Below are 72,089 nucleotides of genomic sequence, written 5' to 3' on the forward strand. Positions count from 1 at the left end.
AACAATAAGAGGATCAAAATTGGAGGAGCTGTTGCAATTGTTTGAGAGAAAAAGTGATTGTGTGATGAGGTCCAAGCTCAGGCAAGGCATCTTGGTCCGTGGGGTCACAGTACCCCTAGTTGAATTCTCTTTTTCATTTAGGGATTTACTACCCGCCTTTTGTAGTTGGGGGACCCTACTTACCCAAGGGTAGGGGCATGCTTTGTGCGACTCACCACCACCAAGGTGAACAGTCCAAGACTATCATGCATCACCTGAGAAGATTTCAATCAAGCAACCAATTACGAGAATGCCCTATTTAGTTACAAACTCACGTCACTAGGCTTGGCAATATTGGGTGTTATGCAATGCCCTGCTTAGTACCTTTTGGTTTTGATGGACCAGGCAAAAGCGTAAGCAAGTATAATAGATGAAGTAGAGTTTCTTATAGGGTTTACGATATATGCCAATTTGGTTTTTATAATGAAAGAGATTCTCAAGCATGTGAGTTTATTTTAGGAGTAAAATACATATACAGGTTTTTTTTTTTTTTTTTTTTTTGGGGCTGTTTTACTTATCATCTGATGTATTTGTTGTCCCTCACTGAAACCAGCTCGGTTACTACAAGCACTTGGAACATTCACAAAAGTCCCTGATTTGGTTTCACTCCATTATCCACCAGCATTTTTGAAAAAATCATCAATCCTTTTTCATTTTGCCCATCTTGTACATACCCTGTGATCAACGTAGTCCATGAGATGACATTCCTTTGCAGCATTTGAATAAAAAAACTCCTTCGCCCGCTTTAAATCCCCATTCTGAATGAAACCAGTAATCATTGTATTCCATGATGGCATGTCCCTTCCCGGCATGATTCAGACCTTACAAATGGAGTACGAGTTTGGTTTCATCTGAGAACCATAATGCATCTTCCATATTCGCTGTTGCAAAACCTTCAAATAGGAAACTCGGAGCTGTAGAAGGTAATTGGTTTTGGTCAATGAGAGCCGCAATGCACCATAAATGGCTTTTCTTTTCTATGTGCCGATACCTTAGTGAATCTAATTTACCCCCATATTCACTTCTTAGCTCTCCTCTATTTACTTTAATATTGCAAGAATCTTGCAGTAAATCATCCCAGTTCATATTGAACTTCTCTTCAATCAACTGAGCCTCAGTTCTGGCTTCTGACGCCTTTAAATTCCTATAAAGATTCTTATGAAGTTTTACAAACTCACTCCTGTACAACCACTTGTCAGTGCACATACCATGTTCCTTAATAAAGTCAAGGACCTCCATCACTCTCTCAAAGTAGCCACCGTGAAGACAGTTCAGTAGCAATTACTCATGTAGATCTCTGCTTACCACCAAATTTTCACTCTCCATATTCCTCTTAATGTTCCCCCACAAGATCGCATATAACAGATAGGTAAGTGTTTGCTTAGTGGGTTGAATTTTCATCTCTTGCATTCTTCTGTACGTCTTCAATGCATCATCCATCATTTTGGCCTTGCGGAAAAAGTTGATGGAAGAATTGAACTGGTAAACAACAGAAGGGATTTCCTTCTTCTCATCCACTGAAAAATTCATAAAGTCTGAATGAGAGATTCAACTGAAATACATTAATCTGTAACCATTATGATCACTTTCAATATTCACTTGTTCATAGAAGGCAATCTCTTTGAGACATAGAGGGTATGCTTTATGTTCCAATTATGCAGTAATTAATCAAAATCAGCTAGTTTATCAATCAATATGTTCTCAGAAGTTAAATGTTTCTGGGAACAGGCAAAATTATCGTACGACTTAACAAAATTGAGTAAATTTCACATCCCTAATACCGCAAGAAAGAAGCATGGGCAACCAAAAGTTTCGCAAAGCTATACGATTCTCAGTGAACAAAAGTTAGAAGTAATCCTTGAGAAGCCAAAAGAAAAACCATTAGACCTCTAATTATGGCCTAAAATTTTGAGAGAAGAATTATTCATGGAAAGGGTAAATAATTGGCAATAATTCCTTAAAAAAATGTCAAGATAAGAGCGCAGCACAGGAAACAATTACAACATTTCCATAGGTCACGCTAAGAACACAATACGTACCTTGTCACAATGGAACAATCAAGTTATCACTTGCAGTTGAAAAGGGACTATCCACCGCCAGGCTAGGAAAATATCGATAAACAGCAACCAACTCTAGGAAGCTGAAAAAGGAGGATGTTTTGTCAGAGTGAAGGGCCAAAATCATCATAAACAGACACATCCGGAGAAAAATATATGAAGAAAAATATCAAAACAAATAGCTGATGATCCTTTGTAGCATGCAAGATCACCCAAGTAGATCAAACATCGGTGGCATCATCTTCATTCCAGTATCCTTGTCCATAACAATTCTATTTTCAGAATCCTCAGAGAAATACCCCAGAGGCCAGAGGGAACCCATACTTTGCTCTCATCTTCACTATCAAATCATGATAAAATCCAGCTGCCTCTGAAAGGAATGTTTGAAACTGCAATCTTATTTTTGTAATCCGATCAGGCTGAGCAGGGCCCTTCACATCCTGAGATAAGTTTGAACCTGCATTGATAAAAATATGAAACAATCAAGGAGAGGATGAAGAACATAAAAAATAAAAAATAAAAAATAAAAATAAAAACGAAGAAACAAAGTTGTCCCACATCGATAAAAATCGCTCTAAGTAAACTCCTTATAAGTGTGCGTCTACCACGCTAGTTTGTCCCATCGGAAAAGGAAAAAGATAGTTTTCCCTGTCCCTTCCGAACATGAAAAAGTATCACTTCGAAAAGAAAAAAAAAAAGGATGTCGTGAATCCATCTCGATAATTGGGAGGGGAAATTTGACAGAAATGAACAAATTGTATGAGGGGGTTCCCTTAAGGTCGTCAAATTGACTCCAGATTTCATGCCTCACGGATATCAAACTGAATCAAATGTAGGAAAGGAAAAGAGATGGATAAAAAAGGGATCAACGAGATGGATAAAAACCCCACCGGATCAAATGTGAAAGGAAAAGAGATAAAATAGATATAAAAAGTCATCTTCTAATAAAATACAAATCCACAAAATTATAAATGAGAAAAATACACTATAATATAAACATAACCTATTCATGATATCTAAGAGTTTACTGACTTTACATCTGCAACTAAAACAAAAATCATGATGGATATCCATTCAGAAAATTGAACACCCTTACATTCGATTTTTATGCAGAAAATAGTGATAAACCATAGGCTAATGAATGATAAATACTCTGTTCAATCATAAAAATAGTAAGCTGTTATATTTTGAGTACCTTAATTTTGTGATAAATTTGTGCATAGAAACTTGCTACTACAAATAAACAAACCATCATGATGATTATCATGTTACAATTCTACATATGAGGCTTTGACCAAGCTGATTTAGTAAACTTGACTAGCCAATTATCACAATCTGAACTCAACTCTAAGTTGTAAGTTTGCAACTAGCAACCAGTACCTTGGATGGGGAACTCATCATCACATTAGGGGTGATAATCAAATCAAATCATATCTTATGAATTGTAGACTAAGATTAAGATCTCCTATTTTCTAAACCTGTACCAAACTTAGGAGGTCAAGGCACAGAAGGAAGACGACGAGAACCACTTTGACTTTGAGTGTAAACTGTAAAGTGCAGAAACATTCACTTGGTTGATATTCTTACACTATCAACCTGAATTTAAAAATAAAATAAGTCCTTTCATCTTATCCATGACCTCCACTCATCTGCAAATATACATGGCTCAGAATCAAGGGGAAAAAGTGCAGATATTGATTTAAGTTGCAAGAACAAAATTTAAAAAATCTACAGTATGCTCGATAATAGAGAACACTGCAACAATAACATTTTTATCTTAATTTGTCAGAGAAACAGAAGACAAAAAAGAACCAATTATGAATGCCCCACCTCATTCAAAAAACAAATACCACTATAGATCCTGAGCACCTTGCATTCTGATTTCATGAAAGATGAAAACAAACAATCAAAAGCACGCCACCAAATCTTTATTACACTAAACTGACTTAATGCTGACATCAATATATTTGGAGCAGGAACATCTCAAAGACAGATAATTCACAGAAGAGAACCAATTCCTCCCAAGAATAAAAGGCATGCCCAGCACAAGAATAGACTTAAAGGGACTGTCCTAAATAGTCTAGCATGTCTTGCAATTGATTTTTGAAAAAGTATTTAACTTCAATAATAGTAATGAGTTTGCCGCAATCATTGCAGTCATACTTTGAAGTTCTGAAGAAAAAGGCAAATTGCCAAAAAGGTATATGGGGTTCAAATGAGGTTGCTAATGTGCACGTAATTGATGGCTACCTAAATGTGACTTATCATTACCATGGGTGAACAAAAAAACTGCTTTTGTTTATTGTGACACACTAAATAGAAGAAATCCTGGCCAGTGACAATCTCACATTGAACTGTAGCCAGGTACTTTGGATTTCTTCTGTACAAAACTTTGCCTGCTTTCTGAAGAGATCATGTTTGCAGGAAATGTCAACAGAATTTCACAATTCTACACATCTCCAATAGTAAAACGATATTGTCAGTGAATTTTAATGAACTTTCTCAAACTGATACAAGTCCCTTAGTAACCTATTAAAGACAACAGGAAACTCATAAAAAATAAATAAAAATAAAAATTAATAAGGACATATTTCCATAATTGAGCTTGATTTTGAAGCTGGGCCTCACTACTGCCCCTTGTAGGCTACTTTTTTGTAGTTCAGTCTTACCTTTAGCTTAAGTTTTATTATGAATCATAATCAACAAAGAACAACTAATCTCATAAGATACTAGCAATCAAGAATATCCTAGCTGTCTTCAATAAGTTTCTCACATTCGCCTCTTGCTTCTATGGAAAACCAGCAGTCCACACAAACTTATGCCTCAAGATCTTTAACTCAATGAGCATTCAGAAACAAAAAAGAAACCACTGGGACTTACCTCCCTTCACTAGATGTAACCAGTGCGCCCCAAATCATACAATTCAAAAGCATCTGCCATTCAAATGTATCCATTTTAGAGTGTGCATTTGAGTTGAAAAGCAACACAGCAGAAGATTCTGTGCAAGACATGCTACTACTGCCAATTGAAAATCTAAAAATTCCAAACACATAGGAGATGGCCAAAGTAGGATTTACTATCATAGTATCATGACTATATTACTTGCAAGTAATTTTGATTGCATCAGGGATTTTTGGGTGGAAAACACTCAATGTCTGCACAAACTCCACAAACTCGATATATCCATTGGTGTTGTCATTGAAAAGATCAAAGAACAAAGAAAAAATTGAGGAATGAAATTCCTAATTAATGAAATTAAAGGAATTTTCAGTCTATGACTTGCTCTATGCAGAGCTAGATCCAATATGTGGTTTTGCACATAGAAATAAAAAAGATTAGGATGATAGCCACCAACCATGTAAACCACACACAATTATGCAGTTGTCATAAGGAATTCTTTGAATTTCTTGCTTGGCTTGTTTGAGGGGTTGTGTTTATAAGCAAGAAGCTGCTAGGAAATGAAAAATCTATGAGCTGCAATATGCAATGAAGCAACCAACAAATTCACGTGAGACTCCTCATAGAGTCAAGGCTGTCTCTATGTTAGCCCAACCCAGTTTTTGTAACATCCTACCTCCGCCTTTGGTATCAAATAACACCAGCCAAGATAAGGAAAAAGAGAAAGAACTTGACATATAATAGTTTCAGAGATTTTCTTGAATTGGTATGTAACTAGTGGGAGTTAAACAATCACATTCTTTTGCAGATAAGCCATCCAGTGCTTTTCATTTTCTATGTTTACTATTCAAGTTCTGGCATTACTTTCACACAAGCAAGTCAGATAAAGTGATCTAGGTATAATTTACTTGAAAGGAAAATTATGACTAATGATCCTCTCTCTAGAGCATCAAGAGAATTACTACACAGATAAATTCATACGCTTTTTCAAGGTTAAAGTATTATACTAATCTATGACTCAACAAATAAAATGCCAAAGGGCATGGACTATACCATGAAAGGAAGATTCATTCGCAGTCCCAAACATAAGAATATGGACTTATAACAATTTAGCATAAAAATAAAGAAAGGAAACAAATAAATAGCAACTGGGGTTTCGTGAAAAACCTAATTTGATGGGTCTGAGAGGTGAGAGGAGATGCCAACGAAAGAGAGCGATGTGAGCAAACTCGTCATGGATAATTAATCACTTTTCTAATAGTGCCTTTTGAACTATCTGCTAATTGAGAATCTATGTTCATGAAAAATCATCATCTACTGTCAGATCATCATAAGGTATATAACCAATCTTCTTCATTCTTTCATGTAGATTGCAAAGTAAAGAATATATAAGTTCAGACTGATAATGAGACTTATCACCAACCACAAACACATGCACCTTATTTCCAACTTCTATCCAGCTGCAACCAGGCTGCTTCTTCAACCCTTTCTCTTTCATTTTCATCCTTATCTTTGCAGCTTCTCTCCATTTCCCAGAGGAAGCATATATGTTACACAACAACAAGTAAGTGCCTGCTTTCTCTGGCTCCTCCTCTAAAAGCTTCTCTGCAGCCAGCTTCCCAATGTCCATGTTGCCATGAACATTACATCCAGCAAGAAGAGCCCCCCAAACAGATGCCGATATCTTAGTCCCCAGCTTCTCAAGGACATTAAAAGCTTCTTTGAGCCTCCCAGCCCGACCACAGAGATCAACCAAGCATGTGTAATGATCTTCTCTCACTTGTATTGACCCATCTCTAAGAAGTTCATTAAAATACTTTAGCCCCTCCCCCACCAAACCAGCATGGCTGCATGCAGAAAGCAGCCCCACATAAGTAACATCGTCAGGTTTGCACCCTAATTTCCGCATTTCATTAAACAAGTTAATTGCCTCAACACCACATCCATGATGTGCATAGGCTGCGATCATACCATTCCAGGAGACCATATCCCTATGGGTTGTCAATCCATCTTCAAACATCTTCCTAGCAGCGACTAATTCACCACATTTTGAATACATGTTTATGAGTGCTGATACCAAGAATGCACATTCCTGATGGACTGTTTTACTTATCATCTGATGTATTTGTTGTCCCTCACTGAAACCAGCTAAGTTACTACAAGCACTTAGAACACTCACAAAAGTTCCCTGATTCGGTTTCACCCCATTATCCACCAGCATTTTTGAAAAAAACATCAATGTTTTTTCATTTTGCCCATCTTGTACATACCCTGTGATCATCGTAGTCCAAGAGATGACATTCTTTTGCGGCATCCGAATAAACAATTCCTCCGCCCGCTTTAAATCCCCATTCTGAATGAAACCAGTAATCATTGTATTCCATGATGGCATGTCCCTCCCCGGCATCCTCTCAAATAATTCAAGAGCCTCATCCAATCTCATATTCTGGGTGTAGCCTGTAATCATTGCATTCCACGAAACCACATTCCTTTTAGGCATCCTATCAAAAAATTCTCGAGCTTCATCAATCATGCCATTTCTTGAAAATCCCGCAACCATTGCTGTCCACGAAATAACATCCCTTTCCGGCATCAAATTAAAACGCCTCCTTGCCTCTTCAATTCTGCCACAGTGTGCCAAAGCTGTTAAAACTGTATTCCAAGATACCACATTCTTCTCTGGCATCCTCTCAAACAACTCCAAAGCCATATCAACCTGACAATTCCGTGCATACCCATCAATCATGGTGTTCCAAGAAACCACATTCTTCACCGGCATCTGATAAAACAACCTCTCTGCCTCCTTAATTTGTTTTAGCCTTATATACCCACTGACCAACGCAGTCCAAGTGATCACATCCTTCTTAGCATCCACTCTGTCAAACAGCCTCCTAGCCTCCTCCATCATCCCACATCTGATATAACCCGTGATCACTGTTGTCCATGTGACAACGTCTTTGTCAGGCATTTCATCGAACACTTGGCGTGCTTTTCTAACTTTCCCATCTTTGCTAAGCCTAGTAATCAACCAGTTGGATTGTGCCACATTAAAACTGGCACTAAAATCTCTATCAGGCGATGTGATTCTAGGCGTCACCGTGTAGTTCATGGAGTGGTATAGGAACTTGAGACTGCACAGCATGGGAAGAAGAGCCTGAGAGAACCCATGAGAGGTAATCCAGCTCTGTTGCTAAGATGCATCATGGTAATTGGTAAACGTAACAGAGCTAACATTTGGAGCTATGTTTGGCTCGCTAGAATCAAATGGAAAACTTGCCTCAATTCTCATGCATACTGGTAACCATCAACTCAAAGTTTCAGACAGTTGTATCTAACACCTTTTAGTGGGCAAGGCAACATTTGTTTTTTTGATTGACTAGATTTTAAATAATTTGATATAATAGTCCGGAATAAGTTGTGATGAATTTCATGTCCACTTCAAGACCGGCGACGTTAACGCCTTCAGCCGTCGCCTGCTTCTCCTCCTCTGACAAGTCTCCCACTCGTCTTCTGCTCTGCCAAGTTATTAGAATGAGTGATAGGGGAGAAGGGTACAGAGAGAGAATCGGCAGAGAGAGAGAGAGAGGATGGGTGTTTGGAGTTGCGTTGGGTAAGGGAAGAGTTCTTTTCAAAACCTTTGTTTTTTGGGCGGATGTTCATTTCTTAACTCTATGTTTCTGTTTTTTAAATTTTATTATTATTATTCATTACTATTAATTAGCCCCTCCGCATACGCTTCTACGTTTGCGAAATATTTTTTTTCTAAATTTAAATTTATTTTAGAATTAAAAAAGATAATGGTAGTTGTATTCTATTAAAATACAATCCATTATTTGATTTTAATTTTTAAAAAATATGAAAAAGTGTTAATTTACTGTATTATCATCATTTAATTAATAATTTTAATTCTTAATGTTTGCATTAATCAATGACATGTTCTAAAGTTCTAATATTTTGAATGTTTCACAATTCTCTGCCTTTTGCTTTATATATATATTCATATCATTATGGCGATACAATAACGGAGCGGTAGCAACAAAATTAAGACAATCTGGTGTGCCTCCATCGATCACGCACGATAGCATTTTTTAGGGCTTGAAAAAACCAAGCCATAACAATACAAATGAGAGATAAAAAGCTTGAAATCAAAAAGGAGAGGTAAAACTCACAGGATATTTATTATTGTGGTAAATGACAATTCAAGATAAAGTCAAGGGAGATTTTATTGGAACCTCATTATTTGCTCTTTGCACCTCATACTAATTTTAGGGAACGTCTATAGTGCACTAGGTGCACTGATGTGCCCAGATTTTTTAAAAAATTAGTTACTAGTTATACAAATTGTCCAATTTTTACTTTTTGTTAATATTTAATGCAAATTACGGGCCTCCTTATTTGGCAATTGGCATATGACTTGACATGTTATTTTTTAATTGAATTTATTCTATTTGACTCATGATGACATGCTTATGAATTTCACAATGGCATTTGTTTACTTTTATAAATCTAAAGTTACCGTTTTAGACTCTCTTTTTTTCTTCTGATTTTGATATGTCACCTCATTGTAGCTTTACTCAATTTCATTATGAGTTGCTGGTTTTATTTATATGAATTACTATGGCTAGTTGTGGTTAAGTTTTAATTTTTGTTTCTTTTGTTTCATAGAATTGGTGAATGCGAATCAACATTTATTTGAGAGCTTCAAAGTCTCTATCCATCAAATTTTTTCACCTCGAGTTTTGTCTATGTGATTGGTTGAAATCAATTTCTAAATAAGAACTATATTAATTGTTGAACTCCATGTTACATGCTTGTATTTTCATAGACATCCAAGAAGTATTATAAATTTATATTCTTTTCCTAACATGCCCATGGATTTTATAGTACATTGTTAAAAGTCAAGAAAAACAAGTATAAAAGTAGAAAGTTTACAAGTTTACAAGTTTTCTCATAGATTACAAGATTTTCAGTTGTGTTTACAAGGATAATGACACAATTTTACTCCAATGTTCATTCTTACCTTGGTACTATGTGTCATTTTCTTTGTAAATTAGAGAATTGCAATGATATGAATTAGGGTGGACCATAATGTTGTTACAATTATTTTAATTATTTTACAACGCTTGAAGATTTTTTTCATGATTCATGAGTTAGGGGTTGCTTTATATAACTTGTAACCAAAAACAATAAAACTTGGGTAGCTTTATATAAATCCAATTAGCCAAATTGAATTTTTTTTTTAATACTTGTAACCAAAAATAATTTTTGAACATCTAAACTATTCTTTTTGTTTTGTTATTTCTTAAATGTGAATAAATTATTATAAAGAGCTAAAATATGACTAAGTAAACTTGTTCACGTGTTATAATATCAATTAATGATAAGATATTCAACTTTTAAGACATAAAATCAATAAATATCAACATAAAATCAATAAATATCAACTTATATTATAATGAATATTATATGACCATACTTTGATGAAGCCACACTATAATTACTTCTCAAGATGAGATATTATTATATAAAAACATATATGTATTTGTGCTTATTTTAAAAATAACTTTAAACAAATGCATTATAACAAAAAATATATATTATTTTTTGAAGATGACTCGTAGCATCTTCCAACAAAAATTTCTCTTATGATCCTTCTTTGGTTTTTGGTTCATATCCTCGTAATATAATTGGTTCACGTTCCGATCAATAAAAAAATGTTAAATAAGAATATCTAATAATATAATACTTAAATAATATATATTGCACTTTATAATCAATATATAATACATAAATATGATATTTACATATAATACATACAATTTCAACTAAAATACTAGAAATTTTATATGAGTATGTAACATAACAAAATACTAAATGAGGTAATGAAGGGGAAGAAAGTGATTAAGTTACCATCTCATTCGCTTCTCATGTACAAAACTTTAGAATTCAAGCTAATTCTAAAATAATTTCAAACAAATGTCTTAAAACTAAAACTATATATTATTTCTTGAATATAACTCATAGCATATTCAAAATATGCTTTTACAAACTTATTTCTATGCCTAAACAAATAATTTAATACATTGTCATCCTCATATTCATGTTCCCACAAAAATTTCCCTTATGATTCTCCTTTGATTTTTGGTTCATATCCTTGTTATACAGGTTACCGCTTCCCATCTATTAAAAAAAAAAAATTTTAAAAACTGTTAAATAAGAATAGAGATTTTTTATTTAAACCCCACACTTCTCTTTGTTCACCCCAATTTAAATCATTAAGCTGTAAGTTTTATTATTGTGTAAAAAGACAAAAAAAGGTCATTCAACTTAATACTTAAACCTAATACATCTATACACACACCCCACACACCCCACCACTTTTATATTAAGTTTTAGAAAAATACAAAATCCTCTAGCGTAGTAAAAACATGGGTACTTAACCCTAAACCTTAAATCCTAAACCCTTTATTGGAAAGAAAGGTATGCTTTGTGTCTAAATTATTGCAACGATTTTATTAAGAGTTATGTCCTGGAGTTAGTTTATTTTTGTTTCTTTGGGGTTATGCATATGAGGGCTGATTTTTGCAGGCAATTTTGTGTTTTTCCTTTTTCTGTTTTTTCCCCATCTATTTGGGCTCTCAAGGTTTTGGTGACCTTCTTGCCTGCATAAGAGACAAGAATATTCCACTTCAAAATATTCATTTTGTGATACGAAACATATGCACTTTAAATTTGTAAACAGTGGAAGATTATTGTACCGTTGTGTAAGTAAATAGCAAATGATTATTGCACTTTTTTATCTACAATGCAAATAAATATCTCCTTATTTAATTTCTAATTTAGAAATCTTTATTTAGTCTAGGACCTTCATCTTCTTCTCAAAAAATAAGGGCCTTCTTCATCTTTTCCCCACTATTTAGTTTAGATATATGCTTTTTTTTTTCTATAGTTTGTAATAGGAAGATAGTGGGGTTTAAATAGAAAGACTCTTTTATTTTTTATTTTTTCAACTTGGTTTAAGGGTAGTTTGGGAAGATAATGAGGTTTTCTTAGAAATTGTGAAAATTTAAATTAGAAGTTGGGGTGAACTTAGAAGATGGGGTGAACAAAGAGAAGTATGGAGTTTAAATAGAAAATCTCATAAGAATATCCACTCATAAAAATAATATTTACATATAATATGTATAATTTCAACTAAAATACTAAATTCGGTAATGAAGGAGAAGAAAGTTACCAATCCCCTAGGTTCCCATGTAAATCCCCATTTTATAAGGACATCAACATTACAAGGAATTGATAAGTGTGGACCTTAAGGATGTAAAATGGGCTCTTTATTCTAGTAAACACAAGAGTTTACAAAATTAAGGATCGGTATTATAATAGTTTGGATATGAGGGTACCATAACATTGTAAGAGGATTCTAAAACTTATAAGTTACAAGATTTGGTTAGTGATTTACAAGTTTTTGAACCATGATTACAACATTAGGGTTCACCAAATCCATAAAATTGTAAATCCTTATTTTGCAAGAATATGGATCTATGTTACAAAGAATTGATAAGGTTGGATCTTTGTGATATAAAAAGTGGCCCTTATTCTAGTAACCACAAAAGTTTACAAGAGTCAGGATCGATGTTACAATGTTTTGAATATAATAATACCGTAACGTAATAAACGGGATCCCAAAAAACTTTTGAGTTATAAGATTGTACTTAAAATGCAGTTGCATATTTGTATGCAATTGGATGCTCCCTGGTTTTCCATTACGTGCTCCCTGGTTCTCAGTTACTCAAATCGCCAAGAATATTAATGATACTAACTAGAAGTAGTTACTTAAAATACAAGTACCTAAATTATTAAACATAAATATACTGCACATTTATGGTTTAGTGTATGGTAATACATGAAAATTTTGAATTGGACAATGAAAATGACAAACAAACAATGTCTAATTGCCATTCCATGTTGCAAATTCATACTACTTGTTTGACAATTGCCAAACGACCTCTCCCATTTGATTATTCTCATTCTCCATGTATCTTCATAATTAAATAAGTAAAGATTTTTTTTTAAAAAAAACAATGGAATTCATTGCATCTAACCATTCTAATCATGCAAAATCAATAGAAAATATCATAAAATATAAATATTCATATATCATGAATATTATCTCTAATCTTGCAAAAACAAAGGCTTACAACATTAAGCACTTAGGTTATAGTGTCTAGGACTTAAGCGTTCCATAATATTATAAAGTTTATCTCTAATCTTGTAAAAACATGGGTTTACAACATCAATGACTCATATTACAGTGTTGGGCACATCAATGTTCCATAACATTGTAAAGTTTATCCCTAATATTGTAGATTACAATATTCGAATTCAAATTTATGAGCTTTGGCATCGTTATTACGATGCTAAGGTTCACTTCGATCGATAATATTGTAATAGCCTAATTTACAATAAAAAGGATCTCAATTACAATATTCATGAATTGTTGGGCCTTGAACAAGTAAAATTTCTCCTTATTCTTGTAAAAACAACGGTCCACAACATTACAGACCCATATTACAGCGTTTGGGACATGAACATTCCCAAACCTTGTAAAATTTATTCATAATCTTGTAAAACCATGAGTCTCACAATTGACAATCAGGCAGTTGGTTTGCACAAATTGGAATGGTAATTACGTGTTGTCTGTTTGTCGATTGCCAACTTGACAGGTTTGAGTGAAAGCAAAATAGGCAATTGATGGGTATCAATTTGGCAATTGATGAGTATCGATTCGGCAATTGATGGTAAAGCATACCTTCTTTATTTATTTTTTTTTTTTTTGTTTGTTTGTATCAAAGGCAATTGCCAAATAGGAGACAAATTTCCCATCATTATTTAAAAGTGAGACCTAATTTAACAATAAAATAATTCTTAACAATAAAAGTTAATATGTGAAAATCTAATGCTTTGTAACTTTATTTATGTCAATCCGTATGATCTAATACTTTCCATTTGTTATAACTTATATTTATTTTATCCTTAATTAATTGAATGTTTCTTTTTGAAAATAAACTTATCCAAATATATAGTTTCTTTTTTATTTCATGATAAACATATAAAGCATGGATTTCTAGGAATAAAATGTATAAAATCGGTTACAATAGCATATGGACCACATTTGCAATAATGTACATAAAATGCAATTACAATGACACAAGTTACGAATTGCAAAGGAAAAATGCAATTGCATTCTATTAAGCAATGTTTCTATGCATTCTACTAAGTTTTTTACACATGGATTTGTTAGAGCATCCATAGTGGGGGGTGTAAATTCGGGAGTGTAAAGCCACTTTTACATCCCCTTTACACCTCCGGAGGGTGTAAATATGTTTTTTGCTCCAATGAGGAGAGATGTAAATTTAAGATGTATAATTGTTTTGTTTGTCTTAATTCGTTTTTGTGTTAAATTTGTATTTTGTGTTTACTTTATAAAATTATTATTTTTTTGTATTAGGTTAATTTTATTTTTTCAAACAAATAGACCTAACAATATTTAAATTCGGAGAAAAAATGATTTCATCCAAAAATAACCGTTGGATCGGATTCTCTTATCTTCATCTCATCCCTTAGATCAAATTCTCTTTTCTTCATCTCATCCCTTTGATTCTCCCATCAGATATCATTGATTTCCTATAAATATGTTCACTTCATCAAACCTATCTCTTCACTTTATCTAACCTATCTCTACCTTCACTTCAAGAGCATCCATCTTATCTCCTGTTCTTTCTTCTTCCTCTTCTCCCCCCAACAATAAAATGAGAGGCCCAACCAAAATAAATTATCAAAATGACTTATCAAGTTTGACACTGATTCTGACGGCCCTAGGATGCCAAGCGATATGCCATGAGGAGATCATTATTACACACCCAATCACGTTCATAGAATGAGAGATATCACAGAAACATAGGCCCATGTGGGTGAGCAGAGAAGAAATAACCCAAATAGCAACACAAAAGCCCAATATTTAACAAAATAGATCATTTGTGGAAACCACCTTGTCGCCCACAAAAGCTCATCAAGAAGAAGGTATGTACTAAGAGAACGAGAAGTTGGCCATATGCGCCTTATGAAAGATTATTTTTGTGCCACTCCTGTGTATAATGCAGATAAGTTCCGGAGGAGATTTCGCATGACGCCTTCTTTGTTCAACCGAATTTTAGAACAAGTCATGAACTACGACACTTACTTCCAACAACGACGAGATGCTTGTGGAAATCTCGGTTTCTCCACCCATCAAAAGTTAACAGCTGCCTTACAAATCGCGTATGGAACACCTACCGATCAAATCGACGAGAACCTAAGAATTGCAGAAACCACATCTATTGAGACTTTGAAGATATTCTATCTTACAATCCATGCAATATATGGCAGAGAGTACCTTCAATCACCGACACCGGCTAACCTTGCAAAGCTCTTGAGAAAGGGCAAAAACGCGGTTTTTCGGGCATGCTTGGGAGCTTGGACTGCATGCACTGGGAATGGAAGAATTGTCCAACTGCTCACCATAGAGCTTATGTGGGCCACCATGGTCGTCCAACTATTATTCTTGAGGCTGTAGCTTCGTTTGACACATGGATTTGGCATTCTTATTTTGGAATGCCCGGTTCACACAACGACCTTAATGTGCTTTACTCGTCACCCTTATTTGTGCAGGTACTTGAGGGGCGTGCACTAAATGTTTAATTTATTGTCAATGGTACTGAATACAACCAGGGATATTATCTTGCTGATGGGATATACCCCAAATGGTCAAACATTGTTCAAACAATTTCTCAACCCCAAGGTCGGAAGAAAAAACTTTTTTCAAGGAAACAAGAGGCGTATCGCAAGGACGTGGAACGAGCATTTGGTATCCTTCAAGCACGATTTGCCATCCTTAGGGGCCCTGCTCGCTTTTGGCATCAAGAAGATCTTGAGCGAATCATGAATGTGTGCATCATTTTGCATAATATGATTGTGGAGGATAAGCGTGATGAATATGCTTCTGATGATGATGATGATGATGCAACTTCTATGGGTCCTACACCTTCATATTATGACCCTGCAAATGTTCCTGAGATTGAAGTGCGACGAGATGCAGCACCACTTGGAGCATATTTAGGTAGGCGAAGAATTATGAGAGATGAAATTCGCCACCATGCTTTTCGAAATGATCTTATTAATCACTTGTGGGATAAGGAAAGGGGAGAATGAAGAATGTAGTATATAGTATGTTATGTATGCATTTTATGCTTTCAATAACTAACAAGCAATGTCCTTGCAGTGTTAGAATATTATGTATCTTCATTTCAGTCATATGTATGCTTTTAAAATTTGCAATGGAAAAAAAAAATTATTAAATTACTATTACATGTTGTCTAAAAGAATAGATAATAAATAAAAAGAATACAAAATAAACAAAAAGCCTAAAAATTAAAATCCAACTTTTAAATGGTGTTTTGGAAGCACAAACGACCTCAGAAGCCAAAAATCCACCATATGTCACAACAAAGTAGCAAGTATGACTTGTGACGTCGTTCCCTTTTCGGGAAGGTATCATGGACCCCAATTAGAGCTCGAACGCCAAATCTATAAATTCCTATTACATCCTTTTTCAATTTTTCATTCCAACTTTTCTTCAATACATAAAGTTCAATTAACAACTACATTTTATTTCTTAAACATAAAACTACATAAACATAACGTACAACATAAACATAAAACTCATTCTTGGTCAAACCCAGGAGGGGGGTCAGGACGATACACATTATCATCGAACTCTTAAACTCGAGAAGCTTGACATGCATTTATAATTTTTTTTTGCTGGTATTTCCAATACACCTTTCTATCTGGAGTCATATCCTTTATTTCTACCAACATGACTTTATACTCATCCATTGTTTCACGTCTTGCATTGAACGATGAGAGTGCAGAGTTGTATTTGACACTGCTTTCACTATCTGTAGTGCCTTTTTGTTTGGCAATTTTAGCAGCCTTCCTTCCTATTGCCCTCTTTTTTGGCCTTGAGATTTCACTATTGTACTGGGTCTTTGGAACACTCTCACCCTGCTCATCATAATCTAAGTTAATAGAATCTAAGTTAACATCAAGGTTTGGAGACATAGTGGCCGGTGGGGACATATCAACATCTACGGTTGACCACTTGATTGCATTCTTCAAAACTCCAAACGAAAAGGAGGGCCGTTCTCATGGTACAAAGTTTTTGCTAGGTCCACCTATAGAATGATAAAATCAAAATTAGTAAATAAAAAATACAACATTTAGAGATTAATAACAAAATAGATATACCTTATTCAGCTCACTGGATCCACTTTTATTTTTCCTATCCGCTTCAACAAGACACTCCCAATACTTTTGACATCGTGGCTGAATGAAATTCCATCGGCATTTGAGGCTGTTAGAAGTTCGATTAGAGGGGCACAATTCAAAGAATTGTTTATGAATCCTAGCCCAAAATGCATTAGCTTGTTGGGAGTTTCCAATAATTGGATCTTCACTAATTGCTAGGTATGCATGGCATAGAGCAACATCTTCCTCAATGGAAAAGTTTGGCAATTTAGCTCTCTTTGAACCCTCTCCAATTCCACTCATTTTAATGATCACAAAAAATAGGAAAGCACAACAATAATAAATAAACGTATGAAGAATTGTGAGTAAAGAAGAATTGTGATTTTATGAACAAAGAGGTGGGTATATATAGAAAATCTGAAATTTTCTTGGCCTTGGATCAACTAGCCGTTGGACCTGCTGATTTCAGATGCATGAAAATTGAAGATGCTGCCTTGAACTGTTTGGCATGTTTTTGAAAAATCAAAGGCATCTATTAAAGCTGCTGCCGCCTTGAATTGTTTGGCATGCATTTGAAAAATCAAAGGCATCTATTAAAGTTGTTACCTCGAACTATTTGGCATGCGTTTGAAAAATCAAAGACATCTATTAAAGCTGCTGATTCTTCACGAAAAAAACTGCTTGCTTGACATGAAATAAAAAGCTCAAATCGCCGCTCGCCTGATTCTTCATGAAATAAAAGTTGCTGCAGCCCGCCAGATTCTTCATGAAATAAAAAGTCTGAAGCTCCTGGGCTAATTCTTCATAAAACTAGCCGTGGGGGAACAGAACAACCAAAAACTGCTTCGCATGTGATTTCTTTTCCAAAGAAATACAGAGCTATGGGTCCTATGCTTTTATGCCGACTTTTACTCATTTTTTTTCTCTTTCCTCGGGTGGGTCCCGCCTACAAGGGATGTAAAATTAGATGTAAATATACATTTTATTTTACATCCCCATGGTGGTGATGTAAATGTACATCCTTTACACCCCCCATTGCGGGTGATTCCGGTGACTCGGAGTGTATATTTAACATACACCCTCATATGCACCCCCCCATTGTCTTACATCTAGGGAAAAAAATTTATTTAATCTTAATTATGAGTTAAAAAATTTATTTATATATATTTATATATATTTTTTAAAAACAGAGGCAACGTGTAAGCAAGCCTTTGTTCTTCCTTCCATTCTTCCCCCCTTCCCTCTTACCTTCACTTCAAAAATCTGATTTTGGGATGAGTTGTTCATCTATTGGAGGTAAGTCACCTAGTCTAGGCTAAGGATATTAATTGTATAAGCTAAGATAAGATTAGGGATGAGAGAAATGAAATTTGGGTGAGGAAGAGGAGAATTGAAGGAAGGGAAGAAAAAATATCTCTAAGGTGAGTCAATTTCGAAAAAATTGGTTTTAACCTTGTGATTGTGTGATTTTAGTCTCTTAAAGAATAATTTGAGTCATATGAGTGTTAAGAAAAATTGAATTAGAGTAGGTTGAATTTCTAATTTTGGATTGGGTGGATAAAGCAATTTTTCAAGTGTGGGTGTTGTTGATTTTGGTTTCATTTTGGGTTTTTGATGAGTTCTATGATAGGTATGAAGTTTAGAAGAGTTTTTGGCAGCCTTAGGAACAATCTAGGGATGTTAGAATGGTTGGAAACAACTTTGAACCAAATCTGGAAAATGTCATTTTCTGGAAATTTGCAACTCGCGAGCCTCACTTTGGCTCTCTTTTTCTCCAAATACTTTAAGTGTTTGAGGAAGTCAATCGTTGGGTTTTAACCTAGACATGGCAAGGAAAAAAATGGTTTCGTCGAATTTGGTTGAGTTTTGATAGGTCAAACACATGTGCAAAGTTTGGAAAAAAAATATGTTTTCTACAGAAAACTAGCCTCGAGCCCAACTTTGGAGCTAGTTTTCTCCTTCGTTTTAGCTCCATTTTCAACGTGGTTTTTTGGGTTAGAAACTAGATATATCAAGCTTTAAAACCATCACAAGTTTGCCCATTTTCGTTAACTTTTGGTTGGTCAAAATGTCTCACAAAATTTGGGATTCAATCAGGAAAACAAAGGAAGTTGCAGGATTTTTTTTTTTAAGACGATGAACAGAATCGGAAACAAGCCCACTCGCGGCTCCAGAGAGTGGCGGCTCATGGTAGTTGTTCCGGCAGCCTTCGAAGCCATATTTTTAGTCCATCTAACTCGATTTTTTGATCTGAGTCCGATGGTATAGGTTTCAGGTCGTTTTGAGGGGTTTAGCTTGAAGTGTGGGGTGCACTCTCTATGTTAAGAGACAAAAAATGTTTTTATCAAATTTGATTTTTCTAATTTCTTTTATGTTATTTATTTTTTCAAATATAGGAACGGGAGAGAACCCGGCAACCTCCGAAGGGTAATTTCATCATTTTAGCTTCTTAGACACGATGTAGGGTCTCTAACTTTTTCCCAATGATTAGACTATATCACTTTTTCATTGTTATCAACATGATCAACCATTAACTCCTTGTGTCTCTGTGAACTAAGAGCTCTTTCAAAACGTACAATGAATTCCATCAATGTGTTTTTTTGGTTAATATGTTGTTCGAAAAATGAATGACAACTTTAGGCCCGTTGACTACTTGACATCCCAACCTAAAACACATGTTTTACATATAATGGAACTTAATTCTACCACATAACATGAATTGAGCTCAGCCATGATGGTTTTTTCCAGCCCATTGTTTGTGATGATTTCCTCCCATTTCACATCAAATTCTTCTTTCGTGTTCATAGCCCATATATATTTGCACATTTCTGAAAAAACATTCTCCAATGCCAGGTTTTTCTGTAAACTTATTCAAGATATGCCATATGCAAAATCTATGGAATGTTGTCGGGAGAGTTACAACAATTGCCTTTGACATGATTGCATCTTGATCAGTGATGATAATTTTGGGTGGCTCACTTGGCATGACTTTCTTGAATTCCTCGAACAACTATACAAGTGAATCCGTGGTTTCACTAGTTAGGAATGCACAACCAAACAACACTGTCTGCTGATGGTTATTAACGCCTAACAAAGGCACAAAGACCATCCTTTATCAGTTCGTGTTGAACGTCGTATCAAATACCACAACATCTCTAAAAAACTTATAAGCTCGTCTTGACCTTGCATCTAATCATAAAACATTACCCATCATTCCTTCCGAATCTACCTCCATATTGACATAAAAGGATTCATTCTTTTTACATAATTATAAACATCTCTCTTAACGAACCCAACATTTTCCAATCCTCCTACTTGCACCTCAAGAAAGCTTACCTATTTATGTACAGGGATATTAACTTTGCTCATATATGTACTATAGACCTTTGTAGACTCCGTTAAGTTACGGTGATATCTCAATATATTGACTTTATCAACTGTGGTCATGTCATGGTTGTGTACCTCATTGAATCCTACAACAATGTACTTACTCTTGTCTTTTACCTTCAAAATCGCAAGTTTAGCCTTGCAACCAATTCGAGTACAACCTCACCATTTTCTCTTACGACTAACAGTGCTTGTCAACAAATACCCCTGTTTACAACATACATATTCCTTCATTGTTACCTCTCCTATCAATGTGCACGTTCTCATTGTAGAACACCAAATGCCGAATCCAGATTTCGCAACATAAATATTATAGAAATTGAACACATCGTCACAACAATTAAATTCAAGTTCCAATTTTGGTTTCAACTCCAAACTTACTTCCAGTGTCACTTGTCCTTCACACCCCATTTCACAATTCTTGCAATTTAACCATGAATTCACCACCATCATACCAACATTGGCACATGCTTTCAAAGAGCTTTAAAATATATATTAACTAACATATGATATAAAAATGATTCTCGGGTGAAATATTAAAGACCTACATACAAACTAACGTAACTCATGCTTATGCCCAACACTAAAATTGATAAATATAATATATCACTTACCTCATAAGTCATTTCCAACTTCAAAATTTCTGTGATAATGTTGCCCTTTTAGATTTGGACGTCAACCCGAAACACTTTTCATCTTCCTCAATCCTTGTTTCGACCGTGCTCAAGGATTTCAAAACAAAGAAAATAAAACCACAATGGTCGCAGTCACCAGTTTCGACGTTGCTCAAGGATTGACGAATGTTCAACCCAAAAAGACCGAACCACAAAGATGATAATATAAAATAAATGAACACTTTGTTTCTCCTGAATCAGAAACCTAGAAAAATGAGGGTTATACTTCTATGTTCTTCCTCGAATCGAATAAGGAATAACATGGGTGCTCTCTCTTCAGTGTTATTGCTCTTCCTCAATCAAAGCTGATAAAAAAATTTGTCTCCTAATTGAACAAACTGAATAGCTGGATTGGAGGGGACGTCTGTTTTCAATTGGATGTTTTGGAGGGATGAGAAAGAAGAATGTCTCGTTCTAATACAACACTTACACTTACAATTGCTTTTCATGCAGCCATTAGATTAGATCTAACGGTGTTCTCATGTAATGTTCTCATATAGGTATTCTCACTAGATAACCGTCATTGTTTGACATAGTATTTGTGACAAGACTTAAATTAAAAAAAAAAAATACCATTCTGCATTACCACACAATTATATATAGTCCTCATATTTTACATTGTTAAAGCCTCTTTAGGCCCAAAATTGTGTTTATCATAGTGTTAAGGTAGCACATAATTGCATATAGTCCTCATATTTTACATTGTTAAAGCCTCTTTAGACCCAAAATTGTCTTTATCATAGTGTTAAGGTAGAGAATGATGAAACTATTCCTTTAATTCTCTAACAATTTCTTATTAATTGTTTTATTGTTAAACTTGGCTTCGTATATAGAAACGAAAGGCTTTTTTTTGTCTCTTGACTTTTGAAAATGACACTATTTTTTGTATAGTTTTCTTCCGATAATTGGAGTAGACATGTAGCAAAGGATAAACTATCAAAATCGTAGGTGAGTATACATGTTCCCAAATTATGCTAAAATTTGATTAGTACAAATTTAAAAGTATATGTTTAAATTTTGTCTCATCTCATGTTATTTATGTATAGATTGACAATGGAAAAGTGAAAGATCAATTAGAGAGGAACAAGTGGCGCAAGTGGTTTTGATCGTTGCATGTCTTCCTCCTATGTGCAAATTATATAGGCTTAAATGTCAAAATAGTCAATGTATTTTAATCATTTGGCCAATTTAGTCCCCGTGCGGCTATACTATTTTTTATATAATAAAAACGCAGTAGTATATCCGAGCGACGATACCCTTTAATTATATTGTATTTAAACATCGTATTTCTTATTAATTTTTTTATTGTTAATTTTTTAAAAAAAAATGAAAAAATGAAAAAATACTCAAATACCAAAAACAAATAAATTTTGTTACAACAATTATTTTGTACAACTCTGAGTATCTCCGTATTTTCTTGATTTGCACTATAGCCCACATAATTTGCAATAAAGACCCTCATGAGTCCTGACAATATCATCGTCTAATATCCAGATCTACTTTCTTCCTCTAATTTCTCTAACATCTTCATCTTTCCATTTCAAAACTGCATACAATCAGATTCTGTGAACAAAAACAAAGATGCTAAAAAGTTACCAAAAATCAAATCAAAGCAAATTTAATTGATATCAAAATATTGGGCATAACAAAATTTTCAAAAAAATAGACCTTAAGATTCACTCATAAACTCACCCATAAACAACAAATTTCAATATCCGTGCTCTATCTATAGAGTATAGATTATCATACTTTGATTATGAAAAATAAAAAAAATTAAAAAAATCATACTTTGAATGTGTGTTGTACAATGCCACAAAATTCAATATTCGTGCCGAATATTGAGACATAATAGTGTAAGTAACAAGAAACATGCTTTTTCTATTGTCATTGGACACAAAACTATTGTGTCTTCTTTATATATCACACAAATATTACATATTTGTGTAAAATGTAGTTCAAAAAGACATGAACTTGGTTTTTGTGATATTTGGGTCGTGCCTTTAGCCCACTTTTGTAGTAATGCCAACTCCCAATCCAACCCATTCCTCCCAATCCCAGCCATTCTCATCTCATTCCCAACCCAGTTCATGGACAAAAGAATCACCGAAATACTATCAATTCCTTTTGTTAATCCCAAACTTTTTAGAGAGCATCATGAGAACATTTATCCATCAAATAGAAACCTTCAGAGTTGTTACGTTCCTTGGAAGAATGCTTTTGACAAACATATGAGTCTCAAAGCTACTACCTCATTTAGATATGAAAGGGATGCAGCCATCCGAGCCCCATGGGACAACGCCTTCGAAGCATTTGAGACCTTATTGGAGCATTTCAAAGCGAATGTAGATTTGTTTCTCCTGATGTCCAATGTGGTGATGCTCAAGCTACATGACGCAACTAATCTCATGTGTCTCTTCGTTTTGAAAGGCTCCAATGAGGCTCAAATGCTTCAAGGGCGTTGTCTCATGGGGCTTGGATGGCTGCGTCCCTTTCATATCTAAATAGGGTAGCGACTTTAAGCCTCACATGTTTGTCAAAAGCATTCTGCCATGGGTTTGTAATAACTATTATGATTTCATTTTCTATTTACTTAGAAACTTATATGTTTGGATGATGATTGTTATTGGTTTCGTTTAGAAACTTGGAATCTTGATTTAGTTTAAAAATATGTTTTTGCAAAAAATTATTGATGAGGTTGATGGATGATATAAATACCTGCACGGACACGACTTGCATGGAATGGGTAATTTCAACTCTCTAATGTTTTCATGTTACTTCATTATTTTGTACAATATAATATTTTGGTTAATATGATATTCTTATGCATTTGTTTTGGTTGATTTTTCGAAAGGACAATGCAAGGAATCAAGGAGAGAAGTTGTTCTTACAACTGCAAATGCACAATATATCTCAGCTTGGTGTAACTAATTATCCCTCTTAATATTTCACACGCTATAAAAGAAAAAAAGAAATTGCTAAAATGAGCGTCTAGAAAAATACAGTGGATGAAGGACTCAAGATTCATTCATAAACTCACCCATAAACAACAAATTTCAATATCTATGCTCTATCTATAGAGTATAGACTATCATACTTTGATTGTGAACAAAAAAAAAAAAAAAGACTATCATACTTTGAATGTGTGCGGTACAATGCCACAAAATTCAATATTTGTGCCCAATACTGAGCCATAATAGTGTAAGTAACAAGAAACATGTTTTTTCTGTTGTCATTGGACATAAAACTATTGTGTCTTCTTTACATATCACACAAATACTACATATTTGTGTAAAATGTAGTTCAAAAAGACATGAACTTGGTTTTTGTGATATTTGGGTCGTGCCTTTAGCCCACTTTTGTAGTAATGCCAACTCTCAATCCAACCCATTCCTCCCAATCCCAGCCATTCTCATCTCATTCCCAACCCAGTTCATGGACAAAAGAATCACCGAAATACTATCAATTCCTTTTGTTAATCCCAAACTTTTTAGAGAGCATCATGGGAACATTTATCCATCAAATAGAAACCTTCGAAGTTGTTACGTCCCTTGGAAGAATGCTTTTGACAAATATGTGAGCCTCAAAGCCACTGCCCCATTTAGATATGAAAGGGATGCAGCCATCCGAGCCCTATGGGACAACGCCCTTTAAGCATTTGAGGCCTCATTGGAGCATTTCAAAGCGAATGTAGATTTGTTTCTCCCAGAGTCCAATGTGGTGATGCTCAAGCTACAGGACGCAACTAATATCAGGCGTCTCTTCGGATAGACCGAGCAATGTTGCCATATGATGGTCACGATGCATCTCGAAGAGACGCCTGAGATTAGTTCCATCCTCTAGCTTAAGCATCACCACATTGGACTCTGAGAGAAACAAATCTACCTCCGTTTTGAAAGACTCTAATGAGGCCTTAAATACTTCAAGGGCATTGCCCCATAGGGCTAAGATGACTGCATCTTTTTCATATCTAAATGGGGTAGCGGCTTTGAGGCTCACATATTTGTCAAAAGCATTTTGCCACGGGTTTGTAATAACTATTATGATTTCATTTTCTATTTACTTAGAAACTTATATGTTTGGATGATGATTGTTATTGGTTTCGTATAGAAACTTGGAATCCTGATGATGTTATAAAATATGATGTTATTTTAAGAATTGTTAATGTGAAAGGATTTTTGAAAATAGTCTAGATATTTTTGGTATTACTCTAACCTCAACAGAGATACGAAGGAATGACACATATATATCCTTGATAGATGATATTGAAGAAATTTTTATACAAAGCATTACCAAAGCTCGCTTTGTCGGAGGAAAATGAGATATCAATATCATTTGTATTGTATCTTCAAATAATTCAAGTTTGTCGTCATCAGGAGGAGTAATTCATCAGGGCGAGGATTCAACAATTTTCTACATATAGGACACATGCGTTGTACTCTTTTCCCTTCGACTAAGTTTTTGTCCCAACGGGTTTTTCCTATCAAGGTTTAGCGAGACAACATAAGCGTGTCCAACACCATATCAATAATCTAGAAGAATGTTGCACTCTTTTTCCCTTTGCTTAGGTTTTATCCCCACTGGATTTTCCGAGCAAGGTTTTTAATGAGGCAACTATGTCAAGTGTATGGTGAACATCCAAGGGAGAGTGTTGTAAATGCATGAGTTGGTGGATGACCACCATACATTTTAGCATTCTACCCTTTTTAATTCTATATAACTTATGTCTTAAATATTTGTAGTTAGTGCTTGTAATTTATTCATATGTTGTAAATGTAATACTTAATCATATTCATATTCATAAGGGTGTATTGAATTGAGATTTTAATAGATTGTTTTGAAGCTTAAAATTCAAGTGGTATTCAATTAGGATTTTTAAGTAATCAATAAAAGTACGTTGGTATTCAATTAGGATATTTAAGTAGTCAATAAAAGTACTGTGGTATTCAAAAACTTATCGATTTTAAAGTATTTCATTAAGTGGTGTATTGTGTGAGATTTTTAAGTGGGTATATAAATACCAAATCTCATAACAAATCTCACCCTTACATGCCTGATTCTTATAACCCACGCACTGCCCTCAACAAGAACTAATGAAAAGAACCACCAACACAACTAATGAAAAGAACCATCAACACACCATAGCAGATAACAGAAAAAAAAAAAAAACGACACCAGACTAGGCATAAAAAATAAATGTTTGTCTTTAGACTGGAAGCATGTCAAATCACCTAGCCCAGCAAACTAACTCCTTTGAAGGACAAAGACCCACAAAATTGGGCATCTAGCTGCCCAGACCTCCAAGTTATGAATGAAAAACTTGTTGAACAGATTCTAAATATTACAGTGAGAGTTTGTGTGGAATTTCAAGTGAAGTGGGTAGACGATGAGAAGATTATGGTGGTGGTGAGAAAGGAAAAGGTGAAGGAGGCCATAGAGAAATTGATGGATGGAGAAGAAAGCCAAGGGAGGAGAGAGAGTCAGAGAGTTAGTAGAGATGACAATATTGGAAGAAGAATCAGCCACTATATGTATAACACATTACCTCCAGTGAAGGGCACGTCAATAATTGACCAAAGCCAAATAAGGAAAAAAAAACACAAATGATGGAAGAAGAAGAGAAGGAAAAAGGAAAGAAAATAATATAGAAAACGGGGAAGAAAGAGAGAAAAATGAAAAATATGAGAAAAGATGAGGGTGAAGTATAAAGAAGGAGTACAGATCCGAAAGTACCAGTTGCCCAAAAAGCTACAAGCAAATCAAATATGAGATTATGCCACCAGCAGATCCTAAGTGAAATTGCAATCTATTAAAATCATAAATAAAATCATGTAATTTCATTATATTAAAATCTTGTAATTACAAATTCTGCTGAAATTCATTACATTGTAATCTTGTAATTACAATATATTAAAATTTTAATTGAATACACCCCCTTAATCTCCTATCTTGTAAGCCTATAAATATGTGGCTCTACCATAGATGAATGGATGAGATATATAAGTTAATTGACACAAATTTTGTTATCTTTTTGTATTTTCCAATTCTCTCTATAATTTTTCCTTAATTAAAGAAAAAGCAGTAAACTGCCATTTTGCCCCATAAATTATCATCCAATTGAGAATTAACTCCCAAATTATTTGTTCCTGAGGATACTAACTATATAGAAATAGCCCATCTCTCTCAGCTCTTAAATTTTCGAACTTCACCCAATTTTCTGTAAAAAATAGGTTTACAAAACCGAACAAAATACAATTTAAAAAAAAAAAAGAAACAAAATTGGTTACGTCCCCGGCATCTACCAGCTTTCCCCTTCCACTCTCCCTTCGTTGGCCCGCCAGATTTACATCGGCTCTCTCTCTCTCTCTCTCTCTCATCATCTCCGATCACTGGCCTTTCTCTCTCTGTCATCTCAGCATAGTCAAAAGGTCTCAAAACAACGTTCTTCCCCAGTTCCCTTCTCTCTCTGTCATCTCAGCCTAGTGGAACAGCAAGTACTTCTCACTCTCTCTCCGTGATTGCAAAAGCAGCTTAGCCATGGCGGTAAAGCACCTGATCACGAGATGCCCTCTCACTCCCGCATTTTCCTCTTTCTTTCTTTGTTGCCAATTTGAGAATTTATGGTGTTTTTTCTTCAGGACTCGTCAGGGACGACGCTGATGGATCTGATAACGGCGGACCCATCCACAGCGTCGGCCTCCGCCTCCACAACGACGTCGTCTTCGGCGTCGACTCAGCCGGCTCAGTCTTCTGGTTATGCAGCTTCGCCGCCAAAAAGCAGCTCCGGTGGTCTTCCGACGGCTTTGGGGAAGCCAGCTGGAGAGAAAAGGTCAAAGAGGGCTGCGCTGATGCAGATCCAAAACGACACCATCTCTGCCGCTAAAGCTGCGTTGCATCCCGTACGCACCAACATCAACATCTTGCCTCAGAAGCACAAGCAGAAGCAGAAGAAGGTCCAAACCCGAAACCTCTTCTTCGCTTATCCTTTTTCTTCATATGTTCTAGAATTGTCTCTCAGTTCTCATCTGTTTAGCATTTGGTATTAATTGCAATTGCAGCCTGTTTCATATGCACAACTTGCGAGGAGTATTCACGAATTAGCTGCTGCATCCGATCAGGTAACCATTGCTCACCTATTTTTGTAGATTTTTCTCTCGTTTTTATTTATTCGAAAATTCAAGTTTTGTTTGTTTTCCATTTTTCTTCATTGTGAATAGAAAAGTTCCCAGAAGCAGTTAGTGAATCACGTCTTTCCCAAGCTTGCGGTGTACAATTCTGTTGACCCTTCGGTTGCACCATCCCTTCTCATGGTATATTTCTCTCATTCACATGTTATTTGCATATAATGTCCTTCATATGATATTAAATTGGGTTTGCAATTGTTCTTTTAATTATTCTATCTTGTCCAAGCTCCGATACATGCACGTATTTAGCTTATTGCTGGGATGCAGTTACACATAAGTCAATGTGATTATATGAAAATCTGTAAATTGTTCGTTTGCTTTGTTTTTTCCCTTCCCCTAGTTCCACATTATGCCATGCTCTTTTTTTAATGACAATGCGATGCCTCTAGTCACAAATGCCAAAGTAGATATGAGATATGTCCTTCTATCCTCCTCCTGTTGTGCACTTGGCTTAGACATAAAATATTTAGCACCAGTTCAATAGCCCCACATTGTTAGGCCAGTTCCATATGTCTGAAAGGACCTTAACTATCATGTAAGGTTTATGAGGTGGTACTGGGAGGACGACATGTCCCCTATAGCTAAAGTTAGGCACATGGAATTTGATGGACTGGGTTGGAGTTTACTGAAGAATGGAAAATATGAATTCACAATTTATTACCATGAGTCCTGCATATCTCTTAACAACAATTTTTTTTCGAAAAACCAATATGCACAATCGGTGAACAATAAATCCACCAAAAAATCAATATACATTGAATTTAATAACTGATAAATCAATTGTATGTTTTAAAGCAATGTTTTTTTATAAGTGTTCATTCATGATGCAGCTCAATCAGCAGTGTGAGGATAGGAGTGTTCTGCGATATGTCTATTATTACTTGGCCAGAATTTTATCAGATACTGGTGCACAAGGTGTGAGCACTGGTGGTGGGATCCCAACTCCAAACTGGGATGCTTTAGCTGACATTGATGCTGTTGGAGGGGTGACGAGAGCTGATGTTGTACCGAGAATAGTAAATCAGCTAACAACAGAGGCATCAAATGCTGAAGCAGAATGTAGAGTATTTTTTTAGATTTTGCGTGTATTTTAATAATGTTTTGAGCTTCTTTTTATCACTGCATCTCATGGTTGCTCCATTGTTGGTGTAGTTTAGAGTGGAATGTTGTCTATTATGAGAACTCACTGCACAAAGTTCTGTATTCCAACACATTGTGGGATTTGGGGGAGAATTAGGGAACATATTCTTAAACAGGAAAAAAGTAATTGTATTATTTCTTAATATGTCCGTGTCGTTAAAATTAGCCATGGGTGTGTTTTTAAAAGTGGATATATGGGTTCTTTTTTTATTAATGTTATTATTATTATTATTTTTTGAAGTTCATGCCCGAAGACTGCAAGCTTTAAAGGCTCTTACATATGCTCCTTCGACCAATTCTGAAATATTGTCCAAATTGTACGAAATTGTGTTTGGCATTCTTGATAAGGTATCACTTTCGGTTCTTTCACATAAACTCATTTGTTTCTTGCCATAGGGGTATTATGTATGTCTGAATCATCTGCAGAACTTTGTTCTTGATAGTAGAAGACTAATTTTGGTGTCGAGTAACATTGGCCAGCCAACCATATATAGCCAAACAAAAGGATCAGATGTCAGAGGGAACTCTAAGCTTTATGAAGCTCTGTTGTTATGGCTACTAACATATTTGCCTGTCTTTATGCCTTTGGCAAATCCAAATTTCTTAATGTTGTTGTGGGCATTGAACATCTTGTATGGTTTGACTAGTGGATTTGGATATCAAAAGATGATTGTTAGGGCTTGTATTTTTGTTCATTGTAAGCAAACAGTTCTGGTCATGAATGCCTGTGGATAAGGCAGACGGATATGGCTTGATATTGAATTTAACTTCTATTAATACCATATATTGTTCAGTACACATACAATATTTTGCTTCAGAGAATATTCAAGATATTGATCTTTTTCATCTCTCTCTCTTGGAATAAGTATCAGACAGATAATGGCTATCTGTAATGCTGTTTTTTTGTTCTTGGTTTCATGAAGATATTCTTCTTACTTTTTAATCTTTTAAATCCTTGTGTTTATATGTATATTAATTTTTAGGTTGCTGATGGCCCACAAAAACGCAAGAAAGGTGTGTTTGGGACTAAAGGTGGCGATAAGGAGGTAAAGTACATCTCCTCAAGTTTTCTTGTTATTAATTTTTCTGCTGAAAGGCTTGGAGTTGTATTTCATGGTGGGTTCCTCTACTTGTGTGGCATTAGTGTTTTTTTATTCTTATGAGCTAGAGTACACACACACCCCTCATTGCCAGCACTTATTAGTGGGTCACAAAGTTTTTCATAAATTTTCTGTTTAGTTATGTACATGGTTTTAAAAATCGGCAAAGGAGCTTTTGTCTGTGGAAGGTAGATTCTGGATGTTGTTCTAATTGCAAATGCTGTGGTGGGGGAAGTGAGGAAGAAGAAGAAAGATGGGCTGGTGTTTAAGATAGACTTTGTGAAGCCCTATGATCATGTGGATTGGTGCTTTTTGGATTTTGTTTCAGAAGATAAAGGGCTTTGGGGAAGTCTGGAGAAAGTGGATGTTTGAAATAGTTATGAACAGACCTAGGGATAAATTTGGCCCTGCAAGGGGTCTAAGACGGAGATCCACTATTACCTTTCATATTCACTTTGGTAGTAGATGAGCTAAGCAAAATGGTGGATAGAGCAAGCGAAGTGCAGCTTTGAAGAGTTTGTCAGTAGAAGAGTAGTGGCAAAATCTCATCTGCAATTTGTGGACGACAACATAATTTTTCTTTCAGGGGAAGATCTCTCAGGACTGAAAATTAATAGAGCTAAGTGCTCAATTGTGGGGATCAACACCTAAGATGGGAGAGGTGGCCAATGAAAGATTTGGGATGCTGCTTGGTGGGAACCCAAAGATAGTGGGCTTCTGGGATCAGGTCGTGGAATAGCTGGAGAGGAGATTAGAGGGTTGGAAGAAAGCTTTTGTGTCAGGGCTTCAGGCTAACCCTAATCCAATTGGTCCTGAGCAGCTTGCCAAGTTATTACCTCTCTGTCTTGCCAAGTTTCCCAAGAAAATTCTTCTATTATGCACCTGCATTTTTATTGTTCTTTAGCTTATGGTCAATGAATTTCTCCAACTATGCTGATAACTTATATTTTTAATTTTTTTTTCAACTTCAGTTCATCCTCAGGACTAACTTGCAATATGCCGCCCTAAGTGCTTTGAGGAGACTTCCGTTGGATCCAGGAAACCCTGCATTTCTATATCGTGCTGTTCAAGGGTATGTTTTCCTTCATTCTGGTAGTCAACATTTGATTGCATAAAGTTGTTGCTTGGAACATTTCTCTGTATCAATTTCCTTACATGGGTGCATGTGACATATACACCATTTCCCTTTTTATTTTTTTATTTTTTTTATTTTTTTTATTTTTGTGTTTGTGGTCATATATGTATCATTATGCATGAGTTGGAGTTTTGGTGGAAGAACTTTGTTTCGATCCACCAGTTTTATCTTTTTTATTTATGATTTCTGTTTTCCTCATGTCCTCTTTTATGCTTTCAATCTGTTTTTACTTATCCTTCAACTTGCAACATTGATTTTATTTTCTTAGCTACTTCATGATTACTGGGGAATTTTTAGAAATTTGGCCCTTATATTGTGAAATTGATTCTCCAAGTCTAACAAGTTTGTGTTTCCCTTCAGAATTTCATTTGCTGATCCTATTGCTGTAAGGCATGCCTTGGAAATTCTATCTGAGCTATCTACAAAAGACCCTTATGCAGTTGCAATGGCCTTAGGTGATTTGATTATTTTAACCTTTCAAATATCTCGCATTCCTATTGTGCTATTTAATTATGAGACTAATTAGTTTTTATGCTTCTAATGCTTTACAATGTTTTACCTTTATGCAGGGAAACATGCAGAGCCTGGAGGTATTCTTCGCAATTTTTGTTGTCTTATTCTGTTATTCTGTTATTGTTTTTTTGGTTGACTTACATTGTTCAAACAACAGGTTGTGTTCCATTGCTCATCTGATTTCTTGACTTATTGCAAACATTTCATATATCATCTGGTCAATGGCTGCTGCAATTTGCATAATTTTCTGCATAAATGTAGCTGTTTTTTAAAAATATTTTTCTTATACCCGGAAATCCTACAATCTGCAAAGAGGACAAGGTTTTGAAACTGGGGCCTCCGGTCGAACCCTACAATCTTTGGGAGGATAGGTGCCTTTGGGGGTTTTGAACCTCAGACCACATGGGAGCAAACCATAGGCTTGAGCATTTCAAGTAACCCCTTGTTGATAGTTACCTACCTAGCTATTTGCTAGCATTTCCTGCCTCCCAAAGGTTGTAGGGTTCAGTTGGGGTTCCCGTTGTAGGGTTCAGTTGGGGTCCCCATTTTCAAATTGTGTCCGCAATGCGGATTGGTGGATTTCTGGGTGTAAAAAAAAAGAAAAAGAAAGAAATCTGGATTTGTGTAATTAATTGGAAAAATAGAAGTTGATTGATTAACACTGGGTCTATTTTTACCCTTTTTGCTTAATTAAGTTTTGTTTCGTATTCCGGAAAAGAAAAAGACAAAGGGATCTAATTATTACAATGGAAAAGAGCCTTAGTTTGGGACAGGGCTTTCTAGCCAATCCTTTTAATTGGAGGTTTGTTAATATAGGTGACTAGAACATTTCAAAATATTTATCTCTGATGTTTATACTTTACACTTTAATAAATTGTTTATCCTTTTGTACTTGTATGAAAATGAAGAAATAAAAGACTTGTTATGTTCCGAGATATGTTCTTACAATGAATTTTGTGAGATTTCTGGTCTTATCTGGTTTGATGCCATTTTAGGTTGCTCATTTATCTAGAAAGTTTTTATTTTTTTAAATTTTTTTATTTTCATAAACATTAGTTTATTAACCTAATATGCTTAATCAATTATTCTTACTTCATTTTTAGTACCTTGCTTTGTTCTATATATCAGGGGCTTTGCAGGATGTCCTCCATTTACATGATGTTCTTGCTAGAGTCGCTCTAGCGAGGTTGTGCTATACAATTTCTAGAGCACGAGCCTTGGATGGTATCTATATATGATGAATTCTTCACTTTTCTTTCTTTATTTAATGTATTTGTTTCCCTTTAAGTTGTATGATTTATGTTTGTTGTTTCTTGAAAATTTTATGTCTACAGAGAGAGCTGATATTCGATCTCAGTTCAATTCTGTGCTTTATCAACTCCTCCTGGATCCCAGCGAAAGAGTCTGTTTTGAGGCAATCTTATGTATATTGGGGAAACACGATAGTGCAGAGAGGTGTCTCTTAAACCTTACTTTTATATTTCAATTTCACCCCTTTTTCCATATCACAAGGTTATAATTGGATGGTAGATTGTTGCATAACTGGTGTTGTACCCACCTACTTATTCACCCTGATATAAATTTTTTTTCTTTCTTAAATTGATTTATTTCTAAATTTTTTTCTTTACCATTTTATAATGTAGGACTGAAGAGCGAGCTGCTGGATGGTACCGATTAACTAGGGAGATTCTCAAGTTGCCAGAAGCACCTTCTGTTAAGGATTCCTCCAAAGATAAAGCTCAGAAGACAAGGCGTCCACAACCCCTTATTAAACTTGTAATGAGAAGGTTTAAGGATCTCTCTCTCTCTCTCTCTCTCTCTGTGCCCCTCCCCCTGGCCGTCTGTCTGTTTGTCTATCTTTCTCGCTCTCTTGTTTTGGTATTAGAAGCATCTGAAATAATGTTGGGAGGTTGAGCATCTTTTCATATGTAGGAGTCTTCAATGACTCTCTTTTTAAACTGATTTAAATCATCTTCTATTGATTCCATGCATCCTGGTTTATTCAGGTTGGAGAGTTCTTTCCGTAGTTTCTCTAGGCCAGTACTCCATGCAGCAGCAAGAGTTGTGCAGGAGATGGGGAAAAGTCGGGCTGCTGCATTTTCTCTAGGCATACAGGATATTGATGAAACAGTGCATGTCAATACATTTTCTGAGACTCTTGATTCACAGGATTTGGATAGTACTGAAACCTCACATCCCGAAAGTAATTATTCTACATTTTTTTGTTTTTGTTTTTTAAATCTTTTGACATGATCTCTTGTAACCTTTTAGTTACTGCTCCATGTCTTCCATAGAATCTTTCATGTAATGGTTTAGAAAATCCTTGATCATATTCTGATTATTTCGATTCTAGGCTGCCAAAAAACTTGAATGGCCTTCTGAGATATGTATGTGGTGTTTAGTTGATTAATGTAGCTCTACAGGCTAGTCACTGGAAATGTTTCATTAATTGGGTAATAGGTACCATAGAAGCAAAGGGCATCATTAAAGTGCTTGTAAAATTGTCATTAATTGATAAAGAGTATGCTGTGAATTTTACTACTTGTCCCCTATATTGCACCGCTATTTTTTTTATAAATGAGAATACGTTTCCTGTCAAGAAAAAAACAGGCTGCGAGTTCTGCAGTATCTGCACTGGACTTCTATTCATCCTACCTTATCATTTTTTTTATTTTAAATTTTATTGATTCTGAGTTTGATATAAAAAAGAAGACCCTAATTGTTTAGTAAGTTGAAAGGTTGTTTTATATGGAAAAGTAATTAGTAGTTTCTTTGTGGAGTGATGAGTGAGGCATGTGCTTTTATAAATTTTCAAAGGAGTGAGGGTAGTGAAACCAGTACGGTTGATTTTATTGTTTGCTTTCATTTTTTAATAGTATTGTGCTTTTATATAATTTCAAAGGAGTGAAAGTAGTAAAGTGGATTGTGATCTTATTCTGTTCCTTGTATTCCCTTCCCACCACATTTTCTTTTCACATAGGTATCCGAAGAACTTCTTCTTTATCTACTGGAGTAGGTGGCAAGGATACAATTGCTAGTTTGTTAGCTTCATTGATGGAAGTTGTGCGGACAACTGTGGCGTGTGAGTGTGTTTATGTTCGAGCAATGGTAATTAAGGCGCTGATCTGGATGCAAAGTCCCCATGATTCGTTTGATCAACTAGAATCTATTATTGCATCAGAGCTTTCTGATCCAGCTTGGCCAGCCACACTATTGAATGATATTTTACTCACATTGCATGCTCGTTTTAAGGTATGTGTGGACAAAAAAGTAACTCATGGTGTGGCATTTGTTTGGAAGTGCATATGTGTAGAAATCTTTATATATATGTATACCAACTTGTATTAATGAACTTCAAACACAGTACAAAGATGCAGTCGAAGCTATCCACCAACTAACAATAGAAATACAAAACCGCCATCCACAAAACAATTTCGCACATCCAATGACAGCTAATGAGGGATCCCTAAAGAAGCTTTATTCCTCCCTGTTAGTTTGGGAGGGGTTGGTGTTGTTTGTTTCTTTTTGTGTTGTTCTTCTTCGGTTGTGGTTGCCTTATCCACCTCCATGTTCTTTTGCTTAATAAATTTCGTTTCTTCTCAAAAAAAAAAAAAAAAAATTCATGTGAAACTGAAGCCCTGCATGACCAAATTCTGACTTTAATTTATGGTACGCATTTGTATTTTTACATGAGCAATTTTAACTAACTTCACTTTCTTATTTCCTGCTGCTTATAATATGAAGTATTCATTACTATGGAAAATTGATTATGCACTGATATGTCAGAATTCAATGAATAATCATGGGAATGGATGCTATTTTTGATTTTATAATATAAAGCATCTATTACATAAAAAAAATTGTAATAATTAACAAGGACCCGAATTAAAGTCTTGGACGAATTGCAACCTGAAATACCGTACTATGTCTACGCCCAACTAATCTGTACCATAGTAACTAGCAAGCCTCGTACCCATTCCCATTCCATGTATTGTATCGTTCCCGGCACCAGGTAACATTGGTATGTCAAAGGGTAAGACGATTGAAATCTACAATTGCATTGTTCAATTGAAGAATAAATTGAATGGTAGTATAGTGCTAAAGGACAATAATGAATCAAGATTGGAGGAAAGGAAAAAACATGACCTGCCAGTGATGACATTATCAAAGTATTGAAGCCAGTTGAAATTGTAGGTTGTCAACTGTCAGTTGGATTTCACATTTTAGAGTATATTTTGTTCTATTAGGCGTTGAGTATAGAAGTAGTGGAGCACTAGAAATTGGATGGGAGGTTGGGAGCGGGAATTAACCATACCCTGTCTAACTTATCTTTCTGGTAGTGAAATCAATGGTGCACAAGGCTATCTAAACTAACTCCATTCCAATATAAGGGTTTTCTTTAATTTCTTTAGTGGGGCACTTGCCATTTATTAAGTCTAAATAAGCTTTTAATATGTGTTATTAGGCGACCCCAGATATGGCTGTCACTCTTCTTCAAATCGCCAGGATTTTTGCAACTAAAGCTCCTGGGAAGATTGATGCTGATGTATTACAACTACTGTGGAAGGTAATTTCCTTCAATCCTCACTACAGGCAGTTCTTATCTACTTAAAATGTAATTCTGTATGTCTTTTCCACTGTATATTTTCCTTGCATTTATTTTAGTAAAGTCGGTGTTTCATGGAAAATAATTTATTTCTGTATGTTTTCCACTGCTGCTTTGTACATAGTTAGTCAATTATCATGATATGCTTTTCTTACTTTTTTTCTTTTTCACTTTGTTTTACTGTTACTTTTATAGGCTTGGGTCAGTTATGATGACATGGTAACATTATCCAACCAAAATGAGCTAGAGGATATAGGATACCAGTGCAGTTATGAAATATGTAAAGCATGTATCTTACAGTTCTAACATTAGAATACTGCAACTTTAACAATGATGCCTTAGGGAAAGTGCGGATCATGTACTCCTACATTGCCCACTAACATTAAATTTGTGGTTGTACTTGTTAAGAGAGGTAAAGTGAGTTGGGTTATTCCAGCACACGGTCACAATATAAGGACCTTTATTTTTCTGATATTTATTTGGATTAGAAGTCGGCTGTGCGTTATTTTCAATTAGGTTACCCTGTATTGTTTCTTTGTAGTGTTTTTTTCCGGGTAGTTTACCAGATTTTGCGGGTGTTAAGTTGGACTTCTGCTTCGTACAGATTTGTTCTTAATAAAATTATGTTTCTTCTAAACTTTATGTCTCAAGTGCTGCTCTGTTTGTTGTAGTGTGTACTTTATGATTGAATCCTTGTCCACCATTTAGAACATTTGATTTGTGTTAATAAAAGTTCCTTTCTTGTCTAAAGAAGAAAAAAACCGACTTGGAACTGAAACTTTGTGATGTGTTTTTCATATCGTTAACCTGAATGTGATGATTTCTTTCTTTATTTTTATGGTGAAATTATATTAGTGATTGTTTGATTCGATTGGTTATCATAACCGTTCCAATTCCAGACATGTCTCGTTGGAGCTGGTCCTGATGGGAAACACACTGCCTTAGAAGCGGTTACCATAGTTCTTGATTTACCGCCACCACAGCCTGGGTCAATGTTGGGCCTTACATCTGTGGACAGGGTATCTGCATCTGATCCAAAGTCAGCTTTGGCATTGCAGAGATTAGTACAAGCAGCAGTAAGCATCTTTATAATCAGTAGATGCTTTATTTGTTCCTCTTCCAATTTATCCATCAAGTAACCTAATTTATTTTATTTATTGATGAATAAATGTACTGTTAGGTATGGTTTCTTGGAGAGAATGCAAACTATGCTGCTTCTGAGTATGCCTGGGAATCCGCAACCCCTCCTGGTACTGCATTGATGATGCTAGATACAGATAAAATGGTTGCTGCTGCCAGCTCTCGTAATCCTACTCTAGCTGGTGCACTGACTAGGCTGCAAAGATGTGCGTTTAGTGGCAGCTGGGAGGTATTAGCTTCCACCTCAGTATCAGCCATTTATCATATCAACACAAGTTTATTGCCTCTATCTTAGAACGATAAAAAGGTTAATTAAGTACTAGTTTTAGCCAACCTGCCTTTACTAGCATAGGTCTCCCAATGTTAAGGGTTGTAATGATCTATTGAGGGATGATTTCTAAAGCATTGGGACAATGGTAATGGTAGTTAGAACATTGTTATACCTTTCCTGTTGGTGGTTCTAGGACTATGAAGCTTCAATTAATCAATTTTGCATAGAATCTTTTTCTTCCTTATACCATATTTTTGGTTCTTTCACACTTGTTTTTCTGTACAAACAAATTTGTTGACATGTGAACTCACCCTCTACTTAATTGGGAAAGGGCAATGGCTTTTCGCCCAGAAACTATGGGAATCCATACACATGAACACACAAATTTGTTAACTGTGAACTCACCCTCTACTTGTTTGTTTCTCTTATATGTTGTTCGTTCCATTGGGTTCTCCAGGTTCGTATTATTGCTGCTCAAGCTCTTACAACTATGGCAATAAGGTCTGGTGAACCTTTTAGGCTACAGATCTATGAATTTTTACACACGTTAGCACAGGGGGGAGTGCAGTCTCAGTTTTCTGAGATGCATCTCAGTAATGGGGAAGATCAAGGAGCTAGTGGCACAGGCCTTGGAGTTCTAATAAATCCCATGATAGAGGTTCTTGATGAAATGTATAGAGCACAAGATGATTTGATCAAGTAAGTGATACAAAATTTTCTTGAAATGTGTCATATGTTTTTAGTTATTCACGTTAGTTTTCTTTGCGGACAGGGAAATACGCAACCATGACAATGCTAATAAGGAATGGACAGATGAAGAACTTAAGAAACTATACGGAACTCATGAACGGTTGCTTGATCTTGTTTCGCTGTTCTGTTACGTCCCAAGAGCAAAGTATCTGCCTTTGGGGCCAATAAGGTACAGATTCGTTTACACTGCCATAGCCTAGGTGTTGTATTTGAGAGAATAAGAGGGGTGATTTTTTTGGTGTGTGTAATAATTTGTTATGAAATGTGGAGATGCAATTTTCAGTTCCTTTAGCAAATGTCTGCCTTTTGTAAGAATGCTTTACCCAGATATGGTTGACTTTAGTTTTCTGTCTCTGTTATATAGGTAGAAGCAGAATTCCTCAAATGTGTTATCTATTCACTAAGCAGTGTTAATTTTATAATGTCTTTCATTCTTTGCACAATTTCAATGCACATTTATTGAGCATTTGTTCTTCCCATTTCTCCCATGCCCTTTCTTCATGTGTCTAACTGACATGCCAAATAACCAAGGTTGAAAATTGCGATGTCGGTGGAAATAATTGTGGTCCAAATTTCGGAGGAAATATTGGTGGAAATATCAGAAAAAAATTAAACTAATTATCAATATTTTTATGAGGTGAATACAGAAGAAAGTTTAGTATGATCCTTCTAACCATTTGAAGGATGTCCTGTTTATTATGAGCATGATTCAAGAGTAAGGGGGTAATTTACAACTAATTTCTGCCTACAAATCATATTAATGAAGGATTGACTATGTCAACATCGTTGGTCTAAAATATTATGAGATGATTCATACATACTAGAACTCTATTTCCAGTTGAACTTCAAGTGAGATTTCTTGTTAACATGGGTTTTACCCTTTTTTGTTTCTCTGCATTTCTTATTTAGTTCCCCTTCATAATCTTATGACAGTGCAAAACTGATCGACATCTACCGCACACGGCACAATATTAGTGCATCAACCGGTCTGAGTGATCCAGCTGTTGCTACTGGAATTTCTGATCTTATTTATGAATCTAAACCAGCAGCTGAAGAGTCTGACATGCTTGATGATGACCTTGTAAATGCTTGGGCAGCAAACCTTGGTGATGATGGACTGCTAGGAAATAATGCACCGGCAATGAGCAGGGTAACAAGTTTAATTGATTTAACATTAAAGTTTAACTTTTGGTTTGTTTATAGAAGTATGAATCTAAAAACAGAACACTATCACCCTGTTATTTTAAAATACATTTAGTCCTGACTGATATTTAGACATTTATGAACATCTTACCCTCTTATGTTTCTATACTAAAGCTGAATTTGAAAATTAACAGTAATTATATAATTCCGATTGAGAGTTCTTTAAACATATTACTGTAAGTTCTTTCCCATGTTGTATTTTATAATCTAACTTTTAAGAGTTTGAGTGAGGGTATTTGTAGAATTTTCTGAATTTATGTCTTTTATTGTACTTGGAGAGTTATGACTTTGGGCTATTCAGGGATCTGGGCCATTTCTTGCAAGTCCTTTTTTGTTTGATTGCTAGACAATCAGGCTTTATCACCTTTTCTAGATAGCCCTTTTTTGTCTATACACATGCTGAATTTGACAATTAATAGTATTTGTAATTCAGATTTGAGAGATTATAAGTTTCTACCCTTGTTTATCATATAGTCCAAAGTTTATGTTTTCTGGTAGTTGCACTCATCTTTAAACCCATAATTCAGCTGGACTTGTGATGCAGGATGTGTAGGACCTAAATTTATTAGTTTCCTAATGTATTTGTTAGTTTCCTGGATTCTCTAGTTTTCCAATTTCTAGTAGGATTTCTACTTTTCCAGATTTCTAGTTTTAAGTTTCCTATTTTATTTGGGTTAGGATTTCTGTTTAAGCAAGGGATTTTTACCCTATTATTTCTAGGTTTTAGTTTGCAATAAATACCCCCTTGTAGCTCTTTAAAATTCAGATTTGGATATTGAGTAAATCTTCTCTTAAAACTATGTGATTTCTGTCCTTCGTGGTTCTCTGATTTCGGTCCTTTCTTTCGTCCTCTCGATCTATATTTTCGTCTCCTCGACCTCCGATATTCTTCTCTATTCTATTGTTTAAGTGTTTAATCTAATACCTATGGGCTGTACTACATCAACTTGTTTGTGAACATGTCTTATAAGTACCCGACAACTAAGTGAATGATCCTTTATTTTCTTTAAATCTGTAAATGAGAAGGCATCTATCATTAAATAATAACTTATAGTATATTATTGAATTATTTAAACCTAAAGATATGAAGTTTTTAAATAATTTTGTAATGTAGGAGCTTTTGGCTGTTAATAATGGAAAGAATAATATGCGTAGGAGTTCTAACCGACATAGTTTAGGACATCTAAGACATTGATCATGAGGCATAGAAAGACTCTACGACATAAGCCTCCAAAACAATAGGCCTGAAATCCACGTCTAAATTGCATTAATTACACAAAAGGTGCAAAGACTAGATTATGTGGTGCTTGGATGAGCTTATTCATGGTACTTAGAGCTTGGCTTCTCCATCACATACTAATTGGTGAATGGATGTAACTGTTTAATAGAAACACACAATTTATCCTTTCTTCTGCTGAAAATATAGAGTCATCTAGTCTTTAGTTAGATATTATATTGTTACATGGTTGGGGCAGATGCCTTCTGCTTTGATCCCCGACACAGGCTGGCTGTTTGTTCTATAGTTCAAAGAATGGCTTCCTCAATTTGTTTCCAGTCTTGATTTCTTGTAATAGTTTGCAGAGTTGTTACTTATTGATTTAAGAAAGTAGATTTTGGACTATTGTCGTTAAATTTTGTATTTAACTTGTATGCACCATTCATTTGCTACTCTTGATCCATTTCAAATGGATGATTATTTCACCTCTACTTCCTGTTAGGTTAATGAATTTCTTGCTGGTGCCGGAACCGATGCTCCTGATGTTGATGAAGAAAACATAATCTCTAGGCCTTCAGTTAGTTATGATGATCTGTGGGCAAAGACTCTTTTAGAGACTTCTGAGCTAGAGGTATGTGTTCCTGACTGAGTTGGCATTGCATGCAATAGAGCTGGAGCGTTCATTTTTACATTGAGAAGGTTGTGACTAATTGTATTCATTTGGATTGTAGGAGGATGATGGGAGGTCATCTGGGACATCTTCCCCAGAATCAACGGGATCAGTTGAAACTTCCATATCATCCCACTTTGGTGGAATGAACTACCCTTCACTTTTCAGTTCACGGCCGGTAAGAGATACATTGATCAATTTCAATTTTTTTTTTGGGGGTTTCCTTTAATAAACTTCTACTTATGTTTTTACAGTATTTTAAACATATACAAATCTTTGCCCAGGTTCTAGTACTAAGACTGCGTATTTAGGCTCTAGAACTTTATACAGTGCCTAGTTCTTAGGTTTTAACAATATGAGCACTAGGATCCAGATACTGAAGATGACCATGTTAAGGTTCATCAGTAATTTAAACCAAGTAATTTTGTACCACGAATATATGCTAAATATGTTATTCTTTTTCTAATATTCTGTTACAGTCCATGGCATGTACACACCATGAAGTTGGTGCAACCATGACTTGATGGAAATGTAGTATTTATGTCTTTAAGATTTAATTTTTGAATCAGACTGGTGGGATATAACATTGGAATTTTTCATTTCTCAAATTTACCCTCTTCCACATAAACTGCCAATGAAGTTCATTTTCGAGCAATTTTTGATAATATACATGAAATAATCTAAACAGTTGTTTTTGTCTTGGAAAGTAATCAAGGGAAAGAGAAATGGATAAGGGAGATAGGGAAATGTAGGAGAGCGACAAAGGGAAGGGGAGGGCCTGCACAGTTAAAAATGAGTCTGTACCGATTAACTTTTTGTCTTTTCTATTTTTGTTGGAATGTGTCAAGTTCTATTAAAAGTTATTAGATCTATTGTTTGCTTAAGGCTCAAGACTACCGTTGGATTAAATCCAACCTCTGTTGACCATCACCTTCCCTAGTTGGAGAACCAGACTCTAAGCCCCTGCTCTTCTAGCCGGGGGACCCTTTATTGTCTGCACATGTTGATATAAAATTTTATGAGGAAAATGAGAAAAGAATTTTTAGTATCATGGACCACAGGTTCTACAGATAGGATTAAATGGTAGTTGGAGCTAATGAAGACTTGACTTAGGGTCTAAATGTGAGGCATATATGGTTGAAATGTGTCCATGGACTTTTGATTATGGAATTTGGTTGAAGCTGTATAATGTTATAATCTGTGCAAAAATGTGCTTTCAGTTTTTCAAGAACAAAATATATATATATATATATATATATATATATATATGAAAGAAAGAAACACCCTGTGTTAAATCTTAAAAGAGCTAAGATCAAAGCATTTTCTTTACCTGTACTAACTCATTGCCTGATTGATGCCCCGAATATTACTGGGGATTATAGATTTTTACTTGGCATACACTGTCATCTGCTATATAGGATTGAATTGTTTGATGAATTAATTATTTGCAACAGGAGAGGTCTGGTGGAAACAGATATACCAATCCATCTACGGGGGGTTCCCTCATTCAGTGAGGGTTTAGGATCTCCAGTTAGTGCTCATTGCCTCTCATCTAGCTAGGTTTTAGTCTTATGATTCTATCAGAATTTTAATTCTTCTAATTCGTTTCCAGATTAGAGAAGAGCCTCCGCCATACTCGTCACCTGCCGCACAAAGATTTGAATCATTTGATAATCCTTTAGCTGGGCGTGGATCCCAAAGTTTTGAATCTCAAGATGACGAACGCATTTCTTCTGGAAATCCTCAACATGGAACGGCACTTTATGACTTCACGGCTGGTGGAGATGATGAAGTAAGTCTAACTCCTAGCAATTCAATCTGGACTTAAAAGTTTTTATTTTATTTTTATGATCCAAAGGTGTCTCACTCCAAAGTTGAGCAGGTATTTGCATTTTAAATGATAAGAAGTTTACTGGATAGTGTGTCTTGCCTTTTGCTGTGTGTGAACTATTGCTGTCTTGTCTCAGTCAGACTTGTCTGGCAGTTTCAGTTGAAACATGGAGGTGATTAATATGGTTCTGTCCGTGCAGTTAAATTTAACAGCGGGTGAAGACGTTGAAATCGAGTACGAAGTGGATGGCTGGTTTTATGTAAGTATATAGAGAGAATAGGACTGAATAAACACAAAAAGAAAGAGGAAAATTCTTATTCCTGCTTTTTAGTCCTCCAATATCTGTGAAGCAAGAATCAGCCAATTAGTGTATTTTTGGATAACCTTATTTTCTTATTGTTGATTACTCATTTTTGTCCCATGAGAGAGGAATTTATACTTTTCATCTTGACCTCTTATTCCCCTTTGAATGGTCATTCTCTTGCGTTGTTGCCGATGAGGCAGCATATTTATTCACGTCAGTTGCTAAAGTAAGGCATTTTCACTCTTTTTACAGGTGAAGAAGAAACGCCCTGGGAGGGATGGAAAAATGGCTGGGCTGGTCCCAGTCCTCTATGTTAATCAGTCGTGAATTGCAGATTGTACAAGAAAGTTTTGATCCTCTATTCTACGTTCTGCACTGTCTTATACGGTTATCTGGTCTCGTAAAGTATCAGAGCTGCTCCAATATTTAAAGCTTCAAGTTCTCATATTGGCCGTAGGCTTTCTATATGACTTTGAAGTTTCAATCCCTACTTTGATGCTACATTCTGGAAGCTCCAAGTAGGTCAATATTTTAAGAGCAGCGGGAGTTCCTGAAGAATCAACCAGTGTGTATTAGTCATTCGTTTACAATTCTTGTTTGTATTATATTATGTTTGTTCTCCTCCTTTCACTTGTGGTTTTGATGTCGCAGCTCCATGAAATTTAGCTAGTATTAGATTGAATGTACGGGCAACATTTTGTTTATTTTGGCTGATTATTTGCCCGTGTATAGTGTTTTTAATCTTCACGACTTCTCATGAAACCTGAGGCTTTGCAAGGACACATCGGCATCATGGACACTCGGAAGAACTCTCTCCTCTGAAACATGTTATGATGTTACTCATGCTTTCAATCTGTCTTGGAAATTAGTCAAATTTAATTTTGTTTTTAAGAATATATGTTTGCCAAATTTATATCTGAAATATATTTACTAAAAAGGATAATTAAAGTACAAAGTTAGAATATAAAAATAAATAAAAACCGAATTTATCTGTCTCATATAGTAATTAATATTATCTTCTGTCACATTGACTAGACTAACCATTAGGTGTTTCACAATTGGCCTGGAAAACTGACTTCGCCTAGGTTCCAACTTCCAATGGAGTCTCAGTAAAACCGGAAGTTACTATAGGTAGTGGAACGAATTTTATTCAGTAATCCTATGCATGAGGGTAATTTCACAATTTGAAATTGAAAAAAAAGAAAAGAAAAATAAGTAACCGGAAGTCAAATTAAGAGAAATTTACACAAACACCACCTGATAATCGAAATTGAACTGGTATGCCATGTGGCAGCTAACCATTGGGCTACTTACCGTGCCCAAAATAGGTATGCCACGTGCGCAGCAGCGGGGGTATTTGTAGTTTTTTTTTCTTCAAAAATTTTCATTTCCATTTGAAAAATCTGTGGAGAAGAGAGAGAGAGGGAGCATATTAGAAAAAGCAAAACGCATAGAGAACTTCTCAGTCTCTGTGTTATGGCTCCTTTCTTTGTGTTTCCCCAAAGCCTGAGAACCTTAGAAGAACACGAAGACAACCGCCTCTACGCTCGGAACCCGCTTGACATCGCTTCTCTTCGTCCCTCCGAACTCGAAGAGTTCGTCACAGGTGTTGATACTGTGACTAATCGAGCAACTAGCTAGTCAAGATCAGCCACGTGTCATGCTATGAGAGGTCATCACCTTAGCTAAAGAAGCCTTACCACAAGTCACAAATCTAGGCAAGGCAAGGAGTCCCACATTAGAAGACTATAAGAAGTGGAGACTCCCCTTCACCTATAAAAGAAGACTACTCTTCTCCCAGAAAAAAGGGGTCTTGGGGGTTTGATCTTTGGATCGTTTGGTCTTGGGTCTTGGATCCCCTTGGTTGGGCTTTATCTTTAATCATGAGTCTCTGCCTTCTTCTCTTTGTATTTGGGTCTAATCCCTTGTACAAATGTAAATACACATTATTATGAGAATGAGAATATTGCCCAAATCCTCACACACTTGGTGATAGTCCTCACCTTCACCCATCATCCATCACACCTCACCACTAAGTTGGGTTCAAAAGTGCCGAACCATTTTTGAGCATCAACAAAAGGTATCTCCCTCTCTCACTCTCTCTCACGCAGTTTCACTAAATCTACCGCATTATCCAATTCTAACATCCGTTTGGTTGCCGAGAAAATTCACCTTCCAAGTTCCAAATTATACTGTGTCACTGGTCCTGCTTTTTAAAGAAATTGATGTGCATAAGAAGTGGATCCCTCTCCTATAATTTTCTGGTTCAGTTAATTCTGAATGTTTAGCATTTGGTCACCTCAAGTGTCAAGTCAACCAAGTAGATGCTGATTTTATTGTTAAGGAAACCCTAGAAAAACGTAAAGTGTGGCTGGGGATTAGTAAGTAAAGCAGAAACATTTGAAATTCAAACTGAGTTCAAGAACATTGAACCAATGATAATGTATTTAGCTGAATTTATTTATTCTAACAAATACATTTTTTTCCTGGGTTTTAAGCAAGAATCATTGTAAGTATTGGCTTCCTGGAGTTGGAAATTCACATTTTTTTGGCTTTATGGAAAATTGATGTATCTGCTTGAAAAACCATTGCATGCATTGCTTCTTTTTTCTTTTAATTTTAATTCTAATAGGGAAGCAGTACTGAGAATGCGTGTATTCTGATCCCAAATATAAGAGGACAAACACTCAACTGTATTATCTGATTTAAAATGAAATACTCTAATTACAAGAACAACTAAGTATGAGGATGTTAAAAATTTTGCAGTTTTTGAATTTGTCTTCCTTTGTGGCACCAACAGGGATATCCTCTGATCTCTCCGATAAGGAGCTATTTGGTATTGAAGAGCAAGATGTGTTTGATCGTGTGTACTCATTGATTCCCCATCTTGTAAGATTAATCTTCTAGAGAGTCTTCGGTCCAATCTCAGTGTTCTCCTCCCAAATGTTGATTCACTATCACGGGTTTCTCAAGGTCAGGATGATGTCACTCCAGTGCTGGATCGCGTTGCATCACATTGTAATGCTTTTAAAATCTACACTTTCTTCCTCCTTACTGTTGTTCTCACTGAGGAGTCCAACATCACTTCCAACAACAATGTGAAGGTGTTTTCTTTTTCCTACATATCTCTTTATCTCGCTTTCTATTTGTTTCTACTACTTAAACACGGTATACGTTGTGTGCAAGCATGCACACTAAATTTAAACGTTATAAACATGTATATATTGAGTGTGATATTGCCAGTTTTTTTGCCAAGATGCCTTTTGCTTGGATTTAGGTCACAGCAAGTACCAGGAAGAAGCATCCTAAGAACACAGGGAATTGGGAGCCACACAGAGGCCGCATACTTAATTTGATTGCTAATTCATTAGAGATCAAGCTTGCCTCGCTCTTTGGTTCATCAGGCTTGGAAGAAAATTTTATTTCGTTCATTGCCAAGTAAGTTGGATAACTACTGTTTATACCAAAATGAACAGCCAATAAGCATCGGACACGTGGACCAAACTGGAGCTATGGAAGCCTTCGGCACCTAGCTTCGGTACCGTCCTTACCGATTGCACGATTAGGGCAACTTCACCCCAGGGACACGTGGCAGTCGCACAATTGGAGTCCACAGTCCCACATCGAAATTTTAAACAACTTGCACACCTCCCAAGGTCTATAAAAGAGGACAACTATCCTAAATTGGAGGTAATCAATCAGAACTTACGGCGTACCCCCTATTGGATAACGACTACAATTCAATCAGATTTAGTTTTGTATCTTTTCCTTCGGGTTAATTACAAATTTTTTTTTTTCCTTCCTGCTTTGGGGTTTTGTAGAAATGCATTTTCTCTGTTTGAGAATGCTGCACTTTTAAAAGATGCTTTGTGCCGTATAATTGGGGCTTGTGCCACAAAATACTAGTACATGGCACAATCATGTGCATCGATCATGCATCTAGTTCACAAATATGATTTTGTTGTTACCCATATTGCTGATGCGGTTGCTGGGGCAGAGAAGAAGTATGCAGATGGAAGTCTAGCCAGTTCTCTTATCAGAGAAATAGGTAGGACGAATCCAAAAGACTACATCAAGGATACTGTTGGGGCTGAAAATGTTGGTCGGGGTTTTTGGTGGAACTTTCTGATCGACTACCTAAACTAGTGTCTACCAACATTGGCCTCATTGTCCCACATTTTGGTGGGGAATCTTATAAGATAAGGAATGCTTTTGTTGGGGTCTTGGGAAAGCTTGTTGCAAAGGCTTTCCAGGATGTTGAAGGTGAAGTGAGTTCTGAATCTGTTCGTCTTCGAACTAAGCATGCCATGTTGGAAATTTTGCTTGAGCGGTGTCAAGATGTTTCCGCTTATACAAGGAGTCGAGTTATTCAAGTTTGGGCTGAACTATGTGAAGAGCATTCTGTTTCAATTGGCTTGTGGAATGAGCTTGCAGAAGTTGCTTCTGGGAGGTTGGAGGATAAGAGTGCAATGGTTAGAAAATCTGCACTAAATTTGCTTATTATGATGTTACAGCATAACCCATTTGGTTCACAACTTTGAATAGCTTCGTTTGAAGCAACCTTACAACAGTACAAGAACAAGCTGAAAGAGCTTGAACCAGATATATCTTCAGAAAGTGAAAAGAACAGGTTACCATCTGATGATTGTACTACTGGAAATAGTGAGGTTGATGATGCAAACGCAGATGTGACTAAGGAGCAGCCGGACAGTTTGCCAGTGAGTTGCTTGCCTGATATATGGAACAGAATATAGTGCAGAAAGATGGCTCTGTGCCAGATGTAGGGAACTTAGAGCAGACTAGGACCTTGGTAGCATCACTTGAGGCTGGATTAAGGTTTTCGAAGTGTATATCTGCCACAATACCAACACTTGTTCAATTGATGGCATCATCTTCTGCGACTGATGTTGAGAACACGATACATTTGCTAATGAGGTGCAAGCAGTTTCAAATTGATGCCTCAGAAGCATGTCTCCGTAAGATGCTGCCACTGGTATGTTTTTATTTTAACTCAAGCTCTAGAAATAATGATGCAATATTTTATTTGGGTCAATAATTTTCCTATTTGTTCAATCTCGATTAACAAACTCTAGATTTGATTGTTGGCTGCTTCATGAGATGTATAGGATCCTAAATGTGTCTCGGCTTTGTAGGTATTTTCTCAGGACAAATCCATCTATGAAGCTGTGGAAAATGCTTTCATTACAATTTACATAAAGAAAAGCCCAGTAGAAACAGCCAAGAATCTTATGAATCTTGCCACAAAATCAAATATTGGAGACCTAGCTGCTCTTGAGTTTATAGTTGGTGCCTTGGTGTCTAAAGGTGATATATCCACTAGTGCAGTATGTCCTTTTCAGTTCTCACAGTCTTGCTTAAGTTAGTTGAAAGCTTCTATTTATGTGATAATTATTTTTTTATTTTGCATGAAAAGATACACATGTTCTTGATGTTTTCAGCTTGCCAAAATTGACTCTACTATGGGTCTAAAAAGATCAGTTTAGGCAAGTAGAAGCCAAGCCAAGTATTTTCAATTAAATTATAAAATTGTTTTGGTGGCATGCTTGTAATACCTGGGTTAATATAAAATGTCAACTAAGCCAAATATTAAATATGTCAAACTTTATGACTTGGTTGACATTTTAAATAGAGTGATTTTAATAAAGAAAAAAAGGTTTTCCATTCCCCACTACCAAGTTGGTTTTTATAAAAACTTTGTAGTATGCTTGCTATCATGTGCGGCTACACTTTCCCTGCATGTTTTAGTCTAAACAAGCAAGAGTATACATACACATAAAATGGAATCCGATTGTGATTTCCACAGTTAGTACAGATAAGGGAAAAATAGATTCATACCAAAAGGCAACCTCAGGATCGATTTTAGAATATGGGTCTATGTTATTTTTTCACGTTTCAGTGGTGCTTCTCAGTAAACTCAGTTGTAAAATCTTTCATACCAATTTTTAAAAGCCAAAAATCTCTTCTCAGTGTTGAAATCTCTTATTCTGTCTCCCCATTATTTAAAGAGCCAACGTTCTTACTAGGTGTTTGTTTTTGCAGATATCAGCATTGTGGGAGTTCTTTTGCTTCAACGTAAGTGGAACTACTGCCGAGCAAAGTCGCGGTGCGTTGTCTGTCCTTTGCATGGCAGCAAATCATCCAGTATAGTTCTTGGCTCTCATTTACAGGACATTATTGATATTGGGTTTGGTCGTTGGGCTAAGATGGAACCTTTACTTGCTAGGACAGCATGCATTGCTCTCCAGAGATTGTCTGAAGAAGATAGGAAAAAGTTGTTGTCTAGTAATGGAAGCCGGGTTTTTAGTATTTTAGAGAGCTTAGTTACTGGGTTTTGGCTTCCAGAAAACATATGGTATGCTGCTGCTGACAAAGCCATAGCTCCTATATATGCAATTCATCCTACTCCGGAAACTTTAGCTTCCAATCTAGTGAAGAAATCCCTAAGTTCTGTATTTGAATGTAGTGGAGGTGAGGAGTTGCAGAGTGAAATCACCAGTGGTAGTGCTGGCATACTTACCACAGTTCAGGTTGCAAAACTTAGTAGATATCTCTTTTGTTGAATTATAAGTGCTCATGCTGATTTCATAAACTAGATACGTTTAGTTTTTCTTATTGTTTGTTTTATTGGTAACCCAAGTGTCATAGTTTGATTGGTTAGTTTGTGGATGGCTGAGATTGCATTGTGATGTAATGCATCCAGCTGTCATTGTGCCTAACGGATATATCCTCACACCAAGTGTGTGTGTTTGTACTGTACAGATTTCTTACAGAAGAGAAATGAGAATGTTCTCTCTGCTACACGTATAGCAGAGGAGTTTTGGATTTAAGCTTTTCTTCTCTCCTTGTTTTTGTTCTCTCCCAATACACATACAGATTCACAAAAACACTAACATGGCCTCAAAGCCAGATTCGATTATTTGAAGCTGGGCGTTCGTTCTGTGAAGAAAATCGATCGAGGTGAAGCTCATTCATAGCTCACGAAGCTGATTGAGCTCGATCTATTGTCGATATGAAAACAACTTGTTTCCAGGTACATCTGAAATTCGAAATGGCTGGATCTGGAAGCTCAGAGGCTAGAATCCCAATTTTCTCTGGTGAGAACTATGAGTTTTGGAGGATTAAGATAGTTACCATATTCAAATCGTATGGTTTATGGAGTTTGGTAGAGAAGGGTTTTTCAATCCCGGATTCAAAGAAGAAGAAGGTATCTGAGGACATCTCAGAAGAAGAAGTTCATGAGAAAACAGCTGCGATTCTCATGAAGGATGCGAAAGCATTGGGTATCATCCAAAATGCCGTTTCTGATCAGATTTTTCCATGGATTGCACATTCAGATTCTGCGAAGATGGCTTGGGAATTGCTATATGCTGAATATCATGGTGGAGAGCATGTCAGATCGGTAAAACTTCAAAACCTCAGACGTGAATTTGAGTATACTAGGATGCGTGATAATGAATCCTTATCGGACTATCTTACTATCTTACTAGACTGAATGAATTGATTAACCAAATGAAAACATTTGGTGAAGTTCTGTCAAATGAGAGGCAGGTTCAGAAGGTTTTAATTAGTCTCAGTAAGAAGTATGATCCTATATGCCTTGTGATTGAAAACACAAAGACACTAGAAACTGTGGAGTTGCAGGAAGTGATTGCCATTTTGAAGAGTCAAAAGCAAAGGCTTGAAATGCATAGTGTTGATACAGTTGAGAAGGCATTTGCCTCATTCACTGTGAATTCCAAAGGACAGAATAAAAATGCTTCTCAGTCTGGTTCATCTAAGTCACAGAGAAACTGGAATTCTAAAGGGAAGTCATGGGAGTCAAAAGACAAGTCACAGCAGAATAATTATTCTGCACAGAACAACACCTCAACACAGTTCTCAAACCAGGAAACTACAAAGCCTCAATGCAAGGTGTGTTCAAAGCATCATTTTGGTGAGTGCAGGTACAAGGGAAAACCAAAATGCTATAATTGTGACAGATTTGGACATCTTGCTAGAGATTGTACTGTGAACAAGAATGTGCAGAAGGCTAATTGTGTAAATCAAAGGGAGGTGACAAGGAACTTGTTTTATGCAAATTGCACAACCACTGAGATCAAAACCAATGGAGAATGGTATGTTGATAGTGGTTGTAGCAACCATATGACAGGAAACTTAGAGTTGCTGGTTGATGTGAGAACAAATGTGGCTAGAAAAGTACAAATGCCAACTGGTACACTTGTGAGTGTAGCTGGAATTGGTTCATTGAGGATTGATACAGCAAAGGGCAGAAAATACATCAGAGACGTAATGTATCTGCCAGGATTGAAAGAAAATCTACTAAGTGTTGGGCAAATGGATGAGCACGGATATTGTCTGGTGTTTGGAAAAGGGATGTGCAGGGTATTTGATAGTCCATCCATGGATTATCTCATCATCAAGGTACAAATGAAGAGTAATAAATGTTATCCTGTATCCTTTCTAGCTGAAAAACAGTTACTGATGAAGACTAGTTTCACTCAATCCACATGGATTTGTCATAAGAGACTTGGTCATCTGCATTTTGGAGGTTTGAAACATTTAAGGGATAAAGAAATGGTACATGGTTTACCAACATTGGAAGAACAAAGTGGTGTGTGTGAAGGGTGTCAATTTGGAAAACAACACATGAATGTTTTTCCAAAAGAACAAGCTCAAAGAGCAAGCAAAGCACTCAAGTTAGTACATGTAGACCTTTGTGGTCCTATGAGAAATGAATCGGTTGCAAGGAACAGATATTTCATGCTGAGTATAGATGATTTCACAAGAATGATTTGGGTATACTTTTTAAGAAACAAATCAGAAGCTTTTAGCTGTTTCAAGAAGTTCAAGTTTATGACTGAATTACAAACTGGACACCAAGTGAAATGCATAAGAAGTGACAGAGGTGGAGAGTTTCTATCTACTGAATTTGTGGAGTTTTGTGAAGCTCACGGCATTCAAAAGCAGCTTACAATGGCCTATACTCCTGTTCACCCGTTTTGCGTTTATTCCTATGATGGAAGGGCAAAGTTCCCCACTGCCTTGAGAACTTTGGTGTGCGAGCGTGCCACTGCTAGTAATAAAAATTCTAGCAGACTTAGTTTGGAATGGATAACTTGCGCCCCAAGTTACTGATTTCTGCAAACAAACGATTGTGAATTTGGGTGAGGAATATCTCCCAAGTAAGTTCTTTTCTTGCCTCAGACTGGTGAGGACTTTAACAATTTATCTCAGTATAAAGAGGTTGTTCTGGCCAGAATGGTTGATGGAATTTAAACTGTTTTTAGGCAGAACTTGCCTTTTACAAAACTATAACAATAAATGCTCATGCTAGAGAGAGATGAAGATACAGCTGGAACTCCATTTCTATCGAGATGGAAGGTTCTGATCCGGGCTGGAAATTTGGAAATGCAAGGCTGGATTTGGACCGTTGACAACTTTGACTGCTAGGTTTCAACTATAAATCGATACCAAAGGTTGATTCTGGCAGAGCTTCAATGTACCTTAAGCTTTTGTGAAGCTTCGAGTGGCGAATCTGCGGTTTCCTCGATCTGCACGGGTGACTTTGAGGACATCAGTGGGCTAGAGACTGCACTGTGAATTTTGTTGAGGTTTTCCATATTTGGAGAGAACTTCAAGCTCTACCTGTCTTGGTTTTTGCTGAACCAAATTTGTAACGAGAGAAATCTCGTTTTGAATGACTTACTTCTTAAGTCTGAGCCTTGGGAATTTTGATCTGAAGCTGGTTTTACTTGAAATTCAAGTGGGCTTGTTGGTTGATTTTGAGTTGTCTATTTGATTGATGGTTTCCTTGTGCAAGATTTTTGTTTGATTGGATGATGAATTTTTTTGTTGTTTCTCACCCTGTTCACTCCTTCTTGTATTTATAGTAAAATGTTTTTAAACTGGGCGGCAAAAAGATATCTCCCCCTTTTTTCTTTTTCTTTTTTAATGGAAAGAAAGAAAATAGGATTTCATCAGTTTTGGCAGATAGGCTCTCAAATAGGCAATCACTTCCCTGTTTTTCTTGAAAAAGAACCTAATCTCTTTCCCAATTTCAACTGCCCCTTGTGAGATTTCACCCGTGATGGTTAGTTTGACTTCTTTTCTGGACAGCTCCTGCTTTCCTGCTTATCCTTATCTGAGATTATAATTTGCTTATCTTTTTGGGAGAATTACCTTCTCTGTAAAAATAGAAGAAAAAATCTCTGAATATATATATATGTAAGAGGGATTTGATCTTCAGGGTTTTCAGGTTTTTCAGAACAACTTGATATCATAAACCTTTCAATCACTTCTTCTATGACAGTTGCCATTGCTGACTTTTCTTTATCCCAGAGATGTCACGTGGGATTGTTTCTGTTCTGGCTCCCCCTTTTTATCACATCGGGCATGTGAGGCCCAGATTAGCTTTGTTTGCTTTGATAAGCTTTAGGTGGGCTCTTCGGTTTTGGGCTTCCATCTTCCTGTTTCTCGAAGACCAAATTGCTTTGATTTTTTGCAGCCTTATTCAGGCCTCATTTTATTGGGTGTGTCAATTTTTAGGCCCAAACAATGCCCCCTTAAGTCTGAATCGTTTTTGGAACAGCTTTCAGACTTAAATGATATGGCCATTAAATTGGCGCGTGGTAAATTCCTCCGTTATCCCACGTCTGCCATGCTTCCCACTAAGATAGTGCCCGTGTGAAACGACTTGATTACTAGCTCTTTATTAGCTAGTCAATATCGATGACGCTTTATCTTTTCCACGTCTCATCTTCTCTTTCCCACGTCAGGCTTCTTAAAAGAAATTTAAAACCACTGCCTGTTCACCTGAAAACCTAGTACTTTCAGACTCCATTCCTCTTGAGCTTTCTTTCTTTCGATAACTCCCTTTCGCTCGATCCTGCCTTGCCCTTCCTGTCAACCTTCCTTTTTAGAAAAATAATTCCGAGAGATGTCTTCCCAAATCCCGTGCTCAATCCTCCTCTGTTCCAGTCCCTCCAGATTACATTCTTTTGGGATTGATAAGCATGCGATAGAGGTTAGGAGTAAGCTCCATCCTTTTGCCCAGAAAAACCTAGACGAAAATGTCCTCCATTTGTTTGAAAATACCTTGGTGCTGGGGCCTCACTGGTTTGGTCCCGTTCCTCCCGAGATGGCGGAGCTGATGAAGAAGGATGCTGAGGCCCTCTATGTTTGAGAGTTCTTACGCTCTGGCTTCTCATTCTTGGGTTAGCAAGAACTTGAGCCGTTCGTTCCCATCTAGTGAAGTGAGAAACATCCAGTCAAGTGGGCTGATTGGATTGACAAGCTTCTTCCCGATTTGGGGCTCACTGAAACGGGCTGGAATTTATGGCGCCATACTTCGTCCGGGCAATCTATCAACGAGATGAGAACACGCTTGCTGCTTTGTGTTTCGGAATTACGCGATAACACTTTCGACTTCGTATAGGCCCTATGGCCCCAACTCTGCCGGATATGGCTCTGATTTTTGGTTTTAGGCCTCATGGAAGACCCGTTGATGCTGTCGGGATTATCACGGAAGAAAAACCAGCGAAGCTAGCCAAGCCATTCAACATCTCTCGATACGATCAAGTAATTGCTCCTTCTCCAATTATCTCGAAAATTTTGTCTTTGAGAAGGACAAATATCGCGATATGTTGTTTCTTACGTATTGGTGAACAAGTTTATTCGCCAATCGTTCTTCTGCGATTCGCTGAGTATAGACATCCGCGAAGCTTTGCATAATCACTGCGATGTTGGACTCGGACCTCTGATTCGGCTCATCTATTCAAGAACACGCATCCGCCACCTGGAGTATCCGCTAAATCTGTCGATCCACGGTGCCTTCGGATGATTCAGATCTGGCTGCGCAGTCTATTTTCTGAATTGAGGTTTCTAGACATAGTTACGCCGAGGATCGGGTTACGCTCGACCATTGTTGTCGCGTAAGTCCTCAAGAGGTCAATTGATGAGTACTGATGCTCTTCAAGCACCGTACCAAGAGGTGCTGCAGCGATGGCAAGTGGTAATCGGAGAACCTATCCTTGGTTTCAACTCGGACATCGTCTGTTTGAGAAAGAGCCGAAGAAGAATATGCAGGCGAATCGATTTGGAAGAAGTTCCCGAGTGTGACCTTACCAGATCGCCTCACGGAGGAGGAGCTCATACCCTCAAGTCATACGAGCTGCAATCGGGGCTCTTCTTGGAGGATGCAGATGACTTGGAGGTCCACAAAGATGCGGTGTGCGTAAATAAGATTAACAATAGTGCAGATGCCCTTTATCCTTCATGGGAACTGAACTCTTGCAGTTCTGCGGAGTTTGATGATTGGTGGAAGGCTAAATTCCGTGATTTGCCTGCTTCTAGTACCGCACTTCAGTTCTTTTTAAATGGGACAAGCTGGACTGTCCATGCAGACGAGGAGACTCACAAATTCATGGTGCAGACCATTAAAGACATCAATATGCAAGTTATAGAAGGCAATTTCTCAATTCTATCTGTTGTTGCCCATTCTTTTTCAGGTGATGATGCTAATCTTCTATTACATGCTGTAATCGGATCCTCTTTGACAAAGAATATTGGTAGACAACCTGCCCAGAGTGGAGAGGTGTTTGGTAAGTTTTGATGTTTGTTCAGCTTCTCCTATTACTCCTCTACTGGATTGACCATTGACTTTTGTTTTCTGCATAGTTAATTCATTCTGCTTTGGGGATCAGCCCTCAGGGATGGAGAAGAGGAAGAAGAAGAAGATCACGTAGAACAGACTCTGTTGAGGCCACTTCTCTGTTAGAAGAAAAAGAAAAGAAATTGCCCAATCTGTGACTCGGTATTTTTTTGATTTCTTTTTGAGTTATTCATAATCCTGTTCGCCATATTTTTAAGGCTCATTTTCTGTTCGTTGCAGCTGGAAGTCCTTCTCCTCCTCTTACTAAGTCAAAAAGACTTAGAATGAAGATTGTAGAAGCATATGTGGCCGGAGGGAACTAGGCGTTCCTACCACCACTTCGGCGGATGATGATCGAGAGAGGCTTTGAGTGTGGAGCAAGAAAAGGAGCTGGAAGAGCTAGAAGAAGTAGGAGAAGGTCCTCAAGAGAAAGCCAAAATAGTGGAAGAAGAGGTGAGTCTTATATATTTGGCATTATTTGTTCTGCTGCACTTTTATTTCTTCCGTTCGACTTACGCATCCGTAGGAGGAAATTCTCTGAGGTGATAGCGGAGAGCATTGCCTTGGCTCAGGCAGGAAGATATAGGGATAGGGCTAACTAACTCCGAGGTGGCCCTTTTTGATGATCCAGAGGTAGAACATTCTCTGCTGCTCCAGCGGTGAGGACCAGAGGAGCAATCGGATCGAGCACAGGGAGCAGCGAACAAGTGGCTCTGCTCCTGAAACCGTAGTAGAAGTGGCTGCCGTTCGGCTTTATGGTGAGTTATGTGGTTTTGTGTGGTTTTGTCCTGTTCCTTCGTCTCTCGACCCTCAAATCTTTATAGGTAGAAATACCAAAAGTCTTTGGGATCTTGGGGTGAGGACCACCCCTCGCAATCTCCGATTGTTCTTGTGAGTGTTTTTGTACTTTTTGTCTTCTTCTTTTACTGCTTTACTGGTTTTGACTTATGCTTCCTTCCACAGATGCCTATTCATTCCCTTGCAAGTTCATCTGCCACGGCCTCTTTTTGACCCGGGTAATTTGAAGCCATGGACCTAGATGCCCAGACGGGTTGGAAAAGCTCGGCTCTCCTGTAGGCAAGATAAAGTCGAGGCGTGGAAGAGGCAATGAAGAGATCGAAGATCTGCGATCAATCGGAGATGGATGAGGCGGGAGGCCTTTGACGGTGATGAAGGATCTGGATCTGCTACAGTGAACATGGCCCCAAAACCCATACTTGAGATGAGCCTTGGCTTGCAGGATGTGCTCAACCTTCATGACCTTTATGAAGATCCGAGGCCCACCTTCAAAACCTCCGAGTTCTACAAGGCCACTCACGAAGCCAACAGGCTGACTTTGCAAAGCGACGGCTGGACCGGATGGTTGCGGGGTATAAAGAAGCCAAAGCTCTGCGGACAAATTGGAGAAGCAGTTGCGGAGCTTCAAAAGCGGTGGCGAGCGGAAGTGCAGGGCTCGGGGTTGGATTGAGCTCCAAGACCAAGGACACCTTCCTTGTGCAGAGCATGGTTGCAGCTTCTAGGCCAGCCGGAGATTGCAGAGGCTTCAATTCATCGGGTGTGCTGCTCCAAAGGAACTTTCTATCAAGAAGACCAATCTGCAAGAGACTCTCAGAAAATTAGGATTTTGATTTTGTTATTTTTGTTTTTGATGAACAGCTTGCCATGGGGAAGGCCCTACGGCTTATTTATTTTAAATAAAGTTTCTTTTTTTGCAATTCTAGTTTTCGATTTCTATTGATGAAATAAACAGAAGTAGAGGTACAAAAAGGAACAAACTTAAAATAATCCCAGAACAAAAGTGATTTTAAAAGGAATCAAAAGATTTTTAGTGTAGTCTTGTGTCAATCCCAGGGTCTGTTTGTACAGCCTGCGAATCCCACATGGTTGGATAAAACTTCTTTAACCATTTGCCATTGATTGGGGTAGTATGAATTTCTCCGTCCCTATCCTGCAACCTATACGCCCCCATTCCAAGAATTTGATTGATTATGAAAGGGCCCTCCGATGTAGGTGACCATTTTCCATAACCAGCCACATGTGTTCCAAGGGGCAGAACCGCTTTCCAAACTATCTCTCCTTCTTCAAAACTCTTGTTCTTAACTCTTTTGTTGTAAGCCCTTGATACAGACTTGTTTTCCTGCCAGGAGTTTGTTGAGAGTGTCAGTGCTTGCATCCAATCCTTCCAGTTCCAGCGCATGGCCTAGGAGTAGTTTTCTCCTACTAAGTTATGTTGGTGAGCAATTCTGAGGGACTGAACAACTATCTCCATAGGCAGAATTGCATCATGACCGTAGATTAACGCATAGGGAGTCATGCCAGTTGCTTCTCTTTTTGAAGTTCTATATGCCCACAGAGTTTCTGACAACTTCTCATGCCATTGTTTTGGATTCTTCTCAAGCATTTTCCTGATAATGTTGATGATCACTTTGTTGCTTGATTCTGCCTGTCCATTGGCTTGGGCATAATAAGGAGTGGACTGGAGCAGTCTGATTTTGAATGCCTCTGCCATGTCCAGCATTTCTCTAGATATGAAAGAGGATCCTCTATCAGTTGTGATTGATTCTGGGATGCCAAATCTTTGTATAATCTGTTCTTCTATGAAAATGATGATCTCTTGAGATGTAGTGGATTTAACAGCCTTGGCTTCTACCCACTTAGTGAAATAGTCTGTGGCAACAATGATAAAGCAGTCTTCTTTGGCTGGATAGATCTTGCCAATGAGGTCCATTGCCCATCCTCTAAAGGGTCATGGCTTTACCACTGATTCATGGGAACCGATGGAGCTGCTGGATGGGCCGTGTCTTTGACAAGATTCACATCTCTTGGAATAGTTAATGCAATCTTTCATCATGGTTGGCCAGAAGTAGCCATATCTTCTAATTAACCAGCACATTTTTCTCCCACCTTGATGTGCTCCACAGATTCCTTCATGGGTTTCCCCCATGACTTTCATGTATTCTTTCTTTCCGAGGCACCTTAAAAGCAACTCATCCTTACTTTTTCGGACCAAATCTTCGTTCCACATAAGGTAGTTTAAAGCCATGATTCTGATTCTCTTTTCAGAGGGCAGAGTTGGATATCGTAAATAGGTCATGATAGGATTTCTCCAATCATCTTCGGTGATTGTGGCAGAATTGACATCTATTTCCATCCCCAGGTCAGAACAGATGGTAGGCTTTTCTTTTCTATCCTGATGATTCTTTGTACACAATCTTCGGGCATTTGTATGCTTGTTGCCACCTGAGCCAATTCATTGGCTGCAAAATTTTCTTCCCTTGGGATATGTTCCCAAGTGGCTTCTCTAAATTCTGTCAGAAGATTCCTAGCTGCCACCAAGTAGACGGCTAGAGAAGGGCTTAGGCACTTGTATTCCCCAGCAATTTATTTTAAAACCAGCATGGAATCTCCCAGAATTTCCTCACATTGGATTCCTAGTTCTACCAAGCATTTCCAAGCCAATGATTAAGGCCTCATATTCACCCTGTTGTTGGTGCACTGAAATCCAATTGGAAAGAGTAGCATGTCTCGATTCCAAGTGGTTCTTCCAAAACAATTCCTGCCCCGGAAGCTATATCAGTTTTTGATCCATCAAAGTATAACTTCTAAGGTGCAAGATGAACTGAATAGATAGGATTGTTGAGGCAGGTGTGAGCTCTGGTTAATAGATCTGCATTTGCTATGTCTAAAGAGTCCATGTTTTCAATCTCCTCCCGAGATGATCTGCTAGGAAGTGCCACGCTTGTCCTTTGACGGCTTTCTGAGGAACATATTGAAAGCAAATTCTGTCAAGGCCAAGGTCCATTTTCCAATTCTGCCTCTTAGCATTGGTCTTGTTAGCATGTATTTGATCAGATTTGTTTTGGCAATTATATATAAGGTGTATGGCAACATGTAATGTCTGAGCTTTACAGCAGTGAAGTACAAGGCTAGGCAAAGTCTTTCAATTGCAGAATATTTTCTTTCCACCTCTGTTAGAGTTCTGCTGGTAATAGACTGTTCCTTCCCTTCCTTGTTATCCTGAACCAATAAACTTCCAATGGATATTTCTGATGCAGATATATAGAGCTTGAGTGGTCTGCCTTTCTTTGGTGGGGACAGAACTGGTGGATTTGAGAGGTAATGCTTGATTTCCTCAAAAGCTTGTTGGTGCTGTTCTTCCCACTTAAAGGTTTGTTCCTGTTTCAATCTTAACAAAGAAGAGAAAGGCTGGATCTTTCCTGCAAAAATTGGATATAAATCTCCTTAAAAAATTAATTTTTCCTAAGAGATTTTGCAATTCCTTCTTGTTCCTAGGCGGCAAAGCTTCTATGATGGATTTTGCTTTGTTTTTGTCGATCTCTATGCCTCTTTGGTGGACCAAGAATCCTAGGAAATTTCCCGCTTGAACTCCAAAAACGCACTTCTTTGGGTTCATTTTCAGTTTATGTTGCCTCATTCTTAGGAATGCTCTTCTTAGATTTGTCATGTGGTTTCCCCCTCTGGTGATTTAATCACCACATCATCATTATAAACTTCCAAGGAATGCCCTATCATATCATGGAAAACAGAATTCATTGCCCTTTGATAGGTAGCCCCTGCATTTCTCAAGCCAAAAGGCATTACAGTGTATTCAAAAGCACCTATATGCCCTGGACACATGAAGGCTGTCTTGTGGATGTCTTCTTCTGCCATCATGATCTGATTGTAACCTGCGTTGCCATCCATAAAAGATAGCATCTGGTTGTGGGCAGCTCCATCTACTAGCATGTCTGCCATTGGCATAGGGTACTCATCCTTGGGAGAGGCCTCATTCAGATTTCTGTAATCCACACAGATTCGACCCGATTTTTCTTTTTAGAACTGGTACAATATTAGCCACCAATCGGCATAGATGGTGGCCTCGATGAAATCTGCCTTGAGCAGCCTTTCTATTTCTTCCTTGACTTTCAGTTCTGTGTCCATGGACATCCTTCTTCTGGCATGTTTGAGTGGAAGGTATCCTTCTTTGATTGGCAACCTGTGTTCTACCAATTCCCTATCTAATCCTGGTATCTCATGATAATGCCAAGCAAAACAATCTTTGAACTCTTGTAGAAATGCAATGAGTTCATTCTTAAGTGATTCTTTCAATAGTGCGCTGATAAAGGTAGGCCTTGGATCCTCCCATGTTCCTAAGTTTATTTTCTGCAACGGATCTTCTACCTCTGGCAGAGAGTCATCCAGTGCAATGGTGCAAAATCTAACACTTCCTCTTGTAGTTCCTCTTCCTCCTGGCCTTCCGTGCTTTCATGAGTGAATTCTGCCATATTGATGGCTGGATCTGCACAAAAAGCTTTCTTTCCTCCCAAAGATATATCAACAATCTTTTTGTAATAGACCAGATTATTGCAGGCTCGATCATTTTCTTGTTGATTGGGACTAAACATCGGAGTTTTGGAAGTTTAGGACAAAAGGTCTGTTCCAATCCTCCAAAGAGTTGGCTAGACCTTCTTCAATGAGCCTCTGGGCCGTGACACCATGGGGGCGGCTGTTACAGGTTGACTCCAAAGAAGGTGAAAGGACCGAGGTCATCATGATAGTACCTTGCCTCACAACACATGGCAGAAGGTAGAAACGGTCGTGGATCGGCCTCTATTATCTCCATGTAGCCTTCTTCATTCCATAAAGCTAACTGTTGATGAAGAGTGGAAGGAACACATAAACTCTGATGAATCCAGTCTACGCCAAGCAGTGCATTGTAAGTGGTAGAAGTAGTATCTACACAAAGAATGCAACCTTCAAACTTCTTGCTTCCTACTAAAACATCCACATCCAGGATCCCAAGGGTTTTGTGATGCCCCAGTGAAATTGGTGACGGTCAAGCGGGTTGGAATTAAATCCTTTCCGTTCTGCCCATTTTGCTCGATTCATGAGGCGAAGGTTGATCTTGCACCTTCATCTATCATAATTTTGGGGATAGGAACACCCCCAAAGTTTGCTGTTATAAACAAAGGGTGCAGGTGGTTCGCCATTTCTTTGGTTGGTTTGGAGAAGCAAAGCTGACCTGTAGCCACTTGTTGGTGGTTCCTTCTGGGATTGCTGTTTGTTCGGCCTCTCTTCCGCTTAACCTGCATTCAAAACTCTCTTAGGAAAATACATCTCCGTCCGAGTGTTCTTCGTCCCTATATCGCCTGAACTTTTGGCGAATGAACACCATATTGATGCCTAGGTCAGACGTAACAAGTCCTCCAATTCGCACCAAAGGCCTCGGTTTACGCATCCAACTCTCCGTCATAATCCATCTGTTCTCCACCGCACTCCTTCGTCCATTCTCCCGTTCTTCATTTGAGGAGCGCATTACAGTCGTCTGCAGATGGTTCATAATCCAGTGCTCCTCTTCATACTCCTCACCCAGATCTTCTTGTCCTTCTCCTGGAATAGGATCGGTTTTTTCCTCTGGTTGGGGAGTTTTAAGTAGATCTTCTGAGATAGAGGCAGGATGGATAGAAGGTTTCTCTGAGGATTCTGCTTTCGTCAACCTCTGTGGTTGAGAGATTGCTTGTTCATCTGGGAAGTACTTCTGCTCTTTTCCTTTCTAGCGAATTGGCCTCTGGAAGCACTGTGCGTTTTCTTGTTATTCGGGAATGTGCAGTCGTCTCTGAACCTCCTCCTTTGAGTTCTTGTTAGTTCCATTGTTGGTCTGCCATTCTTCCCGAATACCACCGCCTTCAATAATGGCCGCCAAAGGTTTCTCACTTAGGGCATTTTTATTGATATTTCCTCCTTAGGTTAGTCATTCTTACGCTAGATTGGACAGTGCAGGGTAGTTTCTCGTCTGGCTCTATCATGGGGCGTGGTTCCAATCCGGTCAAAACACTTGAAGTGGGCAGTTCACCTTTTCGGGACTACTTCGGCTTACCTCACACTTGCAATCGCTGCAGAGCACTACTCCGGCTAAAATGGTTGCTTTTGGTCTCTCCATAGTCTCTTTTGAAACTATTCTGCTCCTACCGAGCCAGCCTCTAGCCGTCATCCTTCTTTCGCTTAAGCCAATTTAGGTTGACCATATTAACTTGTGGTGACGGATGGAGGTTTTGCCAGGTTTAGCCTTCCTGCTGTTATCCCTTCCTGTATGACATCTCTAAAACAACACAACTATTGGTAGAATGATTCCAAGAATTGTGCCATCTGCAATACTTTCTGCCCTTGAGTTCCTCTGGTTTGGGCATTCTGTGAGGTGTCTCTATTGCTTTCTGCAGCAACATTTCATCAAACAAGGCATCTACTTTGGTCAGATCAAAGGAATACACCTTGTTCTGCATTGGTTTGTTTGGAACAAACCCTCTTGTGAATGGTGGCGGCTTCTGATCCCTTGGAGGCTTTGTAAGAGTTTTACAACTGATGGGATGCTTTAATTTTGCCATTTCCGCAACTGCAACCTCTCTCTCCTCCGATCATTCTGTATCTTCTTCTGACTCTACTTCAATCATATGTATTGAGGAAGAAGGGGATTTATAATACGTGCCTTTGGAAGAGTTTCTCTTCTGCTGTTCCTCCCTGAGCAATTCCTCGTACTTGGACGCTTTATCTGCCAGATTCTGCCAGATCTCAAACAGACATCCCATCAAATCTTTTTCTTAGAGAAATCTTGAGGGCAGCCTGAGCCATTTGGATGAAGTGTCTTTCTTCCATGGGGATTCGGCACTTCATTTTGAGCTTCCTGAACCTGTTTATAAAGTCTTGGGCAGGTTCATCTTCACTCTGTTTGAGGCGGCAAGGTCACTGATGGTGACTTCCTGAATCTCGTAATCGTAGTCATGGAAGACACTCTTCATTTGTTCCCAAGTCGAATGGAATTTCTTTGTGATTAGTGTACCAAGTGAAAGCTTGTCCAGAGAGAGAATTCCCGAAAAGTCTTAGCTTTAACAGTGGGTTATTCTCTATGGCTATGCATTGGATAGAAAATCTGCCTACGTGCTCGACTGATGAAGCATGAGGATCCTCTCCGTTGAATAAAGTGAAGTTTGGCACTTTAAAACCTGGGGACAAGGGTATCTGATCAATGTAAGGTGGATATGGCTTTCTGTAGGTGGGTCTTTCTCCCTCCGGCCTCAGGCTCCATCATTTCCCTGATCATCCTTTGCAATGCCCCACGCATTTAAAGCATTAACAGGGAGGAGATTTTGTCCTGCTCAGTGGGCATAATTAATTCGGGGTTACGCCTATATGGCCTAAGCGTAACTTCTTCCTGTGTTCCTCAGTTCTTCCACAGGTGGTTCCTCAGCTTTGCCCCCTGCCTCGTCATTATTAGCATAGGGTAGTTTCCCCCTCCGCCTCTCCTTCCTCTTGCAGGTGGAGGGAATGGATTGGGGTCCATCCTTCCGGCCTGTAGGGTAATACTGCTGGTCAGCAGAATTTCCATAGGGTGATCTTGTGGGACCGCTTGTTGTGGAACAGGTTGAGGCTCGTTGATTCTGGAACTTGTCTGGCGCAAGACCCTCCGCCGTATTGGGGCCTGACGCTTCTTGGATAGGAAAAGCTCATTCCCTGTGTCCACTGGATTTCCCCTCGTTACAGTCTTCCACACCTGCAACAAGAGGATTCTCTTGATATGGCCATGCCAATCACGGTGGGGACCATAAGGAAGGTCTAGTTCTTTGGACCACCTCATCCGATTGGGAATTCAGCCATGGCACCTCTCGGTCCTTCTGAATTGCTGTTGACTGCCATTGCATCATGGTCATATTATTTAGAATATCGTGGCTCCTTTGTGTTGTGACCTCTTGTCGTAACACAGATTCTATGTCGACGTTCATCATTCGAGCCAGTCCTGGACCTCCCGCTCCTGTGCTGCCATGTGAATGTCGGGCGTCACTCTCTTCTGATTCCAGTCCTTCCCTGAGGGCCACTTGGTTTATTTCCATGTCGTGGTGTGGGTTCTAGCTAGAGCTTCCAGTATTCATGAACTTGCGAAGAACTCAATGAGAATATGTATACTGAGAAGTCCCACTGGGCGTGCCAAATTGTTCACCCGTTTTGCGTTTACTCCTATGATGGAAGGGCAAAGTTCCCCACTGCCTTGAGAACCATAGACTGGTCAACAAGTCAGCTTTCTTTGGTGTGCGAGCGTGCCACTGCTAGTAATAAAAATTCTAGCAGACTTAGTTTGGAATGGATAACTTGCGCCCCAAGTTACTGATTTCTGCAAACAAACGATTGTGAATTTGGGTGAGGAATATCTCCCAAGTAAGTTCTTTTCTTGCCTCAGACTGGTGAGGACTTTAACAATTTATCTCAGTATAAAGAGGTTGTTCTGGCCAGAATGGTTGATGGAATTTAAACTGTTTTTAGGCGGAATTGCCTTTTACAAAACTATAACAATAAATGCTCATGCTAGAGAGAGATGAAGATACAGTGGAACTCCATTTCTATCGAGATGGAAGGTTCTGATCCGGGCTGGACTGGAAATGCTGGGTGATTTGGACCGTTGACAACTTTGACTGCTAGGTTTCAACTATAAATCGATACAAAGGTTGATTCTGAGCTTCAATGTACCTTAAGCTTTGTGAAGCTTACAGTGGGCAAACTGCGGTTTCCTCGATCTGCAGGTAAGGATAGCTTTTGAGGACATCAGTGGGCTAGAGGCGCACTATGAATTTTGTTGAGGTTTTCCATATTTGGAGAGAACTTCAAGCTCTACTGCTTGGTTTTTCTGAACTAAATTTGTAACGAGAGAAATCTCGTTTTGAATGACTTACTTAAGTCCGAGCCTTGGGAATTGATCGAAGTGGTTTTACTTGAAATTCAAGTGGGCTTGTTGGTTGATTTTGAGTTGTCTATTTGACTGATGGTTTCCTTGTGCAAGATTTTTGTTTGTTTGGGTGATGAATTTTTTTTGTTGTTTCTCACCCTGTTCACTCCTTGTATTTATAGTAAAATGTTTTTAAATCGGCAAAAAGATATCTCCCCCTTTTTTCTTTTTCTTTTTAATGGAAAGAAAGAAAATAGGATTTCATTAGTTTTGGCAGATAGGCTCTCAAATAGGCAATCACTTCCCTGTTTTTCTTGAAAAAGAACCTAATCTCTTTCCCAATTTCAACCGCCTTGTGAGATTTCACCCGTGATGGTTTGTTTGACTTCTTTTAAGGTGACTCCCGCTTTCGCTTATCCTTCTCGAGATTATAACTTGCTTATCTCTTTAGGAGAATTACCTTCTCTGTAAAAATAGAAGAAAAAATCTCTGAATATATATATGTAAGAGTGATTTGATCTTCGGGTTTTCAGTTTTTCAGAACAACTTGATGTCATAAACCTTTCAATCACTTCTTCTATAATACAGTACATTGCTGACTTTTCTTTATCCCGAGATGTCACGTGGATTGTTTCTTTCTCGGCTCCCTTGTTATCACATCGGGCCTATGAGGCCCAAATTAGCTTTGTTTGCTTTGATAAGCTTTGGGCTGGGCTCTTCTGGTTTTTGGGCTTCCATCTTCCTGCTCGAAGACCAAATTGCTTTGATTTTTGCAGCCTTATTCAGGCCTCATTTTGTGAAATGGGTGTGTCAATTTTAGGCGCAAACAACTCCTCAACAAAATGGAGTGGTAGAGAGAAAGAATAGGACTGTCATTGAGATGGCAAAATCAATGTTACATGATAAGGGAATGCCTTATTTCCTATGGGCAGAAGCAGTGCATACAGCTTATTTGCTGAACAGATGTCCTACCAAAGCTCTCCATAACATTACCCCATTTGAATCATATAGTGGAAGGAAGCCTGGAATTGCACATCTGAAAGTTTTCGGTTCTCTGTGTTATGTTCATGTACCAATGAATTGAGGCACAAGCTGGATCCTAAGAGTACAAAGGGAGTGTTTGTGAGATATGCCACTTGTGAAAAAGGCTATAGAGTTTTTGATCCAGTTTCTAACAAGCTTATATTGTCAAGGGATGTGACATTTGATGAAGAAGGTGCTTGGCATTGGACAGATAACAATGATTCAGTTATGACACCATACACAATTAAAAATCAAGTAGATTTTGATTTTCATTCTGACAGTTCAAATGGCACCTCTACTGTTACACCTCAAACTCTGAATATGCAGGGGAGAACATTATCAACTCCAAGTGATATAAGCAGTGGAGAAAGGAGAACTCAAGCTTATGATCACACTCCTTTAAAATGGAGAAAGCTAGATGATGTTCTTGCTCAGTGTAACTTGTGCATCTTGGAACCAGAAAAATATGCTGATGCTGCTCAAGATATATCTTGGCTTAAAGCTATGCAAGATGAATTGCAGATGATTGAAAAGAATGGAACATGGGAATTGGTGGATAGACCAACTGAAAAACCAGTGATTGGAGTTAAGTGGGTTTACAAGACAAAACTAAATTTGGATGGCTCTGTGCAAAAGAATAAAGCATGATTAGTTGTCAAAGGGTATGCTCAGAAGCCTGGACTGGATTATAATGAAACTTATGCACCTGTAGCCAGATTGGACACCATTAGAACACTTATTGCTCTTGCTGCTCAAAAGGATTGGAAACTGTACCAGCTTGATGTGAAATCTTCTTTCCTTAATGGTGTGCTACAAGAGGAAGTCTATATCAATCAACTTGAAGGTTTTGTAATTAAAGACAAAGAGGACAAAGTTTATCGTCTACATAAAGCTCTCTATGGTCTGAAGCAAGCACCAAGGGCTTGGTATTGAGAGATAGACAGCTATTTCACTCTATGTGGTTTTAAGAAAAGCCTAAGTGAAGAAACTTTATACACCAAAGAAAGGGGAGATAAGGATATCCTAATTGTCTCTATTTATGTAGATGACATTGTCTACACAGGGAGCAATAAGGAGTTACTAGATGAGTTTAAGGAAGATATGATGACTAAATATGAGATGACAAATTTAGGTATCTTGCATTACTTTCTTGGCATGGGGGTGATTCAAACCAAGTCTAGTATATTTCTACATCAAAAGAAGTATGCTAGCACCTTGTTGAACAAATTTGGCTTGACTAATTGCAAATCTGTAACCACACCTCTTGTTGCCACTGAGAAACTAGCTAAGGATGATGGGAGTGGAGCTGCAAATGAAGAACACTACAGAAGCATTGTTGGTAGTCTGCTGTACTTAACTGCTACAAGACCCGACATCATGTATGCTTCAAGTCTGCTAGCTAGATTCATGCACTGTCCTACAAACAGGCATTATGGAACAGCTAAACATGTTTTGAGATATGTCAAGGGAACTCTAGACTACGGCTTAGAGTATGTGAAAGGCAGGAAATCAGTTCTGATCGGCTACTGTGACAGTGATTGGGGAGGATCAGTTGGTGATAGCAAAAGCACATTGGGGTACGCTTTTACCTTTGGGAGTGGAGTGTTTTCTTGGGCTTCAGTCAAACAGAACTGTGTAGCATTGTCCACTGCAGAAGCTGAGTACATCAGTGCAGCTGAAGCAACTACACAGGCTATTTGGTTGCGTTTTGTGCTAGAGGACTTTGGAGAGCTACAAACGGAAGCTACTTCATTGCATTGTGACAATATCTCAACAATTGCAATCACTAAAAACCTTGTGTTCCACCAGAAGACAAAGCACATTGATAGAAGATACCATTTTATCAAGGATGCTTTGCAAGAAGGAGTTATTGATCTGGAATACTGTCCTACCAATGAACAACTAGCTGACATTTTCACCAAACCATTGGCCAAAGATCGGTTCAATTATCTCAGAGGCATGCTTGGAGTGAATCAGCTCAAGACTTAAAGGGGACTGTTGAATTATAAGTGCTCAAGCTAATTTCATAAACTAAATACGTTTAGTTTTTCTTATTGTTTGTTTTATTGGTAATCCAAGTGTCATAGTTTGATTGGTTAGTTTGTGGATGGCTGAGATTGCATTGTGATGTAATGCATCCAGCTGTCATTGTGCCTAACGGATATATCCTCACACCAAGTGTGTGTGTTTGTACTGTACAGATTTCTTACAGAAGAGAAATGAGAATGTTCTCTCTGCTACACGTATAGCAGAGGAGTTTTGGATTTAAGCTTTTCTTCTCTCCTTGTTTTTGTTCTCTACCAATACACATACAGATTCACAAAAACACTAACATCTTTGTCATAAGTCGTATTGCCATGAACCAACTGGTATACATTGAATCCTGCCTTCAGAAAGTTCAAAAACAGAAAACTGGGAAAGAGAAGACAGATAGTTGGTACTCATACAATCCAGTTTGGATTTAATGGCCTCATGTCACTTATCTAATTCAGTGTCATACGTATCCTCAATGTGGTTAGAAGAATCTTCCTATACATCTAAGATGGGTTTGTTGATCCCATTAACTTTACATGGAGCTTTTAGGAACATGGTTGTCAGGTAGTTGAATTCTGAATTTTGGTTGGTTATAGCTGGTTTCCATGCGTTCTAACAATTGTCCATTTGCCCTATTTCAAGCAAATTCTCCGATACGGAATAAAGTGGACGTTCCGACAAACAACTTTTTGCTCATCTAGTTGATAGAAGCAATTTTATAAGGTTTCCCTTAGATGACCCACAAATCTAAATTGAAATACCCAACTCTAAGCTCATACATATGACATATTTTCATATATGTATTTCAACCCGAAATCTTAACAACTTTAAGACTTGACTTTCATTATAACTACATCTCATGGAGTTCTTTGAAATTTATTTGGAAGGCACTCTAATCGACAAGCACATTGTCGTTAGTGGTACACATCCTTACAAGGATATGGGTAAATCAGTAATTCATAATGGACCGAACCATATCCATTATTGTTCAATTTCTCTTTTCAAAGAAGTCCATTATGATGTGATGCCTCGTTCCTTGATAGTCAAGAAACTAATGTCCTCGAGTATCCATTTCCTTGATCGAATAAAAAAAAAAGGTTAAATACTTTCGACATTCTGCTTTTCTTCTTATACATTCTTGAATTCTTTAAAACCTTTTTCAAAAGATTCAGACTTGTGTTGTATAGGATACACATAGTCCAACAAATAGTGATCATCGGTGAACGTCATAAAACAAGAGAAGCTTACTTTGTTGTAGTGTACACAAACCACAACCATCAAAGTGTATTAATCTTCTCATAGACCTTTTAGGTCGTTGAGGCATCATTGATTTTCTCAACAGTTAATACAACCATTCATTTGCTCAATGAAAGAGGCAAGTAATCGGATTATGACAATCCAGTTATTCATGTATAAAGAACAATGTAGTTTTATCGAACAAAGCCTTATATCCGTCTTCTCAATCTCCTTATGCATAGCCAGGAATCTAAAGACAATCTTTCAACTCCTAAACCTTAGGGGCTCATTTGTTACACTAGGCTGTCTTGACATGGACTATACTTAGGGACTATCATGGCTTGGCTTTGCTTGGTCTAAATTAGATAACACTTATGCTGCGTTTGGTGTATGCTTGGACTAGGACTAGATTTTTTTTATTTTTCAAAGTATATATATATATATATATATATTATGTATATTATAATATATATATATATATATTATATAGGGTTTTTCGTAGCTATGGTCCCTCAACTATACCCGTAATTGCATTTGGGTTACTGAACTCAATTATTAGTTGCAGAGGTCACTCAACTATGTGTTTCGTTGCACCGTTAGTTCCTACCGTCAAGTCTCTCTAACGGAAGGGACTAATGGTGCAACACAACACCTTAATTGAGTGACCTATATAACTATTTTTTGGAGTTAAGTGATCAAAGTGTAACTCCGAGTATAGTTGAGGGATCATTGTTACAAATAATCCTAACTGAAAAGTTACATTTGCCCATCAATAATTGGATAGATCTTGCCACGTCATCATTTTAAACAGAAAAAACTAACGGACTTGACAGAAGGACTAATGGTGCAACGAAACACATAGTTGAGTGATCTCTACAACTACTAATTGAGTTCAGTGACCCAAATGCAATTACGGGTATAGTTGAGAGACCATAGCTGCGAAAAATCCTATTATATGAT

General features: G+C 37.4%; 3 protein-coding genes and 2 pseudogenes across 9 annotated transcripts; 4 read left to right on the forward strand and 1 right to left on the reverse strand.

Annotated features, from left to right (window-relative positions):
• Window positions 1–441: 441 nt before the first annotated feature.
• On the reverse strand, window positions 442–8,638 carry LOC148914857 (pentatricopeptide repeat-containing protein ELI1, chloroplastic-like). 7 transcript variants are annotated; one of them, XM_089043250.1, is made up of 5 exons: window positions 6,433–8,634; window positions 4,977–5,029; window positions 3,927–3,973; window positions 2,079–2,553; window positions 442–1,556 (listed from the first exon to the last, which is right to left on the reverse strand). In XM_089043250.1, the coding sequence occupies exons 1-3, from the start codon at window positions 8,134–8,136 to the stop codon at window positions 3,949–3,951; spliced, it is 1,782 nt and encodes a 593-aa protein (XP_088899376.1). In that variant the 5' UTR covers window positions 8,137–8,634; the 3' UTR covers window positions 442–1,556; window positions 2,079–2,553; window positions 3,927–3,948. The 7 variants fall into 7 exon arrangements, with proteins under 7 accessions (XP_088899376.1, XP_088899377.1, XP_088899372.1 ...); XM_089043251.1 differs by lacking the exon at window positions 3,927–3,973 and adding an exon at window positions 6,162–6,285; XM_089043246.1 differs by having other exon boundaries at window positions 6,162–8,634.
• Window positions 8,639–15,105: 6,467 nt separating this feature from the next.
• LOC148914858 (uncharacterized) lies at window positions 15,106–16,241 on the forward strand (annotated as a pseudogene).
• An 11,430-nt stretch (window positions 16,242–27,671) lies between these two features.
• Window positions 27,672–45,351, forward strand: LOC148914859 (uncharacterized). Its single transcript, XM_089042401.1, is given in 28 exon segments — window positions 27,672–27,937; window positions 28,033–28,347; window positions 28,453–28,512; window positions 28,612–28,704; window positions 29,409–29,637; window positions 29,960–30,066; window positions 30,702–30,764; window positions 31,790–31,890; window positions 32,314–32,408; window positions 32,523–32,543; window positions 33,595–33,690; window positions 33,801–33,921; window positions 34,110–34,253; window positions 34,473–34,669; window positions 35,447–35,718; window positions 36,932–37,033; window positions 37,972–38,148; window positions 38,253–38,441; window positions 38,941–39,182; window positions 39,256–39,402; window positions 40,167–40,383; window positions 42,155–42,283; window positions 42,384–42,500; window positions 43,777–43,821; window positions 43,823–43,852; window positions 43,935–44,114; window positions 44,353–44,412; window positions 44,710–45,351. Coding segments are annotated over 28 exon segments (3,630 nt in total). The 5' UTR covers window positions 27,672–27,931; the 3' UTR covers window positions 44,785–45,351.
• A 470-nt stretch (window positions 45,352–45,821) lies between these two features.
• LOC148914860 (condensin-1 complex subunit CAP-D2-like) lies at window positions 45,822–51,178 on the forward strand (annotated as a pseudogene).
• Window positions 51,179–51,987: 809 nt separating this feature from the next.
• LOC148914861 (uncharacterized) lies at window positions 51,988–56,317 on the forward strand. Its single transcript, XM_089043320.1, has 3 exons — window positions 51,988–52,912; window positions 55,913–56,055; window positions 56,147–56,317. The coding sequence occupies exons 1-3, from the start codon at window positions 51,988–51,990 to the stop codon at window positions 56,315–56,317; spliced, it is 1,239 nt and encodes a 412-aa protein (XP_088899446.1).
• Window positions 56,318–72,089: the final 15,772 nt, after the last annotated feature.

This window comes from Prunus mume, linkage group LG8 (genome assembly GCF_029339155.1).
Source record: "Prunus mume cultivar Tortuosa linkage group LG8, ASM2933915v1, whole genome shotgun sequence".
NCBI lineage: Eukaryota > Viridiplantae > Streptophyta > Magnoliopsida > Rosales > Rosaceae > Prunus > Prunus mume.

What these genes read in the sequence shown, in the direction of transcription:
- LOC148914857 (XM_089043248.1), bottom strand. Translation starts at nt 8,136, where the DNA reads ATGCTGTGCAGTCTCAAGTTCCTATACCACTCCATGAACTACACGGTG.
- LOC148914861 (XM_089043320.1), top strand. Translation starts at nt 51,988, where the DNA reads ATGAAAACATTTGGTGAAGTTCTGTCAAATGAGAGGCAGGTTCAGAAG. An exon ending in CATCAAGGTACAAATGAAGA is followed by an intron (nt 52,913 to 55,912) that starts GTAATAAATGTT and finishes GACTTCGTATAG; the next exon opens with GCCCTATGGCCCCAACTCTG. An exon ending in ACATCTCTCGATACGATCAA is followed by an intron (nt 56,056 to 56,146) that starts GTAATTGCTCCT and finishes TTGGTGAACAAG; the next exon opens with TTTATTCGCCAATCGTTCTT.